This window comes from Macrotis lagotis, chromosome 1, assembly GCF_037893015.1.
Source record: "Macrotis lagotis isolate mMagLag1 chromosome 1, bilby.v1.9.chrom.fasta, whole genome shotgun sequence".
NCBI classification, from domain to species: Eukaryota; Metazoa; Chordata; class Mammalia; order Peramelemorphia; family Peramelidae; genus Macrotis; species Macrotis lagotis.
The window spans coordinates 137,621,106-137,693,194 of record NC_133658.1 but is presented as its reverse complement, the minus strand read 5'-3'; the positions used below and the strand labels follow the sequence as shown (position 1 = coordinate 137,693,194).

Below are 72,089 nucleotides of genomic sequence, written 5' to 3'. Positions count from 1 at the left end.
CTTGTACATCTTATGAGCTTCTCATCATAAACACTGTCTTCCATTTACCTAAAAGCAGTAAAACTTCCTGGATGCACCCAGGTAGCAAACAATGGCATTTATTGGACTATGTAATTGTAAGAAGAGACAAACAGGCTGTAACAGTGGCAAAGGCAATGTGTGGTGCAGAATTCTGGATGGATCACAGATTCATTCTCTCTAAGCTAAATGTTCACATTCAACTAAAATGGAGGCCCCAAGGAAAAATGAATACTAGAATTAATGTCAAGAGATTAGAGTGTCTATCTGAGTGGAAACAAGTTTTTGCTAACTTAGAGGGGAAACTGAGACAACTCATAATTGGCAACTGTGGAGTAGAAAAAGATTGGGCAACCTTCAGAGGTCTGGTTTACCTCACTGAATTTGCTCATCTGGGTCAGAACACTCACAAACACCAAGACTGGTTTGATGAAAATGTTGGGGGAATATAGAAGCTTAGAAATGATAAATGAGAAGTCCACAGGTTTTACCAGCAGGATTATACATCCATTTCTAAGAAGGCATCATTCAATTACTTCAGAAGTAAAGTTCAAGCAAAGCTTTGAAAGATGCAAAACTCTTGGCTCAGTGAGAAGGCAGATGAAATTTAATTTTATGTAGACAGTAATAGAAGCAACCCTTTTTATTGTGGCAAAACATTGGAAACTTACTAGATTCCCCTCAGTTGTGGAATGACTGAGCAAGCTGTGGTATATGAATGTTTTGGAACTATTGTGCAATTAGAAATGATGAACAGGGAGCAGCTAGGTGGCCATTGGCTCCAGCCCTGGAGTCAGGATCACCTGAGTTCAAATCCGGACTCAGACACTTAATAATTGACTAGTCGTGTGACCTTGGGCAAGTCATTTAACCCCATTGCCTTAAATTAAAAAAAATAAATGATGAATTGGCAGATTTCAGACAAATCTGGAAAGACTTGTGTGAACTGATTCAAAGTGAAATGAGAAGAATCTGGAAATTTTATTACAATGTATGAGCAACAATATGTGATGATCAAGTATGAATCACTAAGGTTGTCTCAGCAACTCAATGATTCAAGACAAGTATAAAGCACTCATGAAGGAAAATGTTTTCCATATTCAGACAGAACGAAGTACTCTGAATGCAGATAGAAGTATCCTTTTAAAATTACCATTATTTATATTTTTCTCCTTTCTCCAACTGAGACTAATATGAAAATATGTTTTACACAATGGTACATATATAAACTATACCAAATTGCCTACTATTTCCAAAAGAGGGGAAGTGAGGGAAAGATGGAGAAAATGTTGCTATTCAAAGTCTTGTAAAAATGAATGTTAAAAATTTTTTCTGATATGTAATTGCACAAAATACTGTCAAAATATGATAAAAATAAAATACATACAAACATTAACAAACTGAAAAAAATTTAAAAGAAACTTATCTTCAATATGAGAGATTCTATACCAGTTTTAGCTGCAAATCAGATGGAAAGGTCTCGTGGTGTTTAGATAACAATAATAAAGGAGATGGCAATGTATCTCTTTTGATGTAATTTCCATTAATAAAGCATAATTATATGTAAATACTGAACATAGGATATTCTTTTTTTTAGGTTTTTGCAAGGCAATGGGGTTAAGTGGCTTGCCCAAGGCCACATGACTAGGTAATTATTAAGTGTCTCAGACTGGATTTGAACCCAGGTACTCATGACTCCAGGGCTGGTGTTTTATCCACTGCACCACCTAGTTGCCCCATGAACATAGGATATTCTAAAAATAGGATTGGTGATTTTGAGTGGGAGTTGCCATTATTCCAAGGGCTCTTGTTTTTTCTACCCATTAACAGCAAGCAGTTGGTTAGTAATTAAGGTTGGAGGTAACAGGAGAGTCATCTTCTTATTTACAAGGGTTCTTTCCCTCAATGATGTTCTCAAGGTTTGCACAATTGAACATAAGGTTGATGGAATAGGAAAATTGCTATTTTGAGGTCCCATTGGGCTTTATGTGACTTCAGCAAGGTTTACTTTTCAATCATCATTGCTCATAAGTGTTAGTGTTAGTGTTGATTGAGGGCACTTCTTCTACAAAGGTCGCTCCTTTTGATGGTGACTGCTTAGGAGAAGCTGAAGCAGGCCTGGTATTATATAGAGTATTGTTTTCATGATTCTTGGGCTTACCTACCCATCAGTAACAGTAAGTCAGTGGTTGATGTTTGTGTTGGCATAGATGTGAGTAGAAAAGGATACTGAAAAGTCAGAGAGGGAGAAGGAGAGACTATACAAAAACTGACGGACGTATCAACATCAATGCTTACTATTCTTAGCCATTCTTCTTCTGTCTAACCTCTCTTGTTGACCAACATAGCTATTGCTGTACTAGCAAAATGTACTTCCATAATCTGTGAAGAAGGCAGCAGAAAAGCACCAATTTGATGCTAAGTTCTTGGTGCTGCAATATCCACAAAGCCTTCAAGTGAACATGTGCACTCTGAATAGGGGTAAAATAATTAAAATCATATTGTCTACAAGGTGACAACTTATTGAATGCCATCATTTGGATGTGCACATTCTGGTGCTATTGTCTCCTGTGCAGGAAGCAGAGTTCATTGGGCTTCATACACTAAGCACCTAGTCCAGGGATAAAGGGATGTGGTATGTGCTTAATCATTGTTTTTTGAGTGAGTCAATGAAAAGACATCTATTTTAAGGCAATTTGTTTATATTTCAGTAATGCATTGTGCATTGGCTTCAAAATCAGACCTTTAACTTGTTTGCTTTATCTTACCACTCTGGCTACATTCATCTCTTTAAGACAAATGCTTTTAGTGGTAGTGTTACTCTCCCTCCCAAATTGAATGGTGACAGAATATCAATATTTTCAAATAATTTCTTAAAATGAAATAGACATGGCAGCCCCTTCATCTTGGTTATAAATAATAGACAGTGATCACCCTTGGTTAGTGCTGCTGGAAATCACATAAACTAATGAGCAACAGGATGAGTAGCTAATAGATTTTTCAGGAGGTTGGGCAAGAGCAGGAGGAGGGGGGATGATGTAGAGAGCATGCTCCAATGGTCCAATGAATAATTATGTAATGGATGTCTAGTAGTAGAGTAGGGTCTTCACAATTTTAATTTTCTCTCTTATTCTTTGTGTTGAATAGATATGTCTCCAGCCTGTTGGTTATCATGGTTCATATAATTTCTGGGTTTATCACATTCAAATAACTGGTTTTTTAGATATCACAGAAAAATTTGCATCTAGAGGATTTAGGGTATGATATAGCTGTGTTGGTATCATCTCTTGCTTTAAATATCTGTAGAACTGCCCCTTAGAAGAATAATTTACAAATTTTAAGCATATTTTATGCAGATCTAGATTGTAGAATTGGAACCAATGGTTAGATACTCCAAGGGGGTAGATTTAAATTCAATTTGGGGAATAATTTCTTATTGATAAAGATAAAGCCAGATTAGATGTGTCTGAAAATGAAATGGGCTGCTTCACAGGGTAGTAGGGCCTCCATCATTGAAATATGAAATTATCTTCCCTTACCTATTTCCTTTGCTCTTTTCTACCTTCCTGCTCCCTGTCATTTCTTCCTTTACTTTCCCAAAGGCTCAAATTATTTAAGTCATACTGGAAATGGGATAATACAGTCAAAGAGGGCTAAAGAGAGGAAACTATTGCATATTGGCAAGGATTGGGGGTCTTCAGTAAATTACCCAGGAGTCCAATGCCCTCCGTCTGGTTGCCCCTACCCTGGCTGAAATTGGAACAGATGCCTCTGCCAGCCTGCCATCTGCTCAGATATTCTCGGGGCCATCTGACAGTTTCTGTGTGAGGCTCTATTTGACTGCTTCAGTAGTTTGCCAGATTGGGTTTTTGAAATTCTAGTGTTTACAAGGGATCAGTCCATTACTCTCCTGTTTTCTTCCTTATCATCTTCTAGAGTCTCTTTTAAAGCAAATAACACTCAATTCCTCTTGTCATATAATCACTCAGGTGGGCATCTTTAGACCCTCTAATAACTTGCTACCAAGCAGCACCTATAGTGAAAAATAATCCATCCTACTCTCTCTGTGTACAAAGTATCCTCTAAGTAAGGGGTACAATGTCTCTATTAGGTGAGGACCAATAGAAAAAAAAAGGATTTCATATGAAAGAAGAAAGGAGAAAACAAATATTTATTATGTGCCTATAATCTAGAAAAATTGAGTTAAAGATCAAGATCAGGATTGTATGAAGAAATTGTGGAAGTAGGAAGATACCCATGTTGATTTTAATCTTAATTTCTAAAACAGTCCTTTTCTTCAGGATAGTCTAATTGCTTTCTACCCTCTCCAGGGTTTAAGAGAACTTCCAAAAATTGTATGAAATTCTAGAATGACTTATGATAAAAAATCAACTACTGATGGATTATGGTTTTCTCTTTTTGTGTATGCTTTGTTTTGTTTTGACCATCACATATCTTGACATCTACCTGTGAAATTATGGGAGGACTGAAATCAGTGTGAAAGGAGGAAGATCCCACAATGGTAAAAGAATGAATCGTTGAAAGAATGAAGAATAATGTGGAATATATATTCAGGGAGATTAGACTGAACCTTACCCTCTTGAGAGTGCCAGTTTCAAAACATTTGGAATGACTCTACCAGCCTACTCAGTATAGAGCAATTAACTTCCAGTCAATGCATACTTGTGCTTAATTATCATGTTAAGAATACACAGTAGTTCCTCACATCTAAATGCTAATTTTTGCATTTGAGATTTTTACTGCAATTGATAGAAATGAATGCAGTGTTTGCTACTGCACATTGAAAGTTTGTATTGGGAAATGGTTCATACCAAAACCTTTCCAAGATAGGTCAAAATATTCTGTTTCTTAGAGTATTTGGGGTAGAGCCAAAATGCTGGCATGAAGCTAACAGACTGCAGGAACATTCTCCTACCAAAGAGAAATAAAGCCTCTACTCTGACATTCACACTACAGATCCCACCAAGAAAAAGAAAAGATTCAAAGAAGTTTTCAAGTGTAGACATCATGGAGGATCTTCAGTGAAGGTCTGTATCTTTGGGGGAAAGGGGGAAGTAAAATCCAGGAGGCAGGAGAGCAGGAAAAGCCAGCAGGAGGTACCAGCAGCTAAATACCAAGCTATTATGGATGACTCCAGCCCCAAACAAAGTCTGAACCTGAAAACACCAGGGTAAAAGATAGGACTGAATAAGGAACAAACCACTGTTAAATCAGAACCTGGACATAAAGAAGGATAAAAACCTCTGCAAAAGCAAGGCCTGGACAACTAATAGGTAACATCTTGGCCAACAAAATCAAAGGATCAGACGCCAGCCCCAGCAAAATAAAAACTTGGATCTATATTCCCTACACCCCAGGAGTAGAATTGCAACAACAAAAAATGAACAAAAAAGCTAAAAGGGTGCTCATTGTAGAGAAAAATCTTATAGACAAAGATGACAGCAATATCATGTCTGAAGAAGAAAGCAGTGAATAATCACTCACAGGGGAAGTATCAAAAAAGTCTATAAATTGGTCTCAAACACAAAAGCTCATTGAAGAGTTTAAAAAAGAATTTAAAAGCAAAAGAAGAGAGGAAGAAGGAAAATGGAAAAAAGAAATGAAAGTCATGCAGGAAAATTATGAAAAGTTGACCAAAGAAATCAACTCCATTAAAAGTAAAAATAATCAACTGGAAAAGGAAACAGAAGCTAACTGAAGAAAATAAACCGCCCAAAATTATAATTGAACAAACAAAAACCAATGAATCCGCATGATCACAAGATTCCATCAAACAAAAATACTGAAAAGACTGAAAATATAAAGTATCTTTTAGGGAAAGCATATGACCTAGAAAAGAGATCCAGGAGAGACAAATTATGAATCATCAGACAGCCTGGACCAAAGAAAGAAATTGCAAAATTTTGTGCAGGAAATTATAAGGGAAAACTGCCTGAATCTACTAGAACAAGATAACAACAAAGCAATTGAAAGAATCCACAGAACCCCTCCAGAAGGAAACCCCAAGATAAAAACTCCAGGGAAAAATCTACAGAAACCCTCCAAATTACAGAACACTCAAATAAAGGAGAGAAATTGCAAGCAGTGAAAAGAAAACAATTAAAATGTAAAGAAAGCACAATCAGACTTACATAGGACCTATCAGCTTCAACACTGAAGGATTGGAAGAATTGGAATAGAATATTTTGGAGAGCAAAGGACTTGGGATTACAGTCCAGAATGTACTACTATGCAAAATTCACATATATACTGTCAGGATAAAAGATGGATATTCAATGAAATGGAGGACTTACAGAATTTCTAGACACAACACCAGAATTGAACACAGAATTCAAATTGCCAAATACACAACACAAGAGTTCATTAAAAAAAGGTAAATGAAAAGGGGAAGGAAAAAATGAAACAAAACAAAACAAATGTTGGTCAATACTATCAAATTGTATACAACCCTAAAAGGGAAGATATAACATTTCTAATTCTTTAGAACTTTTTTCTCTAAGGAGAATCAGAGGGTAGAATATAATTGAAGAGAATGATCCTAAAAGACATGGGTATAATTGGATCTTATCTCTATATTGTAGAGGTATAAAATAACAGCTTATTTGTTTCAGACAAAAAGCCCTGAAGAGAAGCAGGGGTGTTAACTGTAAACTTAAGTATTTCATTATTCTTTGACTCATTTCAGTCATACTGTGCTTAGCACCTTGTCTGTGGAGGGCATCATAAACTGTGAGGTACTGAGTAAGTTCTTAGGTGAGTACCTCCCTTTGATATTGTTACATTTAATTAGGAAAGGGTTTGACATAATGGATGCTTCACTAAACAAAGAAGTAAGTACCCTAGGTGGTGGTGGGGTGGTGGTAAATTGGGAGAGAACATAGGCCTTGATTCACTTAACAAGGTGATAAGTACCTTGGGTGGGAGGTGGGGAGGTAAGGTATGAAAGAAAATTGGCCTGTGGGGAAGGAGCACAAATAGTTCAAGAAATGCTATGGCTTTGGATGATACCTTAGCTTGTTTAGAGTATTGTGTATACTTGAAAAGGGGGTAAGGTAAAAATAATTATCATTATAATTTAATGTGATTTGAGTCAATTCTGCTCATAAAGTAATCAAGTAAACAATCTGAGATGCTATTTTGATAACAATAAGCACTTATCAAGCAATCAAATAATCAAACCAATGATACCTGATTAATAACATTGGAATGATAAATAACATCAAGGGAAGAGGCACAAAGATTTATAATTTTAGAAGGAAAGAAGGGAGCATGTGAATGTTGAGTAAATTCTATTCAATAGACTTAGCTCAGTGAAGGAATAAGATACATTTCCACCCTGGTTTAAAAATCTAAATCTCCAGTGAAGGTTGGTGTGGGTAGGGACTGAGAAAAGGTCAAGATAATGGAAGAAAGGACTGATAAAAGGGAAGGCAAATGTATAAGTGAAAATAAATTGAAAATTAAATTTTTAAAGGAAAAGTCAAAGGGGAAAGGCAGGAAAATTTTGGTGAGGAGAAATAAGAGAATAGGAAAGAGTTAAATATGAATGGAGAAAGATAGAATGGAGGGAAATACAGAAATAGTAATCTTAAATGTAAATGTGAATGCAATGAACTGTCCCCAAAACAGAAGCATATAGCTTAATGAATTAAAAACCAGAATCATACAATATATTGTTTAAAAGAAACACATTTGAAGCAGAAAGATACACACAGGGTAAAGGTAAAAGGTTGAAGGAAAATATATTATGCCTCAGCTGAAATAAAAAAAAAATGGGGGGTATTGATCCTATTCTCAGACAAAGTAAAAGGAAAAATAAACCTCATTAAAAAGGATAAAGAAGGAAACTACTTTTTCTTAAAAGCCACGATTGGCTATATCATTACTAAACATGTATGTACCTAATGGTATAGCATCCAAATTCCTAGAGGAAAATTGGAATGAAATACAGGGAGACATAGACAGAAAAACTTTAATAATGGAAGAACTCAATCTCCCTCTCTCAGAACTAGATAAATCTAAAAGAAAAATAAACAAGAAGGAAGTTAAGAAGGTGAATGAAATCTTAGAAAACTTAGCTATGATAGACCTCGGGAGAAAATTTAATGGGGATAAAAAAGAATGTACCATTTTCATGGCAGTACATGGCAGTTATACAAAAACTGGCTATATAATAGGGCACAAAAATCTTATAAACAAATGCAGAAAGGCAGAAATAATCAATACACACTATGCAGACCATGATGTAATAAAAATTACATGTAAGAAAGGATCAGGGAAGATAAATCAAGAACTAAAAACAAGGAGGGAATCTGTACAAACTAATGACTTCATGAGACAGCAAGAGCCTGTTAATCAAAATCAAAAAATAGAAAAAATAGAAGAAAATGTAAAATACCTCATCAGCAAAACCACTGATCTCAAAGATCAAAGAGAAACAATCTAAGAATTATTGGTCTTCCTGAAATCAGTGAAGAGAAAAAAAGTCTGGACTTAATATTACAGGATCAAGTGTTGGAAAACTGCCCTGATATCATGTTACCAGAGGGCAAAGTAGTTATTGAAAGAATACATTGATCCCCTCCAGAAAAAAGATCCTAAAATGAAAACCCCAAGGAACGTTTTGGCCAACTTCCAGAACTATCAGATAAAAGAGAAAATCTTGCAGGCAGCCAGAAAGAAACAATTTAAATATCAAGGAGCCACAGTGAGGATTATGCAGGACTTGGCTGCATCAACATTAAGGGATCTAAGGCCCTGCAATGAGATATTTCGAAGAGGAAGGGAGCTTGGAATACAGACAAGAATCCACTATCCTGTAAAGCTCAGCCTTCTCTTCAGGGGAAAAGATGGACATTTAACGAAATGGAAGAATTTTAAAAATTCCTGATGAAAAGAACAGAGCTAAAGAGAAAACTTGGACATCAAACAGGAGGTTCAAGAGACACATGAAAAGGTAAAACAATAAAATGGAGGGTGGTAAAACAAAAAACAAAAAAAACTGCTATCCAATAAGTTGAACCTGGCTATATCCCAGCATGGGGGAAAAGATTCTCATAAATCTTGAGAATTGTAACTCTAACAGAGAGAATATACCTAGCCAGAAGTGATGGACATTCATGACCTATCCATGAGCCTGCTATCCAATAGGATGTAACTGGCTTTAACCCCACTTGGGAGAAAGACTCTAATAACTCTCAAGAATTTTAACTCTATTAGATAGAATGAACTTAGGTAGAAATGACTGTTACTCAGAATTTTCTATGACTCAGAATGATCTAAAAAGACACTACTCTCTTAAAAAGGAGGACAGAACAGAGATGGGAAGAGGGAGGGAGGGGATTAAATGGGATAAATCTCATTATAAGAAGAGGTAAAAAACACCTTTGGTAATAGAGGGGAAGAAGGGAGGAGATGAGAAACACCTGGATCTTCTCATCAGACTTGGCTTAAAGTCCACTTAAACACACATAGTTAACTAAAAAAAATCTAACCTTTCAAGCATTAAAAAATGGAAAAGGGGAAAAGGGGAGGGGGGATGGAGAAAGGGAGGGGTGAGTGGGGAAAAAAGGGAACTAACAAAAGTAAGGGAAGGGAAAAGGGAAAGGGGAAAGAAAGGGGAGAGGTGATATAGGAGGGCAAACATTGAAGGGGGTGATATTCAGAAACAAAATACTGGGGAATACAGATGGGGGGAGGGGGTAAATACAAACAGAGGGAAGACAGCATGGAGGGCAATAAAGAATTAGTAATCATAACTTTGAATGTGAATGGGATGAACTTTCCCTTAAAATGTAAACAAATAGCAGAGAAGATTAAAAACCAGAATCCTACACTGTGCTGCTTACAAGAAACTCATTTGAAGCAGAGAGATACATACACACAGTGTAAAGGTAAAAGGTTGGAGCAAAATATATTTTGCTTCACGTGAAGTAGAAAAAAACAGGGTAACAAGCCTTACCTCAGACAAAGCAGCTGCAAAAATAGATAGCATTAAAAGAGATAAGGAAGGAAACTTTATACTCCTAAAAGGTACCATAGACATTAAAGTTATTTCAATACTGAATATAAATGCACCCAATGGGATAGCATCCAAATACTTAGAGGAGAATCTGAAAGAACTACAGGAAGACATTGACAGCAAAATTCTACTGTTGGAAGACCTCAACCTCCCACTCTCAGATCTAGATAAATCGAATCATAAAATAAACAAGAAAGAAGTTAAGGAGGTAAATAGATTGTTAGAAAAACTAGATATGGTTACCTTATGGAGGACATTGAATGGGGATAGAAAGGAATATACCTTTGTCTCTGCAGTACATAGAACGTATACAAAAATTGACCATGTACTAGGACGTAAAAACCTAATGATCAACTGCAGAAAGGAAGAAATATTGAATATATCTTTCTCAGATCACACTGCCATAAAAGTCATATGCAATATAGGACCAAGGATATATACACCCAGAACCAATTAGAAACTTAAGAACGTAATTTTAAAGAATGAGTGGACCAAAAAAGCAATTATAGAAAGAATTAACCATTTCAGCCTAGATAATGACAATAATGAAACAACATAACAAAACCTATGGGATTCATTCAAATTGGCTCTCAGGGGCTATATTATATATCTTTAAATGCTTACATGAATAAATTAGAGAAAGAGGAAATAAATGAACTAAACCTGCAACTAAAATTATTTGAGAAAGAACAAATTAAAAAGCCACAACTAAATACCAAATTAGAAATTCTGAAAATTAAAGGAGAAATTAATGAAGTTGCAAGCAAAAAAACTATTGAATTAATAAATAAAACAAAAAATTGGTTTTATAAAAAAAACAATAAAATTTATAAATGTCTGGTCAATTTGATTAAAAAAAAAGAAAGAAGAAAAGCAAATTGCTATGATCATAAATGAAAAAGGTGAATTCACCACCAATGAGGAGCAAATTAAAGTAATAATTCGAAATTATTTTGCCCAAATCTATGCCAATAAATTTGATAATCTAAGTGAAATGGATAAATGTTTGCAACAATATAAATTGCCCGGATTAAATGAGGAGGAGATTAAATATCTAAACAACCCTGTATCAGAAAAAGAAATTCAACAAGCAATCATTGAACTCCCTAAGAAAAAAAATCTCCAGGGCCTGATGGATTCAAAAGTGAATTCTACCAAACACTTAAAGAAAAATTGTTTCCAATTCTATATAAACTCTTTGGATAAATTGGGGAAGATGGAACTCTGTCTAACTCTTTCTACGAAACTAATATGGTGCTGTTACCTAAAACAGAAAGAGTTAAAACAGAGAAAGAAAATTATAGACCTATCTCCCTAATGAATATAGATGCAAAAATCTTAAATGAAATCTTAGCAAAATGATTACAAAAAGTTATCACTGGGATAATACATTATGATCAAGTAGGATTTATACCAGAAATTCAGGGTTGGTTCAATATTAGGAAAACTGTATATAATATAATCAATTATATCAACAACAAACCTATCAGAAATTATATAACCATATCAATTGATGCTGAAAAAGCTTTTGACAAAATTCAGCACCCATTCCTACTAAAAACACTAGAGAGTGTAGGAATAAATGGACGTTCCTTAGAATAATTAGCAGTATCTATCTGAAACCATCAACAAGCATTATATACAATGGGGAGAGGCTAGAGGCATTTCCAATAAGATCAGGAGTGAAACAAGGATGTTCACAATCACCACTAGTATTTGGTATCGAATTAGAAATGTTAGCTTCAGCAATAAGAAAAGAAAAAGAAATTAAAGGAATTAGAATTGGGAAGGAAGAGACAAAACTCTTTTTGCAGATGACATGATGGTATACCTAGAGAATCCCAAGAATTCATCCAAAAAAATTAGCAATTTTATTACAGTTGCAGGTTATAAAATAAACACTCATAAATTCTCAACTGTTTTATATATATACATATATTTGTGTGTGTGTGTGTGTGTGTGTGTGTGTGTGTGTGTGTGTGTGTCTAGCAAGATACAGCAGGAAGAGCTAGAAAGAGAAATCCCATTCAAAGTAACCTCAGGCAATATAAAATACCTGGGATTCTATTTCCAAAGACATACTCAGAAGCTTTTTGCAATCATATAAAACACTTCTCAGACAAATTTAATCAGATTTAAATAACTGGGCAAATATCAACTGCTCATGAATAGGTAGAGCTAATATAATAAAAATGACAATTCTACCGAAACCAAACCACCTATTTAGTGCCCCACCAATCACAATTCCAAAAAATTACTTAAATGAGTTACAAAAAATTGTAAGTAAATTCATATGGAGAAATAAAAAGTCAAGAATTTGCAGGAATTTAATGAAAAAGTGCAAAAGAAGGGGGCTTAGCCCTACCTGATCTAAAATTATATTATAAAGCATCAGTAAACAGAACTGTTTGGTATTGGCTAAGAAATAGAGTGGTGGACCAGTGGAATAGACTAAGTGCAAAATCAGAAGACAATTATAATAATCTGCTGTTTGATAAACCCAAAGAGTCCAGCTATTGGGATAAAAACTCTCTCTCTTTGATAAAAACTACTGGGAAAATTGGAAGTTAGTATGGAAGAAACTTAGAATAGACCAACACCTAACACCCTTTACCAAGATAAGATGCAAATGGTTACAGGATTTAGACATAAAAACCAATACTACAAGGAAATTAGAAGAGCAAGGACTAGTTTACCTGTCAGATCTATAGAAAGGGGAGCAGTTTATGACTATGGAAGAGATGGAGAACATCACCAAAAACAATCTAGATGATTTTGATTACATTAAATTAAAAAGCTTTTGCATGGATAAAACCACTGTAACCAAGATCAAAAGAAATGTAGTAAATTGGGAAACAATCTTTACAACTAATGATTCTGACAAAGGAATCATTTCTAAAATATGCAGAAAACTGAGTCATATTTTAAAAAAAGCCATTTTACAAACTGACAAATGATCAAAGGATATGAAAATGCAATTTACAGATGAAGAGATCATAGCAATCCATAGACATATGAAAAATTTCTCTAAATCATTAATTACTAGAGAAATTCAAATTAAAGCTTCTCTGTGGTACCACCTCACAACTCTCAGACTGGCCAATATGACCAGAAAGGATAATGATCATTGTTGGAAGGGTTGTGGGAAATCTGGGACACTATTATACTCTTGGAGCTGTGTTCATCCAAACTTTCTGGAGAGAACTTTGGAACTATGCCCAAAGGGCAACAAAAATGTGTATACCTTTTGGTTCAGCAATACCACTACTAGGTCTATACCCTGAAGAGATGATGAAAAAGGTAAAAACATCACTTGTATAAAAATATTCATAACAGCCCTGTTTGTGATAGCAAAGAATTGGAAATCAAATAAATGTCCTTCAATTGGGGAATGGCTTAGCAAACTGTGGTATATGTATGTCATAGAACACTATTTTTCTATTAAAAACAAGGACAGACAGGAATTCCTGGAAGCCTGGAAGGATTTGCATGAACTGATGCTGAGTGAGATGAGCAGAACCAGAACAACACTATACACCCTATCAGCAACATGGGGGTGATGTTCAACCTTGATGGACTTGCTTGTTCCATCAGTGCAACAACCAGGGTCAATTTTGGGATGTCTGCAATGAAGAATACCATCTGTATCCAGATAAAGAGCCATGGAGTTTGAACAGATTTCAAGGACTGTTCCCTTTAATTCAGAGAAAAATACAGACATCTTATTGTCTAATCTTGTTATCTCTTATCCTTTTTGTTTCTTCCTTAAGGAAGTGATTTCTCTCTCATCACACTCAATTTGGACCAATGTATAACATGGAAACAAAATAAAGACTGACAAATTGCTTTCCATGGTGGGGGAGGGAAGTAAGATTGGGAGAAAAATTGTAAAACTCAAAACTCACATAAATCTTTAAAAAAACCTTTTAAACAAGCAAAATGAAGAAAGTTTTCCTTTATGGAACTTATATCTAATAGGACAGTATATAAAAGAAAGTTGAAGAGAGGGCCAGGTATTGGCATTTGGGGCACAATGGAAAAGTTTAGATAACACAGTAGGAAATAAAGAGATATCTAACCTAGAAAACTTTAAATATAGACTCCAGGAAGAGTCATTTAATCAAATGGAGATATACATGGATCTAGCGTATTTACAAGGTATGAATCTTGAATGAATGAATGAAATGATCTTCCAGGATGAAGAGGTTTCTGGGACATAGTGGAGAAGTCTGGAAGGCATCCTGATGGCAAATAAGCAGATAGAATCTCTATGTTTCAGTTTGGTTACATCACATTTAGTTTGCTGTGTTGAGCTATAAGTGCCATGTTTTAGAAAAAATATTTAAATTTCATCTGCCAAATTCTCAGAACTTTAATTCTTTTAACTTCATTGGAAGGGAAGGGGGAAAGATTATGCACTTAATTCATTCTTCTAACATTTAATCTATCAATGTAAAATTATATATGTAATTCTGCCTTGAGATTATTGTCCAACATAATCTTTGATATCAGACATTGAGCCATAAACAGCAAAATGGGAGGGTAGAACAAGATAACTCTTAAGATTATGTAGTTCTAAATCTACATTTTAGCTCTAAAGCTATGATCCCATGATCCAACAAAGAACTTTTGTGAAAGATAACTCATTATCCTTTCTACCCTTCCATAAAAATAGTTCCTTTCACTATTGGAGAAATCTCATGGTAATGTATTGTGTATTGAACATATTTAAGTCTATAATTTCTATCCATTAGTTCTAATTACCTATCTGACAAACAAGAAAACAAATATTCTTTCTTAATTCATTTATTTATTCATTCATTTGTTCTGTACCATAAGGACCCTTTGCATATTACAAAACAGGTACTATGTTTTTCAGAATCTTCTTCCAGGCTAGACTAAACTTTACCAACTCTTTTAATTAGATTTTCTAGTTTTTTAACCATCTTGGTAAATCTTCTTAAACTGGAGTTTGAGTTTTTTTTATCAGTATGTTGCCTAGAACTGAGAAAAATATTGCAGATATTATAATGACCAGGGCAGAGGATATCTTAATTTCATCTGTTTTACACCTCTTAAGATTAGGCTATTCCCATGAGATCCCTATGAACTTGGACATGACATTTAAAAATAGTGTTTTCAAACATTACCCTTAGTCCAAAATACTGATTATAAATGGTCAGTGAAAAAAATTGCATAAAACAGTATAATGGAGCCAGTCAATGAACTTGGCAATGTGAGGTATTTCCTGAAGCATGGTTCAGCATCATGCCTTAAGCAACATCAAATTTCAAGTATATTTCACTTTTTTTCTCTTATTTATTTATTTTTTAATATTTATTCTCATTTTGTACAAGTGTTTTTTTACATTAATAAAATATTCTTGTTTAAGAGTAAATGAAATACCCCCTCCCCCCATAAATATAGACTTGCTTGAGCGATAAAGTAAAGGGGAGACAAAAAAACTTAAAATTAAAAAAAAATAATAGTAATAATTGTAGGTATTGCCAGGTGGCGCAATGGATGGAGCACCAGCCCTGGAGCCACAAGCACCCGAGCCCACATCCAGCCCCGTAGACCCAACAATCACCCAGCCATGTGAGATGCAAGCCACCTGAACCCCACTGCCCTGCAAAAAACAAAAGAAAAAAGAAAAAAAAGACCCCAAATAAAATAAAATAGTAATAATACTAGGGGTGGCTGGGTGGCAGATAGAGCATTGGCCCTTGAGCCAGGAGCACCCGGATCCAAATCCGGCCTCAGACAACCAATAATCACCCTGCTATGCATCTCCAGGCAGGCCACCCAGCCCCATTTGCCTTGCACCCCCCCCCAAATAATAATAATAATAAAATGTGATTCAGTCTTTGTTCCAACACCAACAACTGTGTCATGGGTGGATCACATTCTTTAGGGTAAGTCTATCTCAAAAGTTGCTTCCATATTTTTCCAACGTTGCCATTGTTGATCGCAACTCCCTACTTTCCTATTTCTGCACTATCATGTACTATATTTTCTCTCTCCTTTCACACTGACTTTGCTGTAGGGCAGCTGAGTGGTGCAGCAGACAGATCCCTGGACCTGGGGCCAAGAGGCCCTGAGCCCCCATACCACCCCTTAGGCCCAGCATCCACCTGGCCCTATAGTTCTAGACAGGCCATCCAATCCCAGCCCCTTGCAAGAAGTAAAAAAGAAAGTGTGTTATATGTGACAACTCTTCCCCCATGGTCTGTCCTCTCCTTCTCCTTCATTCACATCCCCCCCTTCCCCCTGCCCCCTTTCTTACTCCAGATGTCTATACCCCATTGAGTATATATATATATATGTATGTATATATATATATATATATATGTATGTATATTGTTTCCTCTCCTAGCCACCTCTGATGAGAGAAAAGATACCCTCATTCCCCTTTGCCCCCCTTCCATATCATAGCAATAGCTCATTGTAATAAAGAAAAATCTTATTATATGAAATATCTTGGCCTATTCCCCCTCTCCTATTTCTTTCTCGCATTACATTTCCCTTTTTTTCTATTGACTCCATTTTTACACCTTATTTTATTTTTTAATTCAGCTTTCTCCTGTGCTTCAACTGTAAAAGCTCCCTCTACCTGCTGTATCAACTGAGAAGGTGTCATTTTTCTATGCAGGAATGCATGCAGTTCATCATCATTAAGTCACTCATATTTTCACCTTCTCCTCCAATCTCTATTCTTCACCTGAGTCCTGTATCTGAAGATCAAACCTTTTGTTCAGCTCTGGCCATTCCAAAAGGAACATGTGAAATTCCCCTGGTTCATTGAAAGTCCATCTTTGTCCCTGAAAGAGGACATTCAGCCTTGCTGGGTAGTTAATTCTTGGTTGCATTCTAAGTTCTTTTGCCTTCTGGTATATTATATTCCAAGCGCTACAAGCTTCCAATGTAGTTGCTGCTAAGTCCTGTGTGATCCTGACTGTAGCTCCATGATATTTGAACTGTGTCTTTCTGGCTGCTTGTAATATTTTCTCTTTGAATTGGGAGTTCTGGAATTTGGCTATAATATTCCTAGGGGTTAGTTTTATGGGTTCCCTTTCTCGGGGGGATTGGTGGATTCTCTCCATTTCTATTTTGCCCTCTGCTTCTAGAATATCAGGGCAATTTTCCTGTAGTAATTCTTTGAAAATGCTGTCAAGGCTCTTTTCCTGATCATGTCAGGTATTCCAATAATTTTTAAATTATCTTTCCTAAGACTGTTTTCCATATCAGTTGTTTTTTCAATGAGATACTTCACATTTTCTTCTAATTTTTCTTTTATTTTTTTGGTTTTGAAGTATTGATTCCTGATTTCTGGTAAATTCATCAATCTCCCTAAATTCTGTTCTTTGTCTGAAGGATTTCTTCTCCTCAGAGAGTTTTCTTATCTCTTTTTCCATCTGGCCAATTTTGCTTTTTTAAAGCATTCTTCTCCTCAATAACTTTTTGAACTGTTTTATCCTTTTGACCCAAGCTAGTTTTTAGCATGCTATTTTCTTAAGCATTTTTTGGATTTCCTTGACTAAGCTGCTGACTTCATTTTCATGTTTTTCCTGTATCTCTCTCATTTCTTTTCCCAGTTTTTCTTCTAACTCCATCATTTGATTTTCAAAGTCTTTTTTGAGCTCTGTCATAGCCTGAGCCCAAATTCTGTTTTTCTTGGAGTCTTTAGATGCAGGAGCTTGTGCTTCCTTATCTTCAGACTGAGTATTTTGGTCCTTCTTAGGCTCATTTGCAAAATATTTCTCCATGGTGTTCCTCTTATTTCTCTCCTTGCTCATTTTCCCAGCCTGGGCCTGGTTTTGGGGTGCTTCCTGAGCTTTTGGGACACTCCCACAAGGGTCTCAGTGTGTGAGGCTCTGTCCTCCCTCCTGGTCTGTGAATGATCATATAGGTGCCCCCCTCTGCCACAGGGCTGAGGTGGGGGGGGCTGCTGTTCTATGGGGGGCCTAGACTGCAATCAGGATCTGAATGTGGTCAGAGCCCCAGATTTCTGTTCCAGGGGCAGAGGACAGAGCTTGGCAGTCTCTCTTCACTCCCCTCCCTAGGTTCAATGGGCTCATGCCCTGGGGGTTCCTGCGTTGCTTGCTGTGTGCCCTGAGGGCTAGGCTCCATGTGCTCCCTCTGGCAGAGGGCCCCGACTGTTCCCCCACTTTGTGCCTGGTGCTCCCCGGGGTGTAGCTCAGGAGACTCCCCCGCTGCTGTGAGCTGTGGCTGGCTCCCAGCTCTCTGGGGCTGCCTCCGGGAGTCTGAATTTCTTTCGCTCTGGCGGGCCACCCCTCTGGCAGGCCGCCCCTCCGACCCTGGGGAGCAGAGCCTTTCTGCTCTTTTCCAGGTTACTTTGAGTAGGAGAACTGCCTCACTGGGTCCCTCTGTGGGTTCTGTCTCTCGAAAGTTTAGTTAGAGTCCTTAGCTTATGAGTTTTATGAGAGAGCACCTAAGACAAGATCCCTTCTTGTTGCCAGCTTGGCTCTGCCCCTTATATTTCACTTTCACAAATAGATGAATTGATGGGCTCTAATGACTTTCTGAGGCTGCCCCTCCTAGGGGAGTCTTCTCAAGATGCCCTCTTGTTCTGAACAATCCATGGCTACTATTTCTTTTGATTCTAACCAAAACAGTGTCCAGCTGGGAAACAGTCACTTTTGATACCATTTTATTATCAAGTTTTAGGTTGAAGAGTTTACAGACAGGGTGACCATTCTCTGCTATGAATGGAAGTTTTCAAATGGAAATTGTAGTGAAAGACCACCTCTGCAACAGTCATCAGTTACAGAAAAGGCAAGAAGCAAAGTTTTGCAAGTAGGATTACAGGTGATGAATTTTCCTTAACATTTCTGAGTTGTCATCCAGTCTCTTTTTGAAGACACCTTCCTCTTCCACCTCTGGGGCAATCTCACTATATTTCAAGGCACTCTTGAATTTTGTGATAGCTTTACTTGCTCCATTGTGTCTCACCCATTGTTCCTATTTTTGCTCTTTGAGGACAAGCAAATTAACTCTTCCACATAATCTCTTTAAATTGTGATTATTTCCCTCCTGAATTTTGCCTTTCCCATGTTAACTATTCCCCATATTAACTAATGATTAATTCAATTATTCACATAAGGTACATTTCAGGTACTCATACCAACTCAATCATCTTTCTGTGGACTTTTAGAAGTACTAAGGATTACAACTGACCATTTTTAATGTAGCACCCAAAAGTGGAAAAAAACACCAAAGATGTGATAACTAAGGTACAATACAATGTATCTTTCAACTACTTTATCTGGACCCTAAAGTTCTACTGATAAAACATTTACTTTTCTGGCTTTTCATATCCTTAACCTTTTGACTCTTCTGCACATAAAATCTCTACTCTCTGGGGGTTTGTTACACTATTCTCTTTTGCCTCTTTCTCTACTGTCTGATGTCTCATTTTCAAAATCATCCTACAAAGTTTACTCCATTGCTAGGATTTATCCTGAACCTTCTTTCTATGCAGTTCCTTTCCTGAAGTCCTCATCAATATTCAATGTCTTAATTATCAACCTTCTGTGAAGAATTTACAAATCTAAATATCCAACCTTAGTCACTCCCTAAGTTAAAGTCCTACATTGACCATCATCCATTTGAAGTAAATTTCTGATAGACAAATATGTCTAAAATAGAACAACCCCTCCCTCTTTTGAGCTTCCAAATTTCATCATTTTCCCCTCCATTTTACATTTTCTCCAGTCACTTAAATTAACAAAATCAGTGGAATTTTCACCTACCCACCATCTCTCATCCCACATATCCAATTACTTGAAAAATATTATAATTAATTTCTGTACATTTCTTGCATATCTTACCCTTCTCCAATCACTTCAGTCATCACTAGTTTATTTCCTTATTATCTTTCCACTGGACTATTCGTCTCCCTGACTCAAGTCACTACTTTAAACTAATCCATACTAAAGTGATATTCTTAAAGCAAAAGTCTAACTCTTTATTTGAGTATTAACTCAAAATTTTTGTTGAATCAAGAAATAAGGAATCTGTTGTTGAATTTAGGTTTCCTCTGAATACAATACAAACCTTAAAGTATGATGACTTGTGAAAGAAAACAACATATAAACATATACCAAAAAACCCTAGTTTATAAGATTATGAAGATTTATATATCTCATATATTGGGGAAAGTATTGTTTTATATCTAGGCTAATCAAATTTATTTCAGGACCTTAGCAGCTGTAAACAAGGTTTTTAACCCCATTGACAAGCTTATTTTCTTTTACCTATGATTTCCATTCTGTTACAATTATATTTAGCAAGACAAGCCCCATTACCTGATTTGGTAGGATGCTTCATCTTTTCTGAGAACAGCCTTTGAAACCTCTCTATCAAATCTCTTTGATGCTTTTATGATTTTACTTAATGTTTTTGTGTAAGGAAGTTACCTACTTTTAATTGAAAACAAGGAGAAACAGTTTTATTGTGGTTTAGGTAATACTACTTAGAAAATGGGGGATCTCTACCAGACCCTCATTATATTCCTATTGTATTTTGGCTTCCTGTTTCCTGAGCTAGGGAGGGGATAAGAATAGACAATGGGGTGGGGGTATGGACGATAATTGAACAAGGTGAAAATGAATGCTCATTAATTTCCAGAATACATGAGGACTCATTTCATGTGAGAGGGTTGTAAATATGACTTTTAATGAAGTTATGACATGGTTGCCAATAAAAGTCATTTACTCTGCAATATTACAGTTAATTATACACAGCTGGAGCCATTTATGGCCTGTCCCTTGTTAACTTTGCTTTCAGTCCTGATTAACCCTTTCATAGAAAGAGACACTGGATCAGGGATAAGTGTTGAAGGAATTTTAAACTTAGGAAAACCAATAAAATAGACCATAGCAATGGGGACAGCTAACATCAACACTCTCATTTGCTCTTTGTAATATTTTTGTCCTTTAAAAAATAATGGATGGAGGTGTCTAGGTGGCGCAGTGGATCAAACACTAGCCTTGGAGTCAGGAGTATTTCAGTTCAAATCCAGCCTGAGACACTTAATAATTACCTAGTTGTGATGCCTTGGGCAAGCCACCTAACCCCATTGCCTTGCAAAAACTAAAATAAATAAATAAACAAACAAATAGATAGATAGATAGATAAATAAATAAAAGAGCCTTCTAGCCAAGATGGCAGTGAGAAGCCAGGCATTGTTTTAAGCTCTCCTGGCTTTGATTCAGAACTAACATGAATCAAGTCTCTTAATAGATTTTGAAACCACAGAACCCAGAGAAGAACTGATGAGAAGAATATCTACCAACAAGGTCTGTCACAGGGGAGTATAGGGGAGCAGGGGGGTGGAGAGCAGAGACTCAGTGCAGGGGTGGTAGGGTGAGACTGGGTCCTGACCTGACAACAGCTGTGGAAGTGTTTGCTATCTGTGTTGGGGGCAAGAAATAGAGATATCTATCAGGTCAACTTGGCTGGTCTGGAAATCCCAGGCCTAGAGTGCCTGTGTTTCCAGCTAAGTCCATTTGCTCCAATTCCTGGGGGGGGGGGGGGAATGTGGTGACTTTCTCCAGAACAGTCTCCACTCCCCCTCTCCCCCTGGTTTACACCTTACTCCAAAGCTGAGCAAATGCATACCCTTTGATTTAATACTACCACTACTAAAGAGATCATGAAAAAGGGTAAAAACCCTATTTATAGCAGCTCTGTTTGTGATGGCAAAGATTTGGAAATCAAGGGGATATGCATCATTTGGGGAATGGCTGAACAAATTGTGGTATATGTGTGTTATGGAACACTATTATTCTATTAGAAATTTGGAGGGATGGAATTTCAAAGAAGCCTGGAAAGACTTCCATGAACTGATGCTGAGAGAGATGAGCAGAACCAGAAGAACATTGTACACTATAACAACATCGTGGGATGTTGATCAAACTTGATAGACTTGCTCACCCCATCAGTACAATAATCAGGAATAATTTTAGGGATCTGTATCCAGAGAAAGAACTGTGAAGTTTAAACAAAAACCAAAAATTATTATCTTCAATTTTTAAAAAAGTCAACTTATGTATTACATAATTTTGCTATCTAATATTTCCTTTCTTCCTTAAGGATATGTTTATTCTCTCAACACATTCAGTTTTGATATATGCATATCATGGAAATGAATGTAGACCATCATATTGCCTTCTTAAGGGGGAGGGAGAGGGGGAAAATTGTAAAATTCAAAACCTTGTGAAAAAAATGATAGAAACTCCTGTTGGATATAATTGGAAAACAAATAAAATATTTATATAAAAATAAATAATGGAGAAAGACAGAGACTGAAAGATAGAGGCTGTGCTGTGCAACATATACCAATTAATTATGTTTTCAGATGCAATAGATTGAGTCTTGTTTTTGATGCTTATTATCGGTTTCTTTGAACTACCTCTCTGATCTTCAAGTGCTTCATTTGTAAAACAAGGAGGTTGGATTTGATGCTATCTATGATCCAGACCTATGATCCTAAATTTGGTAAGATTTTATTTGTTTTGAATTCATGTGTATATTCCTTGGTGTGTCCTATGAAACTCCAGTTTTTTCAAGAGTGGGACTCTTTTTACTTGTTGGTGTTATTGTTGTTTGTCCATTGTCAAAGAGGACCAAAATGGTTTTACTATTCAAGGGGCCTAAATACATTGTGTTGAACTGTGTCTATTCAATATGAACTCATGAAATCCTACCACTGGCCCAGATAAAAACAATCTATTTGAACATTTAGGATGAAGATATCTAGGTTTTCACAATCCATGTTTGTTACCTACATCTAAAGACAATACAGACTTGGCAATATTATCTATCTATTCTTGTCCCAGAAAGTTTCATTTGCCTAAGACCTACTGGGTTATTGAGATTCCAGTTCTCTAGACATATATGATAAATTGTAGAAGGTTATTTAATAAATAAGAAAGATACTTCCTATTGATTGGGGAGTATTGTCTCTGCTTCCATGGCTGAGCACTTCCTTACCACCTAACCTAGTTTTGGCTTTCTCTAGGCTTAATTTCATAAACTATTTACTAAATTAGTACCATCAGCCTTCCTCTATGAAAGAGAGAGGAGGACTATAATGTAAGAACAAGAGAAAAGGAATCTCAATCCCTAAAGACAGAAAATTCAGAAATAAAGTCAGATAAAATTTGGGAATTTGACTTTGTTAGCTTGTGGGTAGAACTTGTTCCTCTTCAAGGAGTAAATTATTCAACTGCATAAAAAAATTAACTAAAGTTCTCTAGGAATGCTTTTTTAAGGCAAAGGAACTCAGAATATAACTGGGAATCAACTACCCAGCATAACTGAATATACTCTTCCAGGGAAAAAGATGGACATTGAAAAAGATGGACATTCAATGAACCAGAGTAATTTCAATTGTTCCTGTTGAAACAACCAGAGCTGAACATTTTGAACATTTGAAGTTTGATCTTCAAATACAGGACTCAGGTGAAGCATAGAGAGTGGAGGCAAAGGGTAAAATATGAGGGACTTAATGATGATGAACTGCATGTATTTCTTCATAGAAAAATGATGCTGATAATACTTATATGAAACTTCTAATTTAATAGAGCATGTAGAAGTGGTTTTTATAGATGAATCACAGGAGAAAGCTGAATTTGAAGATACATTGTAAAAATGGAGTCAATGGCTAATAGGGAAATGTAATGGGAGTAAGAGAAATAAGAGGTGGAATAGGCTAAGATATTTCAAATAATTTTTTTATTACAATGAGCAATTGTAATGATATGGAAGGGGGAAGGTGAGGGGAATGAGAGAAACTTCACTCTCATCAGAGGTGGCTCAGAGAGGAAACAGCATATATACTCAATGGGGTATAGACATCTAGAGTAAAAAGGACAGAAGGGGGACAGGGGAGGGGGGGATGTGAGTGATGGAGGAGAGTGATCATATATAACACATTTTCTATTTTACTTCTTGCAAGGGGCTGTAATTGGATGGCCTATCCAGGACCACAGGGCAGAGTGGTTGCTAGGCCTTAGGGGTGGTATGTGGGCTCAGGGTCTCTTGGACCCAGGAGCAATGATCAGTCTGCTGCACTACTCAGCTACCCTACAGAACATTTAAGAAGAGGGACAGAGTGAAAGGAGAAAGAAAATATAGTATATGGTAGTGGGTAGGTATGAATGGAGGGAGTGCAATCAGTAATGACAACAGTGGAAAAATACGTAAGTAGCTTTTGTGATGGACTTATCATAAAGAATGTGATCCACCCGAGACAGAGCTGTTGGTGTTGGAACACAGACTGAAGCACATTTTAAAATTTATTTTTATTACTTCTTTTTCCTCTTTCCTTTACTTTATTGCTCATGAGGGTCTATATTTTTTGGGGAGGGGGTATTATGTTTACTCTTAAACAAGAATATTTTAGTAATGTTTAAAAATATATCATTTGTACAAACATAAAAATAAATATATACAAAAAATTTAAAGAAAAAAGAATGTTGTTTTAATTTTGGTGTTAACTGAGGTTTAAATGGAAAACAATTCTTTTTGTTTTGTTTCATTCATGTTGAAAATGGACCTTCCTATTATTTTTTTTTAATTTTTGGGAATGAGAAGGGATCAATTTTCCTGCCTTACTAAGTATATAGTATTCTGAGTTTGAGTCAATATTCCTTTCAAGGACTTCCTGAAGATCTTCTAGGGTGAGTAGGAGGAGGAGTTAGTCATCATTTTGTACATTTGTTTTCTTTGCCTAGGCCCAGAGATAAAGGTATAGAAGTCGATGGCACAAGTGTAGGAGACATGCTAAATGTAGAGGGATCTCCAGGATTCTTCCCAGAAGGTATTGTTTTTATTGAATTCCCTAGGTAGTAACTCCTTTGTCTCATTATCTCAAAAGCCATGTGTAGCTTCTCTAAATTAAGTTAATTGAAGGTTCCAATTAGCTTGGATTAAGATTCATGAAGGTTTTATTATGTTTTTCATTTTAAAACCCTCCCTTTCATGTTGCCATATTTAAAAGGCAAGGGGAGCCCTGCTAAGCTTTGGCCTGTGAAATAAAAATCTGTGAATTGTGTAAAGTGTACCACCTACCTGACCACATATATAACTGCCTCTGTCCCCCACAGTTTTGGATGGGACTTCAATCTTCTCATGCTTTATTCTCTCTCAAAAATTTCTTATAACCAATCTCAGTAATAAACAATTTACCAAAGATTTTAGGCTACAATAGGACTGCAATGAACTATCCTCTACTATCTCATATCATGTTCTTTTAGAAAGCAGACACCTGAAATTTCAGTTAGAGCTTTATTTCTGTATTAAAGTATTAAGCTGAAAAATTCCCATGTAGAAGGTTTATAGAGGAGTTCCCTGATCAGCTTTGAGAGATAAGCCTTTGTTTGTTCACTTATGGATAATGTGGTTTATTTTCATTAATATTGAGATGAATTGAGGGAGATGTTGAATTGTAAAAAAAAAGACATTAAGGAGGATAAATGAGTTAGATGGTTCAGGTTATCTAATATAGGAATCACTCCCTTTTACTAGGGCTAAAAAGAAAGAGTCTTTATGGCAGAATTGATCTTTTTTGTGAGGAAGAGCAACCAAGAGAACAAAAATGCAGCACAAGGGGAAAAATTCTCTATTCATTGTTAAACCCTCAAATTCCCCTAGCTGCTAACAGGTGTCTTAGCATAAAGGAGTGACTTCTAAATACAATTACTTTGACCAACTAATCATCTTTTATGTCTGGGAGATATCCTTGGTCTTTTGAATGACATTATTAATCGACATATCTCATATCTTCCATATGCAATCAATATTCCAAACTGCAATTTCATTGAATTAATCAGAAAACTCCACTGATTATCCTCCTAGAAACACTTTTAGGAGGTGACAAGGAAGATACCACAGACTGAATAATACAGCTATAGCCCAGCTCCTCTAGCTTGGATATACACTACAAGGTGGAAGGCATCTAGCTATAGACAAAAGGAATCAATCTAGAGGGAAACAGGATTAAAAAAGCCAGATTTTCCAATGAGATGTTCATGAAACAATACCTAAGGAATGGTACTAAAGAGTCAGCCATGAAAAAATTCAGCTTTAAGCAGGACCATACTAGGGAGTCTAACTCTGAAGTAGGCTGTATTTACATTCCTAAAGTTATTGAATGGCTGATTGGCTAGTCTTGAAGCCCAGATATTATTGGGCTTGTCTATGCTTCTCCAAGGTGGGTGTGAGCAGGTTGAAGTTTGGAAGAATAAAAGCTGTCTTTAAGGAAACATAAAATAATTAGAAAATACACTGGTCATGTGGCAAGGTCAAGGAAGCAGAGATGGACATCCAAATAACTCCACTGGTATCTCTCTGATGACGGTCAAAACTGAGAAACACTGCTAGGATATTGTGTAAATCTTTTTTGTTGAATCATGAGAGTATGTGGATAAAAATTTCCCAGAATGGGTGATCGCTAATGGGTGGTGGCCTCTCTCATTAGTGGGATCATCTGAAAATGTGACATCAAAAATTCATTGGAGCATTTATCTATCTCCTAATTTCAACTATCTTTGCTTCTGGGTCTTTCAAAATGAACTCAATATGATGGAATTACAGATTGCCAGAATTGGAAGTAACCTCAACAGTCATCAAAACAGTAATAATAATAATACTATGCATTTATGTAACATTCTAAAATGTGCTGCCTCCTAAGGCTTCATAAATGCACTTCTAGACTGGTCAGATAGGAAGTTTCCTTCATATCAAGATCAAAAGCTCCTCTGCATCTTTTATCAAAGAAGTCTTAGTTCTACCTTCTTGGACTAATCATTTTTCTCATAGGAGAGATTTCCAAAATACTTAAAATCAACAATCAAGCTAACACTCTCGACCTTGGAGTTTTTTGATTTCTTAAGTTCTTTTCATTGCTTCTTATGTGGCATGATCATTCCACGGAACATTACTGTGTGTTTTGAAGGCTACTATAACTTACTAAGATTGAGTGACTATACTGGCTCTTCTGAGTCAGAAATTAAAAATAGATTGGAGGGGCAGCTAGGTGGCATAGTGGATAAAGCACCGACCTTGGAGTCAGGAATACCTGGTTTCAAATCCAGTCTCAGACACTTAATAATTACCTAGCTGTGTGGCCTTGGACAAGCCACTTAACCCCATTTGCCTTGCAAAAACCTAAAAAAAATAGATTGGAGTAGAAAGTAGCCTGATCATAGAGTCAAAAACTGGTTCAAAGGACAATTTTGTCATTTACATTTGTACTCATAGGCATGCCACTCTAACTTTCTGAACCTCAATTTCCTCATCTATAAAAGGGGGAAATATAATGCTTAAATGCCCTATTTCATGAAGCTATTTGTTATGAGGAAAATTAATATTTAAGGGCAATTAAATTAGCTATTATTCTGAGTTGCTGGAGTAGGCAGTTGTCAACAATTGGATATGAGTTGTAATTAGCTATGATTCTTTTCATGTTCCTAAGAATTACATTTGAGAGAGTTGTCCTGTGGATGCTGCACTGTGCAGGAGAGCCCTGATGCCTCAATGTGGGAAACTGAGTGCACTGGTTGCTCTAAGGAGTTTGGAATAGTCCATCTGTTTTGGATTTTCAGAAACCAAAGGTGAAAAAAATAAATAGCAAGGAAAACCAAAAATGAAAAATGCCCCTAGTTTGAGACCTGCAACAAGGCTACATTTACTCCTAAATCTCTTCTTTCATCCATATGCTATTAGCCCTATGGGAAGCCTGATCAGAAATTGGAGAGGAAGTCATCTAGGTTTTGCTCATTAGAATTTTAAATTTCCAGGAACAAGATCATTCTAGTCTCATCATATTCATTCCCTGATTTGTTTGATTTTTTAACTAAATATTATCTATATAAAGATATCACAGAAGGACAGATCAAATTAAGGTGTTCCATACTATAGAGAATGCAGAATGCACTGTAGGAAAAAAAACACACAAGCAAATATGCACACATACATATGTATATTTGTTTGCAAATACACATATAAATATATATGTATATTTGTATATAAGCATATGTGTATATATATATATATATATATATATATATATATATATAATATAAACCCATGACTCCTTCTACTCATAAGTTATTTATGACACCTAAGGATGAGCCAAGGGACTTAGGGATGGTAGCCTTCTAAATATAGAATACATGTATTCACACATTATCTCTCTATCTATATCTATTTATCTATACATATATGTATATGTTCATTTATAAATATTCATATATTGTGTGTATATACCTATGTATAATATAATATAATTTTAAATGAGACATGCTATATAAAGAGAATGATGAACCTAAAAAAAAAGATAAAGAGAATGATGGTGAAGACAAAATCACTTCAGCTAGGACACAAACTCTGTCTTCAATGAATTTATGATCTAATAGGGGAATAAGAGACCATAATAGATATCTATTAAACCTACTAGTATAAAATTAATGCATGATTTTTTAAATTAGATGCAATATTTATGGCAAAGGTTTCTAGGAGCTTTTATTTAAACATGATAATTTATTAATGTCACGGATTCAAAATAAAGCTAGCATCATTTGAGAGATATTCTAATCATTGTCATTGGGAAAAAAAAGTGGATGGGAAAACTAAAAAAAATTGGCAAAGTTATGTCTTACAACTGTAAGTGGTGTAAGTCCACTGGAACAGGAATTTACTGGGTAGAAAACACAAGACATGGCAAAAAGCATTATTAAACCATAGTACATAAAAGTGCTAATCATCTATTCTGTTTACAATCCTACAGACAGCTAACTCAGTTTATAATCTAGTAGAAAGAAGAGATTTAGCTGGATCGTGTTAGTTGGACAATTGTATTGTGCTTCCTGTTACAAAAGCCCACTTTTATGTACCAGTATCCTCCAAGTGATTTTTTTTTCTGTTTTTGCAAGGCAATGGGGTTTAAGTGGCTTGCCCAAGACCACACAGCTAGGTAATTATTAAGTTTCTGATTCCAGATTTGAACTCAGGTATTCCTGACTACAGAGCCACCCCTCTCCAAAGTGATTTTAACAGATTTCAAATTTGGTAACACCATTAAGAACCAAAATCACAACTGACTCTCTCAGTGGATTGCACTCTGTGAAACAATTTTATCTGTTTCAGATGTTTAGGTTGTGCCTGTCCCAACTTAATCTATGACCCCTCCCCCCATTCTCTAACAGATAAATACAGTATTAGAAGGAAAACTAACAACATTGTTCACCAAGAATCCTTCTTCAGCTCTGAAGTGAATAACTGAGAGGTTCTAGCCAAACTTATTGGCTCTAAATCTCTAGAAGCAAGTTTCCCATATGATCGAATCAAACTGGCCTACCTATTTCCAAAGTCATCTTATCATCTCCTATACCCACCACATGGGGCAGACCATTTCTTGCCTCTGCTTGTCTAGAGCCTTTTCTACATTCCAGGAATAACCTACTTCCTCAACTATACTTCCTAGAATTCCTGGCTCCCTTTACTAATAATTACTTTGTCTTTACCCTTATATATTGCATACTGACTTATCTATGTGCATACTTTACTATTGTTCTGGTAGAATGCAAACTTTTTTGAAGGTTGGGACTTTTTTATTTGTGTCCTTGGACCCACACCCCCAGCCACACACACACACACACACACACACAAACTTATTAAAGAGCCTAAAACATAGTAGGTCTTAATAAAATTGCTCTTAATAAATGATAGTTTCATCAAATTGCTCTTAGTAAATGATGGTTTAATCAAATTGCTTAGCGCTAGCTTTGCCTGTGTTGGATATCCAATAAATAGAGGAAGACATAAGGTATTTTAACATTTAGGATCTTTGAAAAAGATTGTAGAAGAAAAATTAGTATCATTTCATTGATAAGGAAAAAAAGATCCTCTGAGGTTATATGACTTGCCTAAAATCATGACCCTGAATTCCTATCATCTGAGTCCAAACTCAATGTGAAAAAGTGGTGAGCTATAGAGGAAAGTGCACACATGTGCCTGGAATCAGAAGTCCTGTGTACAAATCTGGGACTAATCATTGCACATCTTGATACTTCATTCTCTTCATACATAACAGGAAGGGGCTGGATCAGCCTAAGGTATCTTCCAACTCCAAAACTATGGTTTGGGTGGAAGGAAGGACAGCAAGATACATTGTAGTTTAAGTCTATATTAGTTAATTGTCTTCTTCCCCTGCCTAAAAGTATCCTAACTTTGGATATTTATTTCTTTAGCATGGAATTCTGATAGCTTCCTTTCTCTCCCATTATCCTACTTGATTCAAAATAGAAATTTTCCTTACATTTTTCTAGCTAAACATACCTATTTAATTCATGATGAAGCTAGCTTTGAAAAAACAAACCAACAAAAGAGCCCCTTGAGTACCATTCCAGGCCAGGGCATGGGACCTGTGTGTCCTGTGGGCTCAGGGTATCCCTCTTCTGAGCAACCAAGGGAATTTTCTCTCTCCTCTCCTTGGTAGCAAGCCAAGAAGGAAACTTTTTATAGAGGCAATAAAGAGCCTGAAACTACCCCATAAGCTTTGGTGTCAGGCAGCAAGTCTCCTAGCACTGTTCCTAATTAACTTCTAACCTGCTGGCAATGGAGATTTTTTTCTCTCCCTTTAACTGCTAATGAAGTCTAGAATCTCAAAGTCTCCCTTGATTTTTACTGGTACAGTGAAGTCATTAATTACAAGCACCGTGCATTCTGGGCTTAGTGGGACCTTTTAAGGTGCCATGTGGTGAGAGCCCTGGCATCTTTCCCTGTTTTAATGTGGCATTTCAGGCTTGCTGCAATCTGGTCCCAATCTACCTTTCCTTATAGACTTTCCATTACTCCCTTTTCCACATTGTAGGTGTCAAAAAAACTGGAACTGTTGGCTTATTTCACTCTATTTCCCCCCCCATATGAGTGCATCCATCCACTTGCTCCCCTCTATCTGGAACACCTTTCTTCTATTCAATAATTACAGTTCTTAGCTTTATCTAGAAGAGACCTAAGAGATCATCTAATCTTACCTTATTATTTTACAACCAAGGGTGTGTGTGTGTGGGAGGGTAGCAGGCCCAAGTTCATGCAGGTAACAATTAAGAGTCTGGATTTAAACCTGGACCCTCTAGTTCCAAATACAGTCCTTTCCACTACACCATGATGTCCTGTCCTTTCTGATTATATTATCAATTCCTTCAGGGCATGCTTTGCTTTTCATCTTTGCATCCTAGTATGGTTTTGTTATGCTCAGTGCTTCAGGTGGCTTTAGAGATAATCACAATCCCACCTAATTAGTTTTTTACCTCTATATATTCAAAGGTTATTCTGTGAGTATTGCTGGAATTTTCTCCATTATATACCAAATTATGGAAAACTAAACAGTTTATCCCTGAAACCCAAAGTCAAACTCTTCTTTCATAGAATAACTGTCATTTCCTCAGTCTCTAATGCCAAATTTGTAGGTTAAGAAAATATCACTGTTAATGATCAGATAAACCCAAAGGTTTAAATTATTTATGGAAGGTTACAATGAGACTTCCAGCTTGGGTCTCCTTATACAAGGGAAAGAAAGGAGTTGTTGACTAGAATTTCTCTTTCTAATTGTGATGACTACTCCCTTGATGTTCAACCTGGTCTCAGCTCCAGGCTCTCATTTGTCATTTCTTCTTTTAATTTTACTCTTTCCTCCAGGTTCATCTGCTTGCATTTTGACCTCATGTCTCTGTCTTCCACATCTGTGACCCCTAAATTTGAATGTAAGTCTCTTCCTTAGAGCCCCTCAAATATCAGAACAAACTGTCTTCTGAATAATGTTGACTGATCTCAAATGGTCTAATAATTTAGCTCTCCTTATTAGAGTAATTAACAGTAGAATCCTAGGATCCTCTATCCCTCCAGAAGAGTTCTCCAAGCTCTCTGTGATCCTTGGTAAAATATCAGTAGACAAAGTCTGTGGACCTAGAAGTTTGCTGGCTAAAGCTGAATAGCCAGATCTTCTAGCTTAGACTCTCACACATATTGGAGGTTAAAAAAAATATGTCTGAGTTGAATTGTTTTACATGTTAAAAAAAATCCTTTTTTTTCCCTATATCTTTTCCTACCTTCCACTGAATCAAAATATGAAAATGAGAGAGATACTGATTTGGGATTCAGGTAAAAGTATATGAGGAGGAAGGACAGAAATAATTTAATATTCAGCTTCTCAAAGATGATTTTCTTCCTAGTCCCCAAAATGAAAACAATTCGTTTGGAATACTGGTGGGAGAAAGTTCAAAGAATTAAAAAGCACACAGGGGCAACCAAAAATCTGCACACTGAATTGACTTTTGTTGATTTCAGTTAGTTCCAACTTTATTTTAAGTCAATGTTTTCTACCCTATGGGTAGAAGATTTCTGTGTGTATGTCAAGAGATGGAGGAAGTAAAAGGAGAAGATTGAAAGGAGTTATTGCAAGAAGTTTCTGAATCTATAGTTACCTCTAAGTAGTGTCATTTTGATATTTACTTAGCTCCCACAAAATAGACAATGTCACATTATAATGAAATAGCAAATATTCCTTCTATAGACTGAATAAATTTTTCAAGCACTGAAGCATTGTTATTTTTTTAAATCCATGATGGTACTGTGCAATGATACTTGTAGTATAGATGTAATTATTTAGGATATTAACTTCTTTTTGTTATTATTGTTAAGTATCCTAAGAATTCAAACAGTTATGCAGTGCAGACCAGGTTCACTCAACTCTGCTGTCTAGTCAAAGAATCTGAATGTTCCCGAAAAGCAAACAAATAATTCTTTTTCTTATAATAAGCAATACATGTATGAAGCCCATATAAATGATCAGCATTTCTATATATAATCGTCAAGACACAATACCAAGAAATAGAAAAAGAAACAATATTCAAAGTAATGGTAGACAACATAAAATACCTGCCAAGTCAGGTTCAGAAACTATATGAAAACAACTAAAAACTTTTCACACAAATAAAATCAGATTTAAATAATTGGGCAAATGTCAATTGTCCATGGGTAGGCTGAGCTAAAATATTAAAAATAGCAGTTCTACCTAAATTAATTTACTTTATTAGTACTATACCAATCAAACATCCAAAAAACTTCTTTATTGAGTTAGAAAAAATAATAACTAATTTCATATGAAGTAGGCTGAGCTAAAATATTAAAAATGGCAGTTCTACCTAAATTAATTTACTTAATTAGTACTATACCAATCAAACATCCAAAAAACTTCTTTATTGAGTTAGAAAAAATAATAACCCATTTCATATGAAGAAACAAAAGGTCAAGAATATCAAGTGAATTAATGAAAAAATTGCAAAGGAAAGAGGTCTAGTCATACCCAATCTAAAATATTATAAAGCATCAGTCAACAAAAGAGTTTGGTACTGGCTAAAGTAATATAGTTGTAGAGCAGTGGAATAGATTAGGTACAAAAGAAACAGTAGTGAATGGCTATATGCTGCTTGATAAATCCAAAAATTCCAGCTTCTGGTATAAGAACTAACTCTCTTGGAAAACTAGAAGAAACAATGGTAGAAATTAGGCATAGACCAACATCTCATACCCTTTTCCAAGAAAAGGTCAAAATGGATACAAGATTTAGACATAAAAGGTGATATAAAACGTTAATTGAGAGAATAAGGAGGGGGCAGCTAGGTGGTACAGTGGATAGAGCACCAGCCCTGGAGTCAGGAGTACTTGAGTTCAAATCTAGCCTCAGACATTTAAAAATTATCTAGCTGTGCACCTTGGACAAGCCACTTAACCCTATTATCTTGCAAAAACTAAAAGAGAGAGAGAGAGAGAGAGAGAGAGAGTAAGGAATCATATATATATATATATATATATGTACATATACATATATATATATATATATATATGTATATGTATATATCAGATCTTTGAAAAGGGGAGAAGTTTATAACCAAAGAAGAGATGGAGAACATCATAAAAAATGGATAATTTTATTACACTAATTTTTTGCACAAACAAAACCAATGCAAACCAAGATTAAAAGGAATGCATCAAATTGGGAAACAATTTTTACAACATGTATCTGACAAAGCACTCATTTCTAGAATATACACAAAACAGTCAAATTTATAAGAAAACATGTCATTCCACAACTGATAAATGATCAAAAGATATGGCAAGACAATTTTCAGATGAAGAAATTAAGGTTGATCTAAATCTTAGTTGATCATGGAAACACAAATTAAAACAACTCTGCGGCACCATCTCACGCCTATCATATTAACCAATATGACTAAAAAGGAAAATGATCAATGATGGACTTGTCATTTCAGCAACACAATAATCAAAGACAATTCTAAAATATTTGTGATGGAAAATATTATCCATATCCAGAGAGGAAATTGGAATTTAAATGCAGTCCAAAGCTTACTATCTTCAATTTTTATAAGTTGTCTAATATATTATGTTGTTTTCTCCTTTCTAATACTTTTTTGGTTTTGTTTGGATTTGAGTCTTCTTTCACATGATTACTATGGTTCTATGTTTAGCATAATTTTTAAAAAATTTTTTTATTAATTTATTTTTTATTCTCATTTTGTAGAAATGTTTTTTTTACATTAATAAAATATTCTTGTTTACAAGTTAACAAAATACCCCTCCCCCCATGAATATAGATAGACTTGCTTGGGCAAAAAAAGTAAAGGAGGGAGAAAAAAATTAAAATTAAAAAAATAATAGTAATAATTGTAGGTATGGCCAGGTGGCACAATGGATAAAGCACCAGCCCTGGAGCCATGAGCAGAAACCAAAAAGAAGAATAAAAAAATACCCAAAATAAAATAAAATAGTAATAATAGTAGGGGTGGCTGGGTGGCAGACAGAGCACTGGCCCTTGAGCCAGGAGCACCTTGGTCCAAATCCGGCCCCAGACACCCAAAGATTACCCTGCTATGTGGCCCCAGGCAGGCCACCCAGCCCCACTTGCCCTGCACTCTCCCCCAAATAATAATAACAAAAAATGTACTTTAGTCTTTGTTCCAACACCAACAACTCTGTCATGGGTGGATCACATTCTTTATGATAAGTCCATCACAAAAGTTACTTCCATATTTTTCCAACGTTGCCATTGCTGATCACAACTCCCTCCTTTCTTATTTCTCCACTACCATGTACTATATTTTCTCTCTCCTTTCACTCTGACTCTGCTGTAGGGTAGCTGAGTGGCACAGCAGACAGATCCCTGGTCCTGGGACCAAGAAGCCCTTTGCCCCCATACCATCCCTTAGGCCCAGAATCCACCTGGCCTTATGGTCCTGGGCAGGCCTTCCAATCCCAGCCCCTTGCAAGAAGTAAAAAAGAAAATGTATTATATCTGACCACTCTCCCCCCCATGGTTCATCCTCTCCTCCTTTATTCACATCCCCACCCCTTCCCCCTGCTCCCCCCTCCTTCTTACTCCAGATGCCTATACCCCATTGAGTACATTTGCTGTTTCCTCTCCTAGCCATCTCTGATGAGAGCAAGGGTTCCCTCATTCCCCCTTGCCCCCCCTTCCATATCATTGCAATAGCTCATTGTAATAAAAAAATCTTATTATGTGAAATATCTTGGACTATTCCCCCTCTCCTTTTTCTTTCTCCCATTACATTTCCCTTTTTTCTATTGACTCCATTTTTACACCATATTTTATCTTCAAATTCAGCTTTCTCCTGTGCTTCAACTATAAAAGCTCCCTCTACCTGCTCTATTAACTGAGAAGGTTGATATGAATATTATCAGTATCATTTTTCTATACATGCAGTTCATCCTCATTAAGTCCCTCATATTTCCCCGCTCTCCTCCAATCTCCATGCTTCTCCTGAGTCCTGTATCTGAAGATCAAACCTTCTGTTCAGCTCTGGCCATTCCAAAAGGAACATTTGAAATTCCCCTGGTTCATTGAAAGTCCATCTTTGTCCCTGGAAGAAGACATTCAGCCTTGCTTGGTAGTTCATTCTTGTCTGCATTCTAAGCTATTTTGCCTTCTGGTATATTGTATTTCAAGCCCTACAAGCTTCCATTGTACTTGCTGCTATGTCCTGTGAGATCCTGACTGCAGCTCCACGATATTTGAACTGTGTCCTTCTGGCTGCTTGTAATATTTTCTCTTTGACTTGGGAGTTCTGGAACTTGGCTATAATATTCCTAGGGGTTGTTTTTTGGGGATCTCTTTCTCAGGGGGATCAGTGGATTTTCTCCATTTCTATTTTGCCCTCTGCTTCTAGAATATCAGGGCAATTTTCCTGTAGTAATTCTTTGAAAATAATGTCAAGGCTCTTTTCCTGATCATGACTTTCAGGTATTCCAATAATTTTTAAAATATCTTTTCTAAGTCTGTTTTCCATATCAGTTGTTTTTTCAATGAGATAGTTCACATTTTCTTCTAATTTTTCATTTTTTTGGTTTTGAAGTATTGATTCCTGATTTCTGGTAAATTCATCAATCTCCCTGAATTCTATTCTTTGTCTGAAAGATTTGTTCTCCTCAGAGAGTTTTCTTATCTCTTTTTCCATCTGGCCAATTTTGCTTTTTAAAGCATTCTTCTCCTCAATAACTTTTTGAACTGTTTTATCCATTTGACCTAAGCTGGTTTTTAGAATGCTATTATTTTCTTAAGCATTTTTTTGGATTTCCTTGACTAAGCTGCTTACTTCATTTTCATGTTTTTCCTGTATCTCTCTCCTTTCTTTTCCCAGTTTTTCTTCCAACTCCCTCATTTGATTTCCAAAGTCTTTTTTGAGCTCTCTCATAGCCTGAGCCCAATTTCTGTCTTTCTTGGAGTCTTTAGATGCAGGAGCTTGTGCTTCCTCATCTTCAGACTGAGTACTTTGATCCTTCTTGGGCTCATTTGCAAAATATTTCTCAATAGTCTTCCTTTTATTTCTCTGCTTGCTCATTTTCCCAGCCTGGGCCTGGTTTTGGGGTGCTTCCTGAACTTTTGGGACACTCCCACAAGGGTCTCAGTGTGTGAGGCTCTGTCCTCCCTCTTGGTCTGTGAATGACCATAAGCACCCCCCTCTGCCACGGGGCCGAGGTGGGGGGGCCTGCTGTTCTATTGGGGGGCCTAGACTGGGATCAGGATCTGAATGTGGTCAGAGCCCCAGATTCCTGTTCCAGGGACAGAGGACAGAGCTCTGCAGTCTCTCTCTTCACTCCTCCCCTTCAGCTCAAAGGGCTCATGCCCTTGGGGCTCCTGCTTAGGGCTCTGCCTGCTTCTGTTTCCAGGTCTGGGCTGCCAAAAGACCAAGTGGTTGGCTGTGTGCCCTGAGGGCTGGGCTCCATGTGCTTGCTCTGGCAGAGGTCTCCTGCTGTTCCCCCACTTTGTGCTCTGTGTTCCTTGGGGTGCAGCTCAGGAGACTCCCTCAGCGGCTCTCAGTGCCCTGGGGCTGCCTCTGGGAGGCTGAAGTTCTTTCGCTCTGGTGGGCCACCCCTCTGGCAGGCCGCCCCTCCCACCCTGGGGAGCAGAGCCTTTCTGCTCTTTTCCAGGTTACCTTGAGTAGGAGAACTGCCTCACTGGGTCCCTTTGTGGGTTCTGTCTCTCGAAAGTTTATTTAGAGTCCTTAGCTTATGAGTTTTATCAGAGAGCTCCTAAGACTTGATCCCTTCTTGTCGCCATCTTGCCTCCGCCCCCTCTATGTTTAGCATACTTATAAATGAGGAGCCTATATTATTTTCTCCCATGGAGAGGGAGGAGGGAGAAAAATATAAAACTCAAAACCTTGCCAAAATAGTTAGTTAAAACTGCTTTTACATGTTGTTGGAAAAATAAATTAATTAAAATGAAAAAAAAAAGAAACTCATGTAGGCATAGAATTGATTTGTGGGTTTCTGTGTATCTCTGGATGTATGTCTCTAAAATATTAGAAGATCTGGGTTGCAGCTCTAATGTTGGTATTTCTTTGATGTATGATATGAGCATTGGAGTTGGATATGATGGTTAGGATAATCAAGAAATCTCAGGCACTAAATGGTCATTGTCTCCCCTGGAGGCATAGGTTTAAATCTGACTTCTGACAGAGTTCTTTGGGTAGTCTAAATGGCACTATGGATATATCACTAGGCTTGGAAACAAGAAGACTCATCTTCCAGAGTTCAAATATGATCTCAGACATTTACTATGTAACTCTGGGCAAGTTACATGCCTCTTTACCTCAGTTCCTCATCAATAAAAATGACCTGAGAAGAAAATGGCAACCACTTTAGCATCTTTGCCAAGGAAATCTCAAAGGGGATCATGAAGAGTCAGACAAAACAGAACTTCCAAACCTCAGTTTCTCTGTCTAGAAAATAGAAATGATAATAATGTTTATTCTATTTACCTCATAGAGGTGTTTCAAAGGACAATTCTTTGTGTGATGAAATAAACACCAAATCTAGTCAAGAGGCATGGGATAAATGCCTAAGAAGCAATACCCTTTAATGTGCATCCCCTTTAATCTAGCAAAACACTACTAGTCAATATTCCAAAGAGATCATAAAAAGGGAAAAATAAACCTACATGTACAAAACTATTTGTAGCAGCTCATTTTGTAGTGACAAATATTGGACATTGAGGGGTTGCCCATATATTGGGGAATCACTGGAAGATAATGGCATATGAATATGATAGAAAAATATTGGTCTGTAAGAAATCATGAGTGGGCAGACTTCAGAACAACCCAGAGAGACTTAACATGAACTGATGCTGAGTGAAATGAGCAGAACCAGGACAACATTATATACATTAACAGCAATATTGTTTGATGAACAACTATTACAGACTTAGCTCTTCTCTGCAGTAAAATGATCAAACAGAATTCTCAAGGATTTGTGATAGAAAATATTATCTATATCTAGAGAAAGAACTGATGGAGTCTAAATGCTAACCAAAGTATACTATTTTCAATTTTTAAAATCTGTTTTATGTTTTATTTTTTTTCCTCTCATGGGTTTTTCCCATTGTTCTGATTCTTCTTTCACAACATGACTAAAATGAAATATGTTTAGCATAGATATACATGTATAATCTATATCAGATTGCTTGCTGTCAGGGGGAGGGCAGAGGGAAAGAAGAGATAGAAAAACATGAAACTCAAAATTTGTACCAAAATATGAATGTCAAAAATTATCTTTGCATGCATTTGGAAAGATTAGTAAATTTACAAAAAATAAAAATAAATAAATTTTAACAAAAAGAAGAGTTGTAAGTTGAGTCCCTGCTCTGTCATTTACTTACCATGTGACCTTTGACAAGTCAATCAATCTCTTTGTTTCAATTTCCTCAATGTCATAAATATAAACATTAATACCTAAATTTCACTCACAGGGTTCTTGTGAATATCAAATAAGTTGATATCTTCAAAGTGTTCTGCAAACCGTATAATATAAGGACTTAGAAAAATAAACTTGTTTTGTCAGGGTTGACAGCAGCCTCCAGTTTCTTTATAATATAGTCAGAAAGCTTAAATTTGAGTCCTAGTTCTAACCAAGCAATTAGAAGTGCCAGCATATAGTGGTTGCTTCATACATATGTATTTCTTGATTGATTATTGATTGGATTGATGATTGATTGATATACATCAGTCGGATTTGTGAGTTTGGGGCAAGTTACTTACTTTGCCTCATTTTGCATCCATAAAATGAGAATAATTAATGCCTATGCTAATTACATCAGGGTTTATTTTGAAACAAGTACTTTGTAAACCTTAAAATACTATAGAAATATGAGAAGCTATTATGTTTGTTATTAATATTATTATTGAGGACCTAGCTTTACCAGGTGAATATTTTATACCCAAAGTAATTCCCATCTCAAAGGGACATTACACTTTTTAATGGAAGGGAGAAATAAGGAGTATGAGTGGCAAAGGATTGTAGACTCGCCTCAAAGTGGAGCGAAAACAAGTGAAAAGAGGAAGGAGATTTAAAAAGTGCCATAACACATCAGCTACTTCTTATTTAAGAATTTTTTTTAATGACAACAACCTGAAATGGCTACTGGATCTTTCAATATTTAGGGCATGGTAGGAGCTTATGAGTCAGTAGGCTTTTCTTCTTCCAAACTCTAGGTGAGGTTCATTTACTAGACACTTAACTAATTGCTCAAATCTAAATAAGCACTTCCCCCCTATTCCCACTGATCGCTAACTATTATCTCATCTATGAACATGACATTTAAAAAATATTATAATTAAGATTTTCAGTGAATCCCACACAGAGAAAATTTGTGTTGTTAATGAAGTTGTCTAGTTCTTGTTTCTGCACAGTTTTCCTGAAGATGAGCATGTTCTTATTGCCCCCACTCTATGAGAAGCCTGAGAACAAACATCTAATTACAAAACTTATTCATCTTTCCTTGCCTATAAATTGAAACAGAAATCTCACAATGGATAAAAGAGTACAAGTTTCCTCATTTTTTATTTTTTCTAAATAGTGAATGCTATGAGTAACAGTAGCAGTAAAAATAAAATTGAACATTTCTAAAGTTTTTAGGGCTTACAAATTACCTTATATCCATTATCTATCATCTGATCTTTTGGACCAATTCTGTGAAGTTGGAGTGAAATTTTCATTGTCCTCATTTTAAATATGAAGAAATTGAGGCTCTGTAAGTGAATGAAGTGAGAAACCAAAAACATTTTTTAAAGTTTTTACTGTATGCTAAGTATTTTGATAAGTTCTGGAAATTCAGATATAGAAATCAAGCCATTCCCTGTCATAAGGGAGCTTAAATTTTTATAAGGGAAGCTTACACATTTAGGGGCTTGGCAGACATGGATAATTTTTTTTTGGTTTGGTCAGGAAAATCACAGAGAAAGTGGGTGAAAAGGAGGGAAGGGAAAACACAGTAAGGGTATCATTGGATCACAGAGTGATAATACATGGTGATCACTAGGAAATGATATCATGGGTCTGGATTTGTACAATAGGATGAAATCTCACCCATCAGAAGCCTAGGACACCAGTGTAGGAATTTTATGTTAGGAATTGAGATGAAATACAATATCACTATAATTGGGGTTAGGATCAAGCTAGAAGATGTCTTTATCTAGTTAATTATAGAATGGAGACTCATCCCCAAGTCTTAGAACTTCCAATTCAATGGTGTTTACATGAAGTTATAAATATTCTCTCCATACCTAATAACTGTCCAGAAGAAAGAAAAGGAGGGACACATTGTTTTCATCTAATCTATTCTGGGCCAGGCAGTGTGCTAAGCACTGTACTTATGGATTTTTCCAAAGAATGACAGGCTTTACCTTCAAGGAACTTACAATCTAACAGATGAGACAACATACAAGAGAAGGTAGGAAGTGAGGAATACAGTAGGAAATTTCTGGCAGAGGGACACCTTTTTTCTATGGAATTGAGACTATGAAGGGCATAAGATGAATAGTGAATTGAGGCAAAAATTCCAGCTTCTGTTCTCTACAAAAGAAGACAATGGGAAAAATTTGACATTCTACTTGTAGCCTTTCATTTAGAGGGGAGAGGAGGTGTCAGTCAAAACATGAATTGACAGAATGCTAATGAGATCAGAAGTGATGCTTTTAACATGAGAGGAGCGTTTTGTTTGGGGAGATGAGACTAGGCAGAGCAGAATGCTTCATGCTAGTGTGAGTAAAGCATGTCATTTGGAACTGGAGGAGGAGGATAAAATCTCAGCTCAAATTTGAGGTATGTGGGTGACACTGGGCAAGGAATTTTTATTCTCTAAATCAAGTAATTTTAAAAAAAAGAATTGGATGATCTCCCAAGTTCCTTCTAACAATGTATTTGTAAAATGTAAGCACTTTGAAGGGAGAGATTGTGTTGAATTTGTGTGTGTGTGTGTGTATACACACACACACACACACACACACACACACACAGTACAAGACAACAGTGCTTGGCATATAAAATATATGTAATAATAACTGTTCATTCCAAGTTCTCAGAGTTGAAAGTAGTCTGAATGGAGTCCTACCCATAACTGGAAAAAGAAGAAACCAGAAACCTCCAATACAAAATCCCAATGAAAACATACCCAATAATTAGATATTCAATTTTTAGTTTGAACTTCTCTAAATACAGAGGAGTCTCTTTTCCTTGTTACCCATTCCACTTTGAGATAGTTTTGATTATTTAGAAGTCGTGCCTTACCTCAAATCTAAATCTATCTTGTTGAAATTTCTGGAGAGTTCTCATTCCATTCTCAGAGGTAAAAAAGAAGAAACCTAATCCTTTCCCCTGTGACATCTCTTCAAATAACAGCAGACTGCTATCATATCCCAAATGTCTTCAATTCTCTAGGCTATGTCCCCTGTTCCTTCAGCTGATTCTCATGTGGCACAAGCTTAAGGACCTTCATCAATCTATATATGAAAATTTGATTTATTTTCACCACTAGAGTTGTTATTTAGAACTGGCTATACTCCAGAACTTAAAAAATTCATGCCAGACAGGCTTGGCCACCACCAATCACATCATCTCTTTCCTTATCATTTCAGCTTCTGCTGCATCAAGTCCTTGGCATGTTTTTTTTTGAGGGAATAAGATGCTAAAGGAGTAGCTGTGTCAAGGAGAATGTCTAGCCCTTATTATAGTGACACTGAATTTCAGGAAACTCTGCTGCAAACATAGTGGAGAATCTGACTTATTAATATGTAATCTCCTGAAAGAAGAAAAGGAGGAGGGAAGTTAGCTGCCAATGCCACTAGTAGGTATTTTAAGCAATGCTATTTGTACATAGATTTTGAACACTATATTCCTTCCATTTACCTTTGTTCTCACATCCCATGAGGACCAGTGATTTTAAAATTAGGTATCTCTAGCAATTATAAATGAATATGTTAACAGTGCTGCTAAGACTTTTCAGGAGCTATTAAGAAATTCATTCAGTTTGTTTTTCTTCCAAATGATGTTCTTTTTATGTTGTTACAGTTTTCCCCATCTTCTACTCCAAGAGAAACTTATTTTTAAGGTTTTTTTTTTTTTTTGCAAAGCAATGAGGTTAAGTGGCTTGCCCAAGGCCACACAGCTAGGTAATTATTAAGTGTCTGAGACTAGATTTGAACTCAGGTGTTTCTGACTCCAGAGCCATTGCTCTATCCACTTTGCCACCAAGCACCCCACTTTCCTACAAGTTTAATCTCTTTGTAGCCAGTTCCTCTCATGATACCTTTTTAATTCATTTTATCTGTTTATGTATTTGTCTGTTTTTTGTCATTTTCTCTCCCATACTCTTCTTTACCTGGTTCTAGAGCTCCATTTAATAAACTTTTATTAGTGTCTACTATGTTCAAGACTGGGGAGCATTAAGTTATTTTTTTTTTAATTTCCATGTCTCCATAAAGCTTATTTGCTTCTATGAAAATTCAGCATAGAAGAATTGGTTTTTGTTTGTTTGTGTTTTGTTATTGTTGTTGTTACTGCTGTTATTTGAGTTACTCAAGGGCAGAGACTTTTACTTTTCTTTGTATCCCCACAGTATCCACATAGTAGGTACTTAATAGATATTCACTGTCTCTTTTACTTTGAATTCTCAGTATCTAGTACAAATACTTGAACATAACAAGTCTTCCATTTTCTGAATCGAACCTCCACAGAAGGATATTTAAATATGCTATCAGAGATTTAGAGTTAAAAGAAATCTTAAATTCATTTAGATCTTTATTTTAAAGATGAAAAACTTAAGGCATGTAGAGAGGTACCTAAGTTTCCATAGGAAGTGAAAGAGGAAAGATCTAAATCTTTGTTGTCTGTCTTTAAAGTTAGTGTTTTTTCTTTTATACTATACTGTCTCCAAGTATTGCAGAGGTAAATTCAAGATTTGGCAATTGATGGATGATAGGAGAGAAGTAAGCTAAAGAAAGAAAAAGAAGAATACAGGATGATTCTCATGTTACTAGATGAATGGTGGACAATTAGGAAGAGGGCAGTGCTTATGGGGTGGGATAATGAAGACAACTCGACTTTAACTGGGTCCTACCATTGTTATCTTCATCTGTGACTGCATTCCCATCTTCTCCACCAGGGACCTGAATGTGGATGAGGGGTATAGAATTTTAGAAATGGTGATCATACTCCAAAATATTGGAATGGAAAAAAAAAAAACATAGCCTCTCACTTTTCTAAATCAATTTCTGTTGACTTACTTTTTCTTTAATTTTCTGGAAAGGATTTAAAAAAAGTACATCTGCATTTCTCCCCCCCCCCCCCATTTCTTTTGAATTTGAGAGTATCAAAAACAAATCTTGCAGCTGCCCTTTTCTTTTCTTTTCCTTAATTTGGAGATCTCCTGAGAGTGCTCTTGACATTAAAGTCCTTCCCATCTTGAAGGGTGAAAATGATATTTCTATTCCCCTCCTCCTGAATTAAATCTGCTTCAATTCAGTAACTTGCCTGGAGAATACACAAAGTCTTTAGAATCCAAAGCCTGAGTACAGGATATTACAGAACTGAGACATAGTCATTTTGGAATTGGGTCAGGTACAGCCCCTAACACTGCTAGTTCAGAGCCCAGTTAGAAATTCTTGCGCAGCATTATAATTTGCTCCAATTTGCTAACGAAGACTAATTATCCAAATAATTCAGTGTGACTATCTGCTCCTGACCACTGCAAATCTTCCTGCTGTTCCTCAAAGCTCTGTTTGTTCCCCATTTCTTCTCTTGTTTTAAACCCCTTACTGTTCTGAGTGCCTTTTATTTAAAGAGAAATTGGATACCTACTGTGTAGATTTCTGCAGGGAGTCCTTTAATGTAGACTGTTGCAATTTTCTCCAGGAATATGCTAATAATTACAATGACTAGGGACTTGGACTTTGTTATCTTGCAGAGGAGGAAAGGAAAAAGACAGGAGGAAAAAACAACAACAAACCTACCCACTGAACAGAGGACAGAGATGGGGTGAAAAAGAAATAAGGTTATTTGTTAAAATTCCAGCTAAAAAAGAAAAATGTTAAGACACAGCAACTATTTCCAGTGGATATTGAAATATTTTAAAGGAAAAGAAGGGGTAAAAGCAAAGGAGAGTCAACAAATGAATCAATCCTAGTTTGTGCTGCTCAAAGCAGGAGAATTTTCTTTTGAGTTTATGGGGAATATAATTGTACAGAAGGGCTGTGTGGAGTTGAATAAGACGAAGAACCACTGAGGTGGACAAGATCTTAGTAGTCAAAGAATCATAGAATCTAGTTTGTAGGGATTTATATTAAGATCTGTTAATGATCTTAAAAATTTTCTAGACCAAACACTTCATTTTATTCATGAGGAAACAGAGACCCCAGAATATTAGGCGACTGGTTCAAGAAATAAGACTTGAACTTGCATCTACTGAATCCAGATACTTAATGTTTCTGTTGTGTTAGGTGAATTCTTTTATGGGACAATCAAGAGTAACTATTTGAACCCCTTATTTTATAAAATACTGTTATAAAACACTGATGAAGTTGAAATAAGTCACTTAAAGTCATAAACACAATCATAGTATTATAGAAGGGATAATCGTTAAACTAACCTGCTTCAATCCAATCATTTTAAAGATTATGAAACTGAGACCTAGAAAAATTAAGTGCCTTTCTCTGTCATATGTGAAAAGTGGTAGAACTGTGCTTAAGATCCAGGTCTTTTGACAATCAAATCCAAGTGCTATGATTTTTCCATTAGATCAAATTGTCTATAAGGTCACCTGGTCTATGCCTAAAGAGGAATCTCACAACTGCATGACAAGTGACAAGTTGGAGTAAAAATCTCTTACTGAAAATGCTTGTGCCCATTTTGCTTTTCTTGGTTTAAATTGTTAAGAAGTTTTTCCCTAGTTAAGTTGAAATATGCCCCCCTAAAATTCTGAGCTATTGCTTGTGCAGTCACTCTACTAACATTACAAACTTTCACATCATATACCCTTCCCTATCTTTTCTTCTCCAAGATAGCCTTGGGCTCTTCCAACCCAATGATTTGTGATATGGTCTAAAGTTCCATTGACAACCTCTTAACACCCCCCCAGCAGGCCAATGTCTATTTTAAAATGTAATATCAAACCCCCCCCAAAAAACCAACACTAAGTATAGCAATATACTAAATATAATCCAATCAACAGAACTATCATCTTTCTCATTTTGATAAGGATTGTACTATGACTAAATGGCAACCCAAGAGATTTTTTTTCTTCTTCTTTTTCCAAAAGTCTGGATGAGCCATGAAAACAGGTTGAAAATATCTAAAGGTTTTACTATTAGCTAAATTTAAGCATGTGTAATTTGCATAAAAACCTTGTATTACATAATCAATGTCACATCCATATTCAAAGGAGATGGAGGATAATTACTCTTATCGTAGTTCCTACTCTGTTCATGGGGCATCCTTCTCACATAAAATCTATCTGATAAATTATTCCAGGTCTCAACAATTTATTAACTCACCATAGAGATTAGTTCCTTTTTTTGTGTAGATCTCAACTCTTCCTCATTTTAGTAATATATATTTTTTCATAATTTTAGTAATTTTAGTAATATATATATATATATATATATATATATATATATATATATATATGTATTCTAAGTTTCTGGAAACATTAATACCTTGCTATCCACACTTATGATATCAATCTTCTCTAAACATTGAACAACAAATTTCAGACAAGTCATTGCCCCTGTCATACTTAAAACCTTTCCAATTTGGTAATATTTTCTGAGTCTTGGACATAACAGAGACAAAACCTTTGAGGACCTAGGATCACCTCTATTTCTTCACTTGCCATTGGAGGAGGATTTATGTAAAGGACTGATGAATAACACTGAGAAATCATAATTTAATCCTCAAAGCAGGTTATTTGTGATGAGCTAGGAGGTGGAGCCTTCATTTGTGCTAGGATCATAGGATTTAGAGTTAAAAGAGACAATAGTCCAATCCTTCCTTTTACATATAAAAGTGTCTTGCCCAAGGATACACAGATAACGGGACTTTGAATTTCAAGGGAGTATAAAGGACATCTAAAATCAAACTGAAATTTAATTCTTTTCTATTAAAAACAAATGTCAGATATTGCATTTTTGTAGTGTCATAAAATGAAAACCAAATTAAACCAAAACAAAAGGGTAGGATCTCTCCCAAGAGGTTGAGATTTTCTGACAAAACCAAATATCACAAAGGTGTATTATTAACTCAATGTAAGTAAGATAGCTAGATGCTTTACAAACTATTAAAATAGAGCTGTGACCTTGTAAAAGCAAAGGAGACTACTCTAAATAGTTGTACCTAGGTTCTCATAATTCACTTAAATTCATGTGTTTTATTTGTAATGAAGGTTTTCCTATGCATACCCAGATGATATATACCCTATTTATGGAAGAAGACAGTCAGAATTACATGAGGGATGCAATACTTACATTTTCATTAGCAGCATAGCCATTATAGGCTACAATTTTTTAAAGTGTAAGATTGAATGCACTTGCTCTCTTTCTTGTGCACTTTCCAGAGGGAGTATGATACACTTCATAGTCATCATGGATTGAACTAGTAAAAGACTTGCTTCTCCTACCCTCACCTTTAATTTCCATAGTCCCAAGAAGTGGGCTTGGGGTATTTCAATTTGTTCTATTTTATTTATTCTTCTCCATTTCTAGGTGCAAGTTGCAATCCCCACTGGATTTAGAGTCTTCAAGACATGTTGACCTTGGAGTTAGTATTCCAGGTAAGATACTGCATCCAGCCAATCCAGCAAGGGAATCTTGAGAAGACGAATTGCAAAGGACTTGAGTCCAAGAGGTGCATTGTAATTGGAACTTGTGTCTGTGAGGCATATGAATTAAACTTAATTGTGAAACTAATTCCCTTCACCTTCCCAGATAAGGAGGAGGTTATATAGGTATTATGCCCCACATGTTGGGGAGCATGTTTTTATTTGTTATTATGTAATTGAAAACAATTTAAAAGATTATTCAACTGTTAGTTGCTTAATGGAATTGATATTTAGGGTACCTACTTCTTTTTTTAACCATTTATTTATTTATTTTAAGAAAGATTTAATTTATTTTGAGTTTTACAATTTTCCCCCCATTCTGGCTCCCCCACCCCATAGAAGGCATTCTGTTAGTTCTTTGCAATGGTTCCATGTTATGCATTGATCTCAGCTGAATGTGATGACAGAGAAATCATATCCTTAAGGGAGAAAAATAAAGTATGAGATAGTAAAATTACATAATAATATAACTTTTTTTCTGATTTTATGGTAATACTCTTTGGTCTTTGATCAAAGGCCATAATTCTTTCTCTGAATACAGATGGTATTCTCCATTGCAGATAGCCCAAAATTGTCCCTGGTTGGTGCACTAAAGGGATGAGTAAGTCCATCAAGGTTGATCATCACCCCCATATTGCTGTTAGGGTATACAATGTTTTTCTGGTTCTGCTCATCTCACCCAGCATCAGTTCATGCAAATCCCCAGGCTGCCCTTAATTCCCATCTCTCATGGTTTCTAATAGAACAATAGTGTTCCATGACATACATATACCCAGTTGATTAAGCCATTCCCCAATTGCAGGACATTCACTTAATTTTCAATTTTTTGCTACCACAAACAGGTCTTCTATGAATATTCTTTTACAAATGGTGGTTTTACACTTTTTCATAATCTCTTCAGGGTATAGACCCAGTAGTGGTATTGCTGGGTCAAAGGGTATACACATTTTTGCTGCCCTTTGGGCATAATCCCAAGTTGCACTCCAGAACGGTTGGATGAGTTGACAGCTCCACCAACAATGTATTAGTGTCCCAGATTTCCCACATCCCTTCCAACATTGATCATTGTCCTTTCTGGTCATATTGGCCAGTCTGAGAGGTGTCAGGTGGTATCTCAGAGATGCTTTAATTTGCATTTCTCTAATAAGTAATGATTGGGAGCAACCTTTCATATGACTGTGGATAGCTTTGATTTCCTTACCTTTAAATTACCTTTGCATATCCTTTCACCATTTGTCAATTGGGGAATAGCTTTTTTTAAAAAAAAATTTTGACTCAGTTCTCTGTATATTTTAGAAATGAGTCCTTTGTCAGAAAAATTAGTAGTAAAGACTATTTCCCAGTTCACTACATTTCTTTTAATCTTGGTTACAGTGGTTTTATCTGTGCAAAAGCTTTGTAATTTAATGTAATCAGAATCATCTAGTTTGTTCTTAGTGATGTTCTCCATCTCTTCCTTAGTGATAAACTGTTCCCCTTTCCATAGATCTGACAGGTAAACTAGTGCATGATCTTCTAATTTGCTTATAGTATTTTTTATGTCTAAATCCTGTATCCATTTGGATATTATCTTGGTAAAGGATGTGATGTGTTGGTCTAATCTAAGTTTCTTCCATACTAACTTCCACTTTTCCCAGGAGTTTTTATCAAAGAGACACTTTTTATCACAATAGCTTGACTCCATGGGTTTATTAAACAACAGATTACTATAATCATTTCTTCTTATTGCACCTAGTCTATTCTGCTGGTCCATCACTCTATTTCTCAGCCAATACTAGATAGTTTTGATGACTTATGTTATATATAATATAATTTTAGATTGCACAGGGTTAAGCCCCCTTCTTTTGCACTTTTTTTCATTAAGCTCCTAGCAATTCTTGACTTTTTATTTTTCCATATGAATTTACTTACAACTTTTTCTGACTCATTAAAGTAATTTTTTGGAATTTTGATTGATAGGACACTAAACAGGTAGTTTAGTTTTGGTAGAATTGTCATTTTCATTATATTAGCTCTACCTATTCATGAGCAGTTGATATTTGCCCAGTTATTTAAATCTGATTAAATTTGTCTGAAAAGTGTTTTATAACTGTTTTCAAAAAGCTTCTGAGTCTGTCTTTGGAAATAGAATACCAGGTATTTTATATTGCCTGAGGTTACTTTGAATGGGATTTCTCTTTCTAGCTCTTCCTGCTATATCTTGCTAGTCATATATAGAAAAGCTGAGGATTTATGAGGGATTATTTTATATCCTGCCTCTTTGCTAAAATTGTTTATTGTTTCCAGTGTTTTGGATGAATTCTTGGGATTCTCTAGGTATACTATCATGTCATCTGTAAAGATTGAGAATTTTTTCTCTTCCTTCCCAATTCTAATTCCTTGAATTTCTTTTGCTTCTCTAATTGCTGAAGATAACATTTCTCATACAATATTGAATAGTAGTGGTGATAATGAGCATCCTTGTTTCACCCCTGATCTTACTGGAAATTCCTCTAGCTTCTCCCCATTGAATCTAATGCTTGCTCATGGTTTCAGATAGATACTTCTAATTATTCTAAGGAACAGTCCATTTATTCGTACACTCTGTAGTGTTTTTAGTAGGAATGGATGCTGTATTTTGTCAAAAGCTTTTTCAGCATCTATTCATATGGTCATATAATTTCTGATAGGTTTGTTGTTCATATAATTGATTATACTAACAGTTTTCCTAATAATGAACCAACCCTGCATTCTTGCGATAATTCCTACTTCATCATAATGTATTATCCTAGTGATAACTTGTTGTAATCATTTTCTAAGATTTTATTTAAGATTTTTACATCTATATTCATCAGGGAGATAGGTGTATAATTTTCTTCCTCTGTTTTAACTCTTCCTGGTTTAGCTATCAGCACCATACTGGTGTCATAGAAAGAGTTAGGCAGACTTCTGTCTTCTCCTATTTTTCCAAAAAGTTTATAAAGAATTGGAATCAATTGCTCTTTAAATGCTTGGTAGAATTCACTTGTGAATCCATCAGGTCATGGACATTTTTCCTTAGGGAGTTCATTGAATGCTTGCTGAATTTATTTTTCGCAAATAGGTTTGTTTAGGTATTTAATTTCCATTTCCTTTAACCTGTAAATATTTGTCTATTTCATTTAAATTTATTGGGAACATGTTGGTCAAAATAATTCTGAATTATTACTTTAATTTCCTTCTTATTGGTGGTGAATTCACCTTTTTAATTTATACTAGCAATTTAGTTTTCTTCTTTCTTTTTCTTAATCACATTGACCAGAGATTTATTAATTTTATTGTTTTCTTATAGACCCAACTCTTGGTTTTATTTATTAGGTCAATAGATTTCTTGCTTTCAAAATTATTAATTTCTCCTTTTATTTTTAGCATTTCTAATTTGGTATATAATTGGTGATTTTTAATTTGTTCTTTAAATTTTTTCATTGCATATTTAGTTCATTGATTTCTTCTTTCTCTAGTTTATTCATATAAGCATTTAAAGATATAATATATCCCCTGATACCTGCCTTGAGTGTATCCTATAGGTTTGTTATGTTGTATCATTATTTTCATTATCTAGGATGAAATAATTAATTCTTTCTATTCATTCTTGCTTGCTTGATCTACTCATCCTTTAAAATGAGGTTATTTAGTTTCCGATTAGTTCTGGGTCTATACCTTCCTGGCCCAATATTGCATGTAACTTTTATTGCATTGTGAAGTGAGAAAGTTGTATTCACTATTTTTGCCTTTCTGTAGTTGATAATTAGGTTTTTATGTTCTAGTACTTGGTCAATTTTTATGTAAGTGCCATGTACTGCAGAAAAATAAGTATATTCCTTTCTATCCCCATTTAATTCCCTCCATAGATCTGTCATATCTAAGTTTTTTAACAATCCATTTACCTCCTTAACTTCTTTCTTGTTTCTTTTATGATTCGATTTATCTAAATCTGAGAGCAGGAGGTTGAGGTCTCCCACTAGTAGAGATTTGCTGTCTGTATCTTCCTGTACTTCTTTCAGGTTCTCCTCTAAGAATTTTGAAGCTGTACCATTGGGTGCATACATATTTAATATTGAAATTGCCTTATTGTCTATGGTACCTTCTTGGAGGATATAGTTTCCTTCCTTGCTATCTATTTTTGCAGCTGCTTTGTATGAGATAAAGATTGCTATCCCTGCTTTTTTCACTTCAGCTAAAGCAAAATATATTTTGCTCCAACCTTTTACCTTTACCCTGTGTATATGTATCTCTCTGCTTCAAATGAGTTTCTTGTGAGCAGCATATTGTAGAATTCTGCTTTTTAATCCACTCTGCTATTTGCTTACATTTTAAGGAGAGCTCATCTCATTGACATTCAAAGTTATAATTACTAACTCTTTATTGGCCTCCATGCTATCTTCCATCTGTTTGTATTTTTCCCCTTTTCTCCCTTTATCTATATTCCCCAGTGTTTTGTTTCTGAATATTGACACCTTCAATGTATTTTCCCTCTTATATCTACCCCCTTCCCCTTTTTCCCCTTTCCCCTTCTTCCCTTCCTTCTGCTAGTTCCCCTTTTTCTCCCCCCTACCTGTCCCCTCTCTCCCTTTTACCCTTTTAATCCTTGAAAGGTAAGATAAGTTTCTTAACTTGATTAAGTGTGTCTAAGCTAACTTTAAAACAAATCTGATGAGATGAAGATTCAGGTGGTTCTTCTCTCCTCACTTCTTCCCCTCAATTACAATAGGTCTTTTATACCTCTTCATGTAATGAGATTTACCCCATTCAGTCACCCTCCAACCTCCATTCCACTTACTGCACCCCGCCCAAACTTTCAAAGACAATTCCAAGAGTTATGTGGAATTCTGTCCAACATGGTGGATAGAAGAGAGGAAGAGTTCTAAAGTCTCCTCATCTTTCCCTATCTATGATATGAACAAACCTTTTAAGAGAAATTCGATCCACAAAACCCAGAAAGAAAAACCAGGAGAAAGAACATCTACTTCAGGATATGTTTTCTGTGCTTCCTGGTGAGTCCAGACACAGAGAGTGAAGCAGCCTGGATCAGCTTGATTAGCAGTGGGGTTAGAGCTCTTTGGGAACCTGAGGGCCCAAGAAACAGACCTGCTTCATTAGTGGGGCTAGAGCCTGGTAGACCCCGGGGCCTTGGGTCCATGAGGGAACAGATGAATTGGTGTTTGTGCTGACACTTTGGAACTTGTTGGCAGGGCTGGGGGGAGAGTTCCAGTAGAGGGGAACTGTGGACATCATCCCTGGGTTCCTTTGGTCTGAGGAACTCTGAGTTCAGGCCTCCATTGTGACTGAGGCCTCTTCCCACAACAAAGACAATTACAGACTACTTCTGCCCCAGGCACAGGCATGTGAGCAGAACCAGCCCAGATGACAATAGGGAGAGGAATGACCTCACCCCAGCATAGAGCCCACCATTGATTGAAGATAAAAGTATTTAAAAGCTTCAGTCACTCCCTCCAGGCTAAGGGAGAAGGCCTTAATCAGACACTCCAGAGAAGGGAACTAGCACCTCCTATTGGCCAGCCGGAAAATTGCACTCATTGAGCAAAACCTCTAGCGCCCCCTACTGGTCAGCTGTAGATGTTGCACTCAGTGAGTAAATCCTCTAGGGATCCCAACACCAAAACCAGCCCCTCCCCAGCTCAAGTCCTACTGTCCAAGGACACTAGACACAGCTGTGCCTTATCATCTCCTCCCTAAAGTACCCTCCTACCCTGTAATGCAAGAAGCTGCATATACACATTGCTTGCACCCATAACAAATACCTCATTATCCTTTGTTCTACCCTGGAAGACCTAACAGTATATATGTAGTAGCTAAGCAATAATAAAATTGAGCTGGAGGCATAAGGCAGTAGTGGCTTGACTCCTTATTCTCAGCTCCCCTCCTGGAGGGAGGTCGCTGCTGTGGGCCCCAAGGAAGCAAGCCACAACATATGATCTGGTCTCCAGCACAGAAAGACTTCCTTGAAGAAATGAGGATGGAGTTTAAAAATCAGTTGGAAAATTTGGGAGAGTCAATTAATACCTTGCAACAAGAAAAGAAGTCATTGGAAAATACAATTGGACAAATAAAATTAAGAATAATTCTCTCAGATCCTCAATTGGACAAATGCAAAATGAGAATAAATCTATCAGATCCTCAAATGGACAAATACAATTGAAAATAATTCTTCAGAACATCAATTGGTCAAATGCAATTTACCAATTGGAAAAAGAGTTGCAAAAGATAAATGAAGAGAACTCCTCTCTAAAATAAAATGGAGTCTGCTGAAACTAATAACTTCATAAGACAGCAAGAGCCTGTTAAACAAAATCAAAGAATAGAATAAAATGTAAAATACCTCATCAGCAAAACCACAGACCCTGAGAATTGATTGAGGGTGGGCAACCTGAAAATTATTGGACTTCCTGAAAACATTGAAGAGATTAAAAAGCCTGAAATAAATATTACAGGATCTGGTGATGGAAAATTTCCCTGATATCATTGAACCAGAGGGCAAAAGTAATTATTTAAAGAATGTTTTGATCCCCTCCAGAAAGAAATCCTAAAATGAAAACACCAAGGAATGTTGTGACCAAATTCCAGAACTATCAGGTAAAAGAGAAAATCCTGAAAGCAGCCAGAAAGAAACAATTTAAATACCAAGGAGCCACAGGAAGGATTACAAGGACTTGGCTGCATCAACATTAAGGGATAAAAGCTCCTTAAACAAGATATTATGAAGAGCAAGGGAGTTTGGAATGCAGCCAAGAATATACTATTCCACAAAGCTGAGCCTTCTTTTTTTCTGGGGAAAAGATGGACATTTAACAAAATGGAAGAATTCCAAAAATTCCTGATGAAAAGACCAGAGCTAAATAGAAAATTTGGATATCAAAAGAGGAGATTCAAGAGACACATGAAAAGGTTAAAAAAAAGGGGGGGGTAAAGAAAAAAATTGCTATCCAATAAGTTGAAACTGGCTATAACTCATCATGGGAAAAAGATTCTCATAGCTCTTGAGAATTGTAACTCTAACAGACAGAATATACCTAACCAGAAATGGTGGACCCTCATGATTTATCCATGAGACTGCTATCCAATGAGAGGAAACTGGCTATAACCCTACTTCGGAGAAAGACGAATGTATTTATTTATTTTTTAATTTATTTTTATTGAAGATGTTATTTGAGTTTTACAATTTCCCCCCAATCTTGCTTCCCTCCCCCCGCCCCATGGAAAGCATTCTGTCAGTCTTTACTTCATTTCCATTTTGTACCTTGATCCAAATTCATTGTGATGAGAGAGAAATCATATCCTTAAAGAAGATAAGTAGAAGAGTTAACAAGATCAGACAATAAGATATCTGTTTATTTCTAAATTAAAGGGAATAGTCCTTGAACTTTGTTCAAACTCCACAGCCCCTTATCTGGATACAGATGACACTTTCCTTTGGAGACAGTCCAAAATTGCTCCTGATTGTTGCACTGATGGAATGAGAGAGTCCTTCAAGGTTGATCCTCGCCCCCATGTTGTTGTTAGGGTGTACAGTGTTTATCTGTTTCTGCTCATCTCACTAAGCGTCGGTGCATGCAAATCTCTCCAGGCTTCCCTGAAATCCCATTCCTCCTGGTTTCTAATATAACAATGATGTTCCATGACATACATATAACAGTTTGCTAAGCCATTCCCCAACTGAAGGACATTTACTTGATTTCCAATTCTTTGCCACCACAAACAGGGCTGCTATAAATATTTTTGTACAAGTAATGTTTTTGCCTTTTTTCATCATCTCTTCAGGGTATAGACCCAGTAGTGGTATTGCTGGGTCAAAGGGTATGCACATTTTTGTTGCCCTTTGGGCATAGTTCCAAAGAGCTCTCCAGAAGGGTTGGATGAGTACACAGGTCCACCAACAATATAATACTGTCCCTGATTTCCCACAACCCTTCCAAAAATGATATTTATCCTCCATGGCCATATTGGCCAATCTGATTGGTGTGAGGTGGTGCCTCAGAGAAGCTTTAATTTGTATTTCTCTAATAATTTATGATTTAGAGCATTTTTTCATATGGCTATGGATTGCTTTGAACTCCTCATCTGTAAATTCCCTTTGCATATCCTTTGACCATTTGTCAATTGAGGAATGGCTTTTTATTTTAAAAATATGACTCAGTTCTCTGTATATTTTAGAAATGTGTCCTTTGTCAGAATCATTAGTTGTAAAGATTGTTTCCCAATTTACTACATTTCTTTTGATCTTGGTTACATTGGTTTTATCTGTGCAAAATCTTTTTAATTTAATGTAGTTTAAATCATCTAATTGGTTTTTGGTGATGTTCTCCAACTCTACCTTATTCATAAACTGCTCCCCTTTCCATAGATGACAGGTAGACTAGACCTTGATCTTCTTATTTGCTTATAGTGTTGTTTTTTATGTCTAAGTCCTGTAACCATTTGGATCTTATCTTGGTAAAGGGTGTGAGGTGTTGATCTAATCTAAGTTTCTTCCATACTAACTTCCAATTATCCCAGCAGTTTTTATCAAAGAGGGAGTTTTTATCCCAATGGCTGGACTCTTTGGGTTTATCAAAAAGCAGATTACTATAATCATCTCCTGCTTTTACACCTAATCTATTGCACTGGTCCACCACTCTATTTCTTAGCCAATACCAAAGAGTTTTGATGACTGATGTTTTATAATATAATTTTAGATCAGGTAGGGCTAAGTCACCTTCTTTTGCACTTTTTTTCATTAATCTCCTGGCAATTCTTGACTTTTTATTTCTCTATATGAATTTACTTACAATTCTTTCTAACTCATTAAAGTAATTCTTTGGAATTTTGATTGGTAGGCCACTAAACAGATCGTTTAGTTTTGGTAGAATTGTCATTTTCATCATATTAACTTTTCCTATCCATGAGCAGTTGATATTTGCCCAGTTATTTAAATCTGATTTAATTTGTGTGAGAAGTGTTTTATAATTGTTTTCAAAAACATTCTGAGTCTATCTTGGCAAATAGACTCCCAAGTATTTTATAATGTCTGAGGTTATTTTGAATGGGGTTTCTCTTTCTAGCATTTCCTGCTGTATATTGCTAGAAATATATAGGAAAGTTGAGGATTTATGAGGGTTTATTTTATAACCTGCATCTTTGCTAAAATTTCTAATTGTTTCCAGTAGTTTTTTGGATGATTTCTTGGGATTCTCTAGGTAGAACATCATGTCATCTGCAAAGAGTGAGAGTTTTGACTCTTCCTTCCCAATTCTAATTTCTTCAATTTCTTTTTCTTCTCTAATTGCTGATGCTAACATTTCTAATACAATATTGAATAGTAGTGATAATGGGCACCCTTGTTTCACCCCTGATCTTATTGGGAATGCCTCTAGCCTCTCCCCATTGAGTATAATGCTTGTTGATGGTTTCAGATAGATACTGCTAATTATTTTAAGGAACATTCCATTTATTCCTACATTCTCTAATGTTTTTAAAAGGAATGGATGCTGTATTTTGTCAAAAGCTTTTTCAGCATCTATTGATATGATCATATGATTTCTGATAGGTTTTTTGTTGATATTATTGAGTATACTAACAGTTTTCCTAATATTGAACCAACCCTGCATTCCTGGAATAAATAGTACTTGATCATAATGTATTATCCAACTGATAACTTGTAATAGTTTTGCTAAGATTTTATTTAGGATTTTTGCATGTATATTCATCAGGGAAATAGGTCTATAATTTTCTTTCTCTGTTTTAACTATTCCCAGTTTAGCTAACAGCACCATATTATTTTCATAGAAAGAGTTAGGTAGAGTTCCATATTTCCCTGTTTTTCCAAAGAGTTTATATAGAATTGGAACCAATTATTCTTTAAATGTTTGGTAGAATTCACTTGTGAATCTATCAGGCCCTGGAGATTTTTTTTCAGGGAATATATAATAATGCCTTGTTGAATTTCTTTTTCTGTGATAGGTTTGTTTACGTTTTTAATCTCTTCTTCATTTAACCTGGGCAACATATATTTTTGTAAATATTTATCCATTTCACTTATATCATGAAATTTATTTGCATAGAGTTAGGCAAAATAATTTTGAATTATTACTGTTATTTCCTCCTCATAGGTGTTGAGTTCACCTTTTTCATTTATGATACTAGCAATTTAGTTTTCTTCTTTCTTTTTTTTAATCAAATTGACCAGAGGTTTATCAATTTTATTGGTTTTTTCATAATACCAACTTTTGGTTTTATTTATTAATTCAAAAGCTTTTTTGCTTTCCATTTTATTAATATCTCCTTTAATTTCTAGAATTCCTAATTTAGTATTTAATAGGGGATTTTTGATTTGTTCTTTCTCCAATTTTTTTAGTTGCATGTTTAGTTCATTGATTTCCTCTTTCTCCAATTTATTCATGTAAGCATTTAGAGCTAATAACCTGAGAGTCTCTTTGAATGAATCTCATAGGTTTTGGTATGTTGTTTCATTATTATCATGATCTAGGGTAATAGTTAATACTTTCTATAATTTGCTTTTTGCTCCACTCATTTTTAAAATGAGGTTATTCAGTTTCCAATTTGTTCTGGGTCTATATCTACTTGGCCCTGTATTGCATATGACTTTTATTGCATTGTGTTCTGTGAAAGATGTATTCAGTATTTCTGCCTTTCTGCAGTTGATCATTAGGTTTTTATGTCCTAGTACATGGTCAGTTTTTGTATAAGTTCCATGTACTGCAGAAAAAAAGGTATATTCCTTTCTCTCCCTATTCAGTTTCCTCCATAAGTCTACCATATGTAATTTTTCTAACAATCTATTTACCTCCTTAACTTCTTTCTTGTTTATTTTTTGATTCAATTCATCTAGATCTGAGAGTGGGAGGTTGAGGTCTCTCACTAGTAGAATTTTGCTGTCTGTGTCTTCCTGTAGTTCTTTCAGCTTCTCCTCTAAGAATTTCGGTGGTGTCCCCTTGGGTGCATATATATTTAATATTGAAATGACTTTATTGTCTATGGTACCTTTTAGGAGGATAAAATGTCCTTCCTTATCTCTTTTAACACTATCTGTTTTTGCTGCTGCTTTGTAATGAGATAAGGATTGCTACCCCTGCTTTTTTTCCTTCAGCTGAAGCAAAATATATTTTGCTCCAACCTTTTTCCTTTACTCTATATGTATCTCTCCTCTTCAAATCAGTTTCTTGTAAGTAGCATATTGTAGGATTCTGGTTTTCAATCCACTCTGCTATTTGCTTACATTTTAAGGGAGAGTTCATCCCATTCACATTCAAGGTTATGATTTCTAATTCTTTATTGTCCTCCATGCTATCTTCCCTCCATTTGTATTTTTCGTCCTTTCTCCCCCCTTTATCCATATTCCCCAGTCTTTTGTTTCTGAATACCACCCCCTTCAGTGTGTTTGCCCTCCTATATCACACCCTCCCCTTTCTTTCCCCTTTCCCTTTTCCCTTCCCTTCCTTTTGTTATTTCCCCCTTTTTTCCCCACTCCCCTTCCCTTTATCCACCCCCCTTCCCCTTTTCCCCTTTCAATACGTGAAAGGTTAGATGTTTTGTAAATTAACTGAGTATGTGTAAGTTGACTTTAAGCCAAATCTGATGAGAAGAAGATTCAGGTGTTTCTCATCTGCTCCCTTTTTCCCCTCTTTTACCATACCTTTTTTGGTACCTCTTAGTGTATTGAGATTTACCCCATTCAATCCCCTCCCTCCTCCAGTCTCTTTCCTGTCCCCCTTTTTAAGGAGGTGGTGTTTTTTAGAGCATTCTATCTAAGTCATAGAAAATTCTGAGTGTCTCTCCCTTCTAGTTCAGTATATTATATCGAATAGAGTCAAAATTCCTAAGCATTATTAGGGTCTTTCTCCCAAGTGAGGTTAAAGCCAGTTACATATCTTTAGATAGGATTGTCATGGATATGTCATGAATGCCCATCATTTCTAGCTAAGTATATTCTCTCTGTTAGAGTTACAGTTCTCAAGATTTATGATAATCTTTTTCCCCCCATGTTGTGATATAGCCAATTTCAACTTATTGGATTACATTTTTTTACCTTTTACCTCCCCCTTCTTTTTTTTTTTTTTACCTTTTCATGCGTCTTTTGAACCTCCTGTTTATTGTCCAAATTTTCTGTTTAGCTCTGGTCTTTTCACCAGAAATTTTGGAATTCTTCCATTTCGTTAAATGTCCATCTTTTTCCCTGGAAGAGAAGCCTCAGCTTTGTGGGAAAGTAGATTCTTGACTGCATTCCTAGCTCCCTTGCTCTTTGAAATATCTCATTCTAGGCCCTTTGATCCCTTAATGTAGATGCAACCAGCTCCTGTGTGATCCTTACTGTGGCTCCTTGATATTTAAATTGTTTATTTCTGGCTGCTTGCACGATTTTCTCTTTTATCTTATAGTTCTGGAATTTGGCCACAACATTCCTTGGTGTTTTCATTTTATGATCTTTTTATGGTGGGGATCGTTGTACTCTTTCAATAACTACTTTACCCTCCGATTCCATCATCTCAGGGCAGTTTTCCATCACTAGATCCTGTAATATTAAGTCCAGGATTTTTTTCTCTTCAGTGTTTTCAGGAAGTCCTATATTTTTCAGGTTGCCCCCTTGATCTATTCTCGATGTCAGTAGTTTTGTTGATGAAGTATTTTACATTTGCTTCTATTTTTTCTATTTTTTGATTCTGTTTAACTGACTCTTGCTGTCTCATGGAGTCATTATTTTCTGTAGACTCCATTCTTTTTTGGGGGGAGGAGATTCCTTCAGTAACCTTTTTCAAATTCTTTTCCAAATTGTCAATTCTACTTTTGAAAGAGCTTTCCATTTGAGCCATTGAAGTTTTCCGAGAATTAATTTCTTTTTGTGTTTGCCCATTTGAAGATCTGAGAGAGTTATTCTCATTTCGTATTTGTTCAATTGAGGATCTGAGAGATTTATTCTCATTTTGTATTTGTCAAATTGTACTTTCCAAGGTTTTGTTTTCTTGTTGAAAGGTATTAATTGTCTCTACCAAATTTTTAAGCTCCTTCCTTATTTCTTCAAGGAAGTCTTTCTGTTCTGAAGACCAGATTGTATTCTCTTCAGAGGTTCAAGGTCTCTCTGAGTTAGTGTCTTTCCCTTCCAAGAATTTTTCTAAGGATCCACCTTTGCTGACCCTTCTTCATTTTGCTAAGATCTGAGTTGCGGAGGGGCTGATTCACAGGGGCTTGGGATCACTAAAGGCTTTACTCACTGAGTGCAGTTCCTCTGGCTGGCTAGTAGGAGGTGTTGCTTTCTCTGGAGTGTCTGTGACCTTGATTGAGGCCTTCTCCCTTTGCTTGAAGGGAGGAGTAGGAGCTCTTAAATTCTTTTGCCTTCAATCAATGTTGGGCTTTACCCTGGCCTGAGGTCATTCCTCAGCTGGGCTGGTTCTTCTGCTCACACACGGGCCTGAGGCAGAAGTAGTTTGCATTTGTTTGTTAGAGAAGAAGTCTGAGTTGTAATGGGCCTCAGACCAGGGGAGCCCAAGGATTGTGTCAGAAGCCTTGCTGCTCCAGAATTCTCTCCCCAGCCCTGTCTGCAATCACCCAGGTGATAGCACCAACACCAGTGCAGCCGACTCAAGACCGTGCCATCTAGCCCCACTGTCGATCCAGTAGGTCCGGCTCTAGGGCACTCAGAATCCTGGTTCCAATTCAGCTGTTAATCTGGTTGATCTGGGACTGATCCTCCCTCTGAGCCCAGACTCACCCACCTGAATTCGGCCAAAGCTGCTGCCGGAGACAAATCCCGAAGTAGATGTTCTTTCTCCTGGCTTTTCTTTCTGTGTTTTGTGGGTCAGATTTCTTTTAAGAGGTTTGTTTCATGTGATAGATGGGGAAGAGATCAGGAGACTTTAGAACTGTGCCTGTCTTCTTTCTGCCATCTTAGCCAGAAGTCAAGAGGAATGTATTTAGCTAGAAGTGACAGATACTCAGAATTTTCTCTGACTCATAATGATTTAAAAACATTACCTCCTTAAAAAGGGGTACAGGAGGGAGACAGGAGCAGGGAGGGGATTGAATGGGGTAAATCTCATGAGAAACACCTGGATTTTCTTCTCATCAGACATGGCTTTTTGTTATCACACACATACTCAGTTAACTTGAAAAACATCTAACCTCTCAAGTATTAAAAGGTGAAAGAGGGAAGGGGATGGAGAAAGGGAGGGAGAGAGGAAAAAGAAGGGAACTAACACAAGGAAGGGAAGGCAAAAAGGGAAAGGTGAAAGAAAGTGGAGGTGGTGGATATAGGAGGTCAAACACACTGAAGGGGGTAGTATTCAGAAACAAAATACTGGTAAATATGGACAAAGGGGGGAAAAAGCGGAAAAATACAAACAGAGGGAAGATAGCATGGAGGGCAATAAAGAATTAGTAATTATAACTTTGAATGTGAATGGAATGAACTCTCCCACTTAAGTGATTAGCAGAGTAGATTAAAAACCAGAATCCTAGGATATGCTGTTCACAAGAAACTCTTTTGAAGCAGAGAGATACATATAGAGCAAAGCTAAAAGGTTGGAGCAAAATATATTTTGCTTCTGCTGAAGTGAAAAAACCAGGGGAACTTATCTCAGAAAAAGCAACTTCAAAATTAGATAGCATTAAAAGAGATAATGAAGGAAACTATATGCTCCTAAAAGGTACCATAAACAATAAAGTGATTTCAATATTGAATGTATATGCATCCAATGGGATAGCATCCAAATTCTTGGAAGAAAAGCTGAAAGAACTACTGGAAGACATAGACAGCAAAACTCTACTAGTTGGAGACCTCAACCTCCTACTCTCAGATCTAGATAAATAGAATTATAAAATAAACAAGAAAAGTTAAAGAGGTAAATAGATTGTTAGAAAAACTAGATATGACAGACTTATGGAAGAAATTGAATGGGGATTAGAAAGGAATATACCTTTTTCTCTTCAGTACATGGCACTTATACACAATTGACCATTACTAGGGCATATAATCCTAATGATAAACTGCAGAAAGGCAGAAATAGTGAATGCATCTTTCTCAGAAAATAATGCAATAAATGTTATGCAATATTGGGCCAAGGAGATATAGACCCAGAACTAACTGGAAAATGAATAACCTCATTTTAAAGAATGAGTGGATCAAAGAACAAATTAAATAAAGAACAAATTATTTTATCCTAGAAAATGACAATAATGAAACAACGTACCAAAACCTATGGCATTCACTCAAAACTGCTGTCAAGGGATACATTATACCTTTAAATTCTTACATGAATAAATTATGGAAAGAGGAAATAAATTAACTAAATATGCAATGAAAAAATTAGAGAAGGTACAAATTAAAAATCCCCAACTAAATACCAATTTAGAAATTATAAAATTAAAGCAGAAAATAATAAAATTGTAAGCAAAAAACTATTGAATTAATGAATAAAACCAAAAGTTAGTTTTATGAAAAAAACCAATAAAATTAATAAACCTCTGGGCAATTTGATTAGAAAAAAAAAAGAAAACCAAATTCCTAGTATCATAAATGAAAAAGGTGAACTCACTACCAATGGCGAGGAAATTAACATAATAATTCAGAATTATTTTGACCAACTCTATGTCAATAAATTTGACAATCTAAGTGAAATGGATGAATATTTACAAAAAAATATGTTTCCCTGGTTAAATGAAGAGGACATTAAATCCCGAACAACCCTATCCCAGAAAAAGGAATTACAACAAGCCACCATTGAACTCCCTAAGTAAAAATCTCTAGGGCCTGATGGATTCAAAAGTGAATTCTACCAAACAATTAAGAAACAATTGTTTCTTATTCTATATAAACTCTTTGGAAAAATAGGGGAAGATGGAACTCTGCCTAACTCTTTCTATGAAACCAATATGGTGCTGATAGCTAAATCAGGAAGTGTTAAAACAGAGAAAGAAAATTATAGTACTGATTGATATAGAGGCAAAAATCTTATATAATATCTTAGCAAAATGATTATAAAAGTTAATACTAGGATAATACATTTTGTCCAAGTAGGATTCATTCCAGATATGCAGGGCTGGTTTAATATTAGGAAAACTCTTATTATAATCAATTATATCAACAATAAACCTATCAGATATTATATGCTCATATCAATAGATGCTGAAAAACCTTTGAGAAAAATATAGCACTCATTCCTACTAAAAACACTACAGTGTAGGAATAAATGTACTGTTACTTAGAATAATTACCAGTATCTATCTGAAACCCTGAGCAAGCATTATATTCAATAGAGGCTAGAGGTATTCCCAGTAAGATCAGGGGTGAAAAAAAGGATGCCCATTATCACCACTACTATTCAATATTGTATTAGAAATGTAAGCTTCAGCAATTTGAGAAGAAAAATAAATTAAGGAATTAGAATTGGGAAGCAGAAGACAAAATTCTCACTCTTTGCAGGTGAAATGATGACATACCTAGAGAATCCCAGGAAATCATCCAAAACTACTGGAAACAATTAGCAATTTTAGTAAAGTTGCAGGATATAAAATAAAACTTCATAAATTTGAGATACTGCAGGAAGGGCTAGAAATAAATATCCAATTCAAAGTAACCTCAGGAAATATAAAATACCAAGGAGTGTATTTGCCAAGGCAGACTCAGAGACTTAAAAAAAATTATAAAACATTTCTTACACAAATTAAATGTTTTAAATAAATGGGAATATATCAACTGAACATGGATAGGTAGAGCTAATATAATAAAACTGACAATTCTTCTAAAACCAAACTACCTGTTTAGTGCCCTACCAATCAAAATTCCAAACAATTACTTTAAAGAGTTAGAAAAAGTTATAAGTAAATATATATGGAGAAATAAAAAGTCAAGAATTTCCAGGAATTCAATGAAAAAAAAGTACAAAAGAAGAGGGCTAAGCCCTAAGCATCAGTCATCAAAACTGTCTGTTTTGGCTAAGAAATAGAGTGGTGCACCAGTGGAATAGACTAGGTGCAATAGCAGGAAATGATTATAGTAATCTGCTGTTTGATAAACCCAAAGAGTCCAGCTATTGAGATAAAAACGCTCTCTTTGATAAAAACTGCTGGGAAAATTGGAAGTTAGTATAGAAGAAACTTAGATTAGACCAATATTTCATACCCTATACCAAGATAAGATCCAAATGGATATAGGACTTAGACTTAAAAAACAATACTCTAAGCAAATTACAACATCAAGGACTAGTTTACCTGTCAGATCTATGGAAAAGGAAGTAGGTTAAGACTAAGCAAGAGATGGAGAACACCATTAAAAACAAACTTGATGATTTCGATTACATTAAATTAAAAAGCTTTTATATGGATAAAAGCACTGTAACCAAGATCAAAAGAAATGTAATGAACTGGGAAACAGTCTTTACAACTAATGTTTCTGACAAATGATTCATTTCTAAAATATACAGAGAACTGAGACATATTTTTAAAAATGCCATGTCCCAATTGAAAATGGTCAAAGGATATGCAAAGTCCATTTACAGATGAGGAGATCAAAGAAATCCATAGTCACATGAAAAATTGCTCTAAATCATTACTGATTAGAGAAATCCAAATTAAAGCTTCTCTGAGGTACCAACTCACACCTATTAGACAAGCCAATATGACTAGAAAGGATAATGATCATTGTTGGAACAGTTGTGGGAAATTTAGGACAGTATTACATTGTTGCTGGAGCTGAGAACTCATCCAACCTTTCTGGAAAGAAATTTGGAACTATGCCCAAAGGTTAAAAAAATGAGTATACCCTTTGACCCTGTAATACCACTACTGGGTCTATACCCTGAAGAGATGATGAAAAAGGTTAAAACCATCACTTGTACAAAAATATTCATAGCAGCCTTGTTTGTAGTGGCAAAGAATTGGAAATCAAGTAAATGTCCTTCAATTGGGGAATGGCTTAGCAAACTGTGGTATTTGTATGTCATGGAATACTATTGTCTTATTAGATACCAAGAGGGATGGGAATTCAGGGAAGTCTGGAGTAGATATGCATGAACTGATGGTGATTGGAATGAGCAGAACCAGAAAAACACAGCAACATGGGAGTGATGTTCAAACTTAATGGACTCGCTCATTTCATCAGTGCAATAATCAGGGGGCCTTTTGTGCTGTGTGCAATGGAGAATACCATCTGTATTCAGATAAATAACTGTGGAGTTTGAACAAAGTCCAAGGACTATTTCCTTTAATTTAGAAAAAAAAAACTGATATCTTATTGTCTGATCTTGTTATCTCTTATACTTCATGTTTATTCTTTAAGGAAATGATTTCTCTCTCATCACACTCAGTTTGGATCATTGTACAACATGGAAAAAATGTAAAGACTGACAGATTACTCTCTGTGGGAGGTGGGGCGAGGGAAGTAAGGTTAGGGGAAATATTGTAAAACTCAAAATTAATAAGTTCTTTAATAAAAAAGCAACTATATAATTCTAAAAAAAAAGAGTTGATGTGACTTTTTCTCTCAAATGGGTATATAGCCAGTTTCATCTTATTGTATAGCAGAGTTTTTTGTGTCTCTTGCCCTCCTGTTTGATGTCCAAATTTTCTATTTAGCTCTTGTCTTTTCATCATAAAATCTTGGAAGTCTCCCATTTCATTAAATGCCCATGTTTTTCACTGGAAGAGAAGGCTCACCATTGCTGGGTAGTAGATTCTTGACTGCATTCCAAGCTCTCTTGCATTTTGAAATATCTCATTCTAGGGCCTAAGATCCCTTAATGTTGCTGTGTCCAGGTCCTGTGGAATCCTTATTGTGGCACCTTGGTATTTAAATTGTTTCTTTCTGGCTGCTTCTTGGATTTTTTTCTTTTAATTGATAGTCCCTGAATTTGGCGACAACATTCCTTGGTGCTTTCATTTTAGGATCTCTTTCTGGAATGGATCTATGTATTCTTTCAATAATTATTTTTCCCTCTAGTTCCATGATATTAGGGCAATTTTCCATCACTAAATCCTTTAATATTACATCCAGGCTTTTTTTTCTCTTTAATGTTTTCAGGAAGGTCAATAATTCTTAGATTATCCTGTCTTGATCTATTCTCAAGTTTAGTGGGTTCACAGATGAGGTATTTTACATTTTTTTCTATTTTTTTGATCTTTTCCTTTTTTTAACACAATCTTGCTGTCTCATGAGGTCACTAATTCCCATCAATTCCATTCTTTTTTTTAAGAGAAGAAGCTTTTTCTCCATTTATCTTTTTGCAACTCCTTTTCCCGTTGGTCCTCTATTTTTTGAAGGACTTTTCTATTTTCCCAAATGGAGTTTTGAGACAATCATTTTCTTTTTGCATTTGCCTAATTGAAGATCTGAGAGAGTTGTTCTCATTTTATATTTGTCCAATTTTTTTCCCAAGGATTTGTTTTCTTGTTGTATGATGTTAATTTTCTCTTGCAGCATGTTGATTTTCTCTGGGGTTTCTTTTCCCAATTTCTCCAATTTATTTTTAAGCTCCTTCCTGATTTCTTCAAGGAAGTCTTTCTGGGCCGGAGGATAGTTCATATTCTCCTCAGCAGTGCTAGATCTCTCTGCGTTAGAATCATTCTCTTCTAAGTATTTTTCCATGGGACCCCCTTTTCTCTGGCCTTTTTTCTTGTGTTGGGATTGGGGGAGCTGGCTCTTAGAGGTTTGCTTTTGACGATCCTAGAGGCTTTGTTAACTTGGCTTAGTAATTAAAAGGACCAGTCAGTAGGAGGGCTGGTTGCTTTCTCCAGAGTGTTTGAGGTGCTCAGCAGCAAGGTCTGAATTCACCTGGAACACTGATCTGGGCCCTGGGGGAGGGAGTTAATCTCTTTCTGTTGAGTGTACTCTGTTGCCCTGATGGGGTGGTGGTGGTAGAGGGTTATTTATTGTTTGTTCTGTGCAAAGGGCTCTGCTTACATTATGGAGCTCAGGCCCCTGGCTGGACTCAGACTCTGTGCTGGAACTCACCCTCCTGAAGCCCCACCCCCTAAAGACTCCACAGCCAAAGTTGGATCTTGACACTTACCGATGTCTCCATGGCTGAAGCTGACCTTCTGGCTTCCGCCAGCTGCCATCCCTGCGCTGGTCCTCTGCTCTTGTCTCCTGGTTTACCCACGGTAACTTTAGACAGACATTCTTGGTAGGTGTTCTTCTCCTAGCTTCTCTTTCTGGCTTTTGTTGATTGAATTTCTATTAAGAGGTTTCTCTCATGTTATTTCTGAGGGGAAAGAGAGAACACCTATCACAGTGTCTGTCTTCTCTATGCCATCTTGGCCAGAAGTCCAGACATCCAGATGTACTTCTATAACTGAGGGTAACTATCAGTGAGTGTCAATAACTAGGGGCAGGTAGATGAGATGCCAATAAAATTTGTTAAGAAGAATTCTTAAATAATTCTGGGGAAGTTGATGTGATATAGCTAGCCTTCCAGGAATTTAAACAATAAATTTAGTTTTTAACTCCTATTGATGAGTATTTAAAAATAAAAATTGTTCCTAAAAATAAAAAAGACAATAAGAGTTGTAAATTAATAAACAAGGAAAGTATACTGACTATGAAAAATCCATGTAATCTTCTGTTTTTAATATCACCTTCATTTCCAAATGTATCCCTTCTATCTCCAGCCCCTGTTCAGCAAAACTAGACAGCCCTCTTAATTAAGTCTTATAGTATATGCAATGCTGTACACACTTATTCTCCCATCTCTAAAGTGCACTCTTTCTTAAATCATTTTTGCATTTGAACATGTATTTTCGTTCCCTCATATTGTCCTTGAAAATAAAACTAATAAAAAAAGCTCATAAAAATGAGCAAACAATTAAAACAGATTCCTTCTTTGGTTCTGTTAAAGAAGTACATGTATCAATCTGCCCTTTAGTCAGGAGGTGGGTAACATGTATCATGATGTTAATCAGAGAGTTTGACTTTTCAACTATGCTTGTTTTTTCATCAGTCATATTATATAATTTTTTCTCTGGCTTCTGTTCACTGCTTCAGTTCATCCTTTAATTCCTAAATTGCAGTCTGATCTAGGTGAAAGATAGGTGATTTAGAATCAAAATATACATAGCTCTTCACCTCATTTTTGGAACTAGCTTCACTTCATGAGCAAAGCACCTTGGAGCCTCAGTTTTCTTAGCTCTAAAATTGTCTTTAAATGTATCCACTCTCACATGAAAGCCACCTTAATGTGCTTTAGAAACATAAATTGTTAATAGTGCCATGACATCCTGACACTATACCTAACAATGGCCCAAATGGAACCATTAACGTAGAGAAGCAAGAGCTCTCATTATTATCCTCCACTCATCATAGTCATAGCCAAACTCTTTGATCCATTACAGCTACAAATTCTATGATATGATGACTTTGACAAGCCAAGTTTGATGGGATCTATGTTTAGCTGGACTCCAACAGGAAATATCATTCAAACACTAGAGCTTCCTGCCAGAAGAGAGGAGATCATGGAGCATATAAATCCATGGTGTAGTTATTGTTGTCTTCTATTCTGGTCTAAAATTCCCATAACAAGATTATTCTTGGGTTGGATAAATGTGGGAACATTGACCAAGAACATCCCAATTAAAATGTACATAATTTCTAAAGAAATATATTCCAGTTCCCTCCCATTAGTACAATACAATAGTTTAATTTGTCTAATGATTGTCTTTATAACTTAGGCTTCAAGATAACAAACAATTTGGGGTGGCTAGGTGGCACAGTGGATAAAGCACTGGCCCTGGAGTCAGGAGTACCTGGGTTCAAATCTGGTCTCAAGAACTTAATAATTATCTAGCTGTGTGGCCTTGGGTAAGCCACTTAACCCCATTTGCCTTGCAAAAACCTAAAAAAAATGATAACAAGCAAATTTCAGTGAAGAGAAAGCCAATCCTGGAGGAGAATAAAAAATAGCTCCATGTATTGCACCCAATCAGACAAGTGCCTGCCAACAAGGTGCAAAAGAAAAGAAATATACCTAAAATTGAGATCATTTACAGTTTTTCTTCAGTGGATGACCCTATATTCATAGAAATAAATTATATTAACAGCAAAAACACTATGAAATAAATTCAATTTATAGAACCTAGGGAGGAAATAGCCTCTCCTTTTCTCTGTTATTTTTCATATGATGAGGAAGGAGATCCTAGAGGCTGCATGCAACTCATAGGGAGACAAATATGATGTATAGATTTTGAAGTGCTTTACATACATTATTTGAGCCCAGTCAGGTAATACAGATGGTGGGGTCAAGTGACTTGCCCAAGATCACACAGCTAAGTAATTATTAAGTGTCTGAGGCAGAAATTTGAATTCAGGTCCACCTGACTCCAAGGTCAGTACTCTATCCACTGTGCTACCTAACTGCCTCATTATCCTTTTTAACTAATTAAAAAAAACAAACCTTTGTCTCCACAGTCATTTTCGCATCTTTTTTTTTGGGGGGGGGGGTTGTTATTTGATGTAGTTCAGAAATTTAATAAAGCACAAAGAAAGTTTTCAAGTCCAGGAACAAATCTTTTTTTTCCCCTCTAGTGCTTCATAATCCCTCCAAAAAGCTGTATCCCCACTTGTTGGGGGAGGGACTAAGGGATGTGGCTAGCTTGGCTGTATGAAGTACCTTATAAGGAGATTTTCAGAAGACTTATGTATTATTGGGTTAGAGGGTGGGAGGAGGTGTGGCCTCAGGTATATAGATTGTGGCACGACGGGGGGGGGGGGGGGGGGGAGGAAGGGAGAGAGATCAGCAGCAGGGAAATGTGATCACGCGTCAATAAAACACCACCTCACTTCCTCGGGTGCTCTGTCTGGTTATTCCTCTTCGGAGGCCAGTGACGACCGAAGACTTACCATGGGTAAAGGTAAGTGAGAGGGCAGGGGATTTACCCAACCAACCTTGGTCGGCGGCCCCCAACATTTTCTGGCGCCCGAACAGGGACACAGGGCCAACCCCAAGGGAGGTTCGGTGGGACTGCCTGAGTCTGTTAAAAGACTCTCCAGACAGCCTCAGTAACAGAGAGTTGCTGGGAGGATGGAATGGGTGCGCAGGGAAGTGTCCCCGCGTTTATGCCCGAGGAAAAAGGGGTGGTTGCCGCCCAACTTTATAAACTGTGTGCTAAGAGCGGCCTTAAAGTCCCTCTGAAGCTATCTACAGGGTGGTAGATGCTGTCCTGAACCCGAAGGTCGTCCCCAGTTACCGACTGATTGGCACCCAGGTCGGGGACTCGTTAGCGGGCTCAGATAGTGATAGTTCCGAGGGGGAGGGGGGAAGACCCCCGCCCATGTACCCGTGGGAGGAGCTCGGGAAAGCTCACAAAAAATCGGCAGGGAGTGAGGGGTCGAGCACAGATGGCGCCGCTGCTACCGCCCCACCCGTGGATTACCGGAAGAGAACCCGGAACCACTGGGGCGTCAGCACGCCAAGACAAGCAGACAAGGAAGTGGATGGTGACGCAGCAGAAAATCAGGGCGTTGGCTCTGTGCTACAGCCAGAGGTGTGGGAGGCGAACTGGGGTGCCTTGCCTCCCCCTGCCCCCACTCCCTCTGGTGCACTAGAGACTTGCCGTTCCGCTGCCCCCTCTCAGCCTCGTGGTTTGGCGGCCTGTCGCGTGACATTAGGGGCTCGCGCTCCCCGCCCTAGTCTCCTGGCAGCCAGCGCTGTTCGCGCTGTTGAGTCCGGCGAAGACGTGGAGTGGGACGATTGGAATATTTGCCCACTCTTCACTGACCCCTTCACTGGACAGGTCAGTTATGCTCCTGTGCTCCCTTTCGACCCCCTTTAAGACAGATCGCCCTCAATCCCCGGGGAGGTTACCCCAATGCCCTGTGGCAAATGGATGTCACTCACGTGGGTCGTAAATTTATCCACGTTTCGGTGGACACTTTCTCTTCACTTATAAGAGAATTGTCCCACCATGCCCAACCTCAATAACGGTTGAGGAGCTCTTTTCATACCCACAGGTACCCTGACTGTCTTCGTGCTTCCTAAGACTGGGACAGGGAGCGGCGCCTGGAGGCGAAGAACAAGTCTGGGGGATACTGCACGCCCTCCCAGCGGTGTTACCTGTGTCCAGGGAGGCAAAAGTCTTCCCCCAGTTCCTGAGTATCAACGCGAGCCATGGGCTGCCTACAGCGTACATCAATACACGGATCCATGTGTGGGTCTATTTCTACAACAAACAGCATCCCCGGCGAGCCAGAAAGGTCAACAAGTCAGGGGACTTACAGCCTGGCGACACCTGGTGAACCTGTCAGCC

General features: G+C 36.5%; 1 long non-coding RNA gene across 1 annotated transcript; it reads left to right on the top strand.

Annotated features, from left to right (window-relative positions):
* The first annotated feature begins 22,506 nt into the window (after positions 1–22,506).
* Positions 22,507–47,973, top strand: LOC141514274 (uncharacterized). Its single transcript, XR_012475979.1, has 5 exons — positions 22,507–22,582; positions 23,422–23,548; positions 24,823–24,908; positions 31,790–31,854; positions 47,716–47,973. It is a non-coding gene; the product is annotated as an uncharacterized LOC141514274 (long non-coding RNA).
* The last annotated feature ends 24,116 nt before the right edge of the window (positions 47,974–72,089 follow it).